General features: G+C 42.6%; 3 protein-coding genes across 4 annotated transcripts; 1 reads left to right on the top strand and 2 right to left on the bottom strand.

The window, feature by feature from the left end:
* Positions 1 to 17,827: 17,827 nt before the first annotated feature.
* On the bottom strand, positions 17,828 to 36,722 carry armc1 (armadillo repeat containing 1). 2 transcript variants are annotated; one of them, XM_080752068.1, is made up of 7 exons: positions 36,549 to 36,722; positions 35,825 to 36,037; positions 27,444 to 27,535; positions 23,755 to 23,947; positions 22,221 to 22,337; positions 21,878 to 21,952; positions 17,828 to 20,921 (listed from the first exon to the last, which is right to left on the bottom strand). In XM_080752068.1, exons 2-7 carry the CDS (start codon positions 35,984 to 35,986, stop codon positions 20,730 to 20,732), a joined length of 831 nt encoding a protein of 276 aa, XP_080608194.1. In that variant the 5' UTR covers positions 35,987 to 36,037; positions 36,549 to 36,722; the 3' UTR covers positions 17,828 to 20,729. The 2 variants fall into 2 exon arrangements, with proteins under 2 accessions (XP_080608194.1, XP_080608193.1); XM_080752067.1 differs by having other exon boundaries at positions 35,825 to 36,034.
* A 2,824-nt stretch (positions 36,723 to 39,546) lies between these two features.
* mtfr1 (mitochondrial fission regulator 1) lies at positions 39,547 to 48,317 on the top strand. The gene is made up of 8 exons (XM_080752066.1): positions 39,547 to 39,735; positions 40,185 to 40,283; positions 41,053 to 41,180; positions 43,939 to 44,174; positions 44,332 to 44,587; positions 45,087 to 45,276; positions 45,436 to 45,477; positions 46,354 to 48,317. The coding sequence occupies exons 1-8, from the start codon at positions 39,700 to 39,702 to the stop codon at positions 46,399 to 46,401; spliced, it is 1,035 nt and encodes a 344-aa protein (XP_080608192.1). The 5' UTR covers positions 39,547 to 39,699; the 3' UTR covers positions 46,402 to 48,317.
* Positions 48,318 to 49,569: 1,252 nt separating this feature from the next.
* Positions 49,570 to 70,613, bottom strand: pde7a (phosphodiesterase 7A). Its single transcript, XM_080751558.1, has 12 exons — positions 69,738 to 70,613; positions 58,757 to 58,817; positions 56,086 to 56,175; positions 55,004 to 55,167; positions 54,818 to 54,881; positions 53,099 to 53,295; positions 52,693 to 52,824; positions 52,427 to 52,518; positions 50,963 to 51,107; positions 50,465 to 50,561; positions 50,276 to 50,356; positions 49,570 to 50,169 (listed from the first exon to the last, which is right to left on the bottom strand). The coding sequence occupies exons 1-12, from the start codon at positions 69,873 to 69,875 to the stop codon at positions 49,952 to 49,954; spliced, it is 1,479 nt and encodes a 492-aa protein (XP_080607684.1). The 5' UTR covers positions 69,876 to 70,613; the 3' UTR covers positions 49,570 to 49,951.
* Positions 70,614 to 72,089: the final 1,476 nt, after the last annotated feature.

Genomic DNA, 72,089 nt, shown 5'->3' with positions numbered 1-72,089 from the left:
ATTGATGCTCCTACATATTAGCATGCAAGCACCAGTTAAAGTTACTTTCCATCCCTCATATACTGTGTGCACAGTGCACATCCCATAACCCACACACTGCACATCATTTCGGAGCTCATATCTTTGAACGGGTAAGGGCTAGTATATATATATATATATATAAATAAATAAATATATATATATATATATATATATATATATATATATATATATATATATATATATATATCATTTTTTCAATTATGTATTTACATCCAACTGTTTAAATAGAGATTTATAAATGTTCATATTTTTTTACAGTATTTCCCAGTAGTATATCTATGTATATGGGAGTTATCCTGATGTTACATCTCTAGCCACCCTGTTAGCAGACAATCAGCAGCTCCATTAAAGCATACAGAGAGAATAAACACACAGCACGCCTTTGGAGGAATATTTCCCTATTAAGCTGCTTAGATGTCTCCCATGTGGATATACCCTATTATATCCAATATTAATGTCAGGCTAGCAGTTCTGTGGAGCACACTACATTAAATACGCTGTTTAGCCACGAAGAAGTGAGAAATGAAACATCATTCGTGTTTTCATGGATGCATAAGCTTTGAGCACACCGTATTCGTGAAGCATGGCATGTTATTGCTTTTAATGGGGCGTTGTTTACTCACAATACAAGGAGATGTGTGTAATCGAGCTACCTGACTTAACACTGGCTAGACCAGGGGTCTTCAACAGGGGGTCCAGGACCCCTAGGCCTAGGGGTCCTCAGAGTTACTACAGGGGGTCCTTCAAATCTTTGTGTGATAGAAACTTGCTGGGAAACTTTATATGAACCACCCTAGCATCCATATTTTGAGAACCTTTGCCAAAAATAGCAGATCTACAAGCGCGGTGTGGCGTTGTGAGCTTGAAGTTCGGCTATTTTCGGCAAAGAGGTTTGGTGTAGAGGGGAGAAAAGAGCACATTAAGTACAGAGCGAAAGGTCAAGTTTATTAAGTATTGACAGTTCAAGTGGTTACATATCTGATAACACAAATTGACATTGTATCCAAAATACACTGATGATTGTGCTGTCAAACGATGAAACTATATGGAATCTGGGGGCCTCTGTTTCATCTCTCTCTCAGCTAAGGGGTCCTTGGTCTGAAAACGTTGTAGACCCCTGGCCTAGACTATAGCTGCCATAAGGAAATGCCATTATTTTCAAAGTGGTTCATAGGTGCTGTGGAAGACTAGGAGCAGTGATAACTTGAACATAATAAATTACCTCAGTAACCCTAATCAAGATATTTTACCATTTCAGCATGCCATCCTAACCTTCCCTCGGAAGGCTACTCCATGACCCAAAACTGACAATTGTGTTAATTAGATTTGATGAGGTTAGTTGACACACATTCACGTTTAACTGCATTAAAGAGAAAGGAAGAAGACTTCACCATGTGATTCATCAGCTCAATCAACACTAATGACTCTAATGCTTCCTGGGATTTAATGTTGTACAGAATCCACATACATACTGAGACCTGACTCAAATGACAGTAGGAAATTTGAAGGGCCCGACGGATGAACAAATTCTCTTCTGAGTTCTCTTTTCTTCACTCTCTTCCATCTTTCATCCTCTCAGTATTTAGTTTTTTCTATCTATGCTTATCTCTTGACCTGCACAACATAGACTCTGCTATTGTCTGTATTTGTTCATTCAAAACAGAAGCAACGATCAGATCCTTCATGCATAACAGCAAGACCATCTCTCCAATCACTCTATAACCCTCTGAGTATCACCCCTGATTTCACCACAAGGATCCTCGACAAAACAAAAGCCACATCTATCGGCGTAATTGGCCCCAGTGTTTAAGTGGATAATGCGGTTATTACTGCATTCTTTGCTTCATTTTTTTCCACGTAATGCTCCTTTCCCTCTCTCCTGTTTTTCTTTTTTCCCCCCCTGAAATTATTGAGCTGGTAAGTTCAATGCAGAGGCACGTATGCACTCTGGAAAGGTAATCTAGGAGCCAGTTGAGCCATGACAAATAGGGACAGCTGGCCTAATTGAATCATTTGAGCTAAGACAGCTCAACTTGGTTATCCCCTCTGCAGCCCACACTGATATTAGTGTGGGAATCATTAGCCATGAAATCATGTCTGCTCTCTCTGACTGCATCCCTTATGACATGACAGCCAGCCCAGTCTGTCTCTTTCACTCTCACACCAAAAAAGAGCCCTTTATCATAAACAGGCAGAGGTAGAGGCAATTTGGACAGATTGGCAGAACAAGATATTTTTTCTTTTTGGATGTACTGTACATACTTGTGAATTATGTGCAGTTTACTGGGTTTTATACGTGCATCATGGCATTATTGTACTGATAAATCACAATCAGGTTGTTTTAATCATATGTTACGAGGATAAAACAATCTGTTGCTAACTCAGTCTTCTCCACTTCTCCATTTTGTGAATACATTTTCCCCCCAAATCTATTTGTAATAGATTACATATAGCATAACACCTTCAGTGGTTTAGGGTGTATTTCTGTGGGTCCATCAATGTGCTGTTTTGACAAAAGCCAATCTCTGTTTTAGGGGCTGCTGGTCACACTTCAGGGGCCTTAATGAGACACAATTACACTCATTCCTGAAGAGCAATTGCCAGTAACGCAATCAGGTGAGCATGATCGGGTCCTCTGTAGCGTGGAGGCCTCTTGGTGGAGTGCAAGAAGGGTGCCACATGTCCTGAGACCCCTCCTGCCTCGCAGCCTGTTTCCTCTGTTCCCTCCCTGCAGGACGCCCCTCCGTGCCAGGCTTTGCCACAGGCAGCTACAGGGCTGAGGGGGATGGAACAGCGAGACAATCACTTCCACACAGAGAAACATTTGGTTGTAGAAGAACTGGATAAGGGACAGTGGCTGGCAACGGAGCATGACTGTGGTTTCATGAGGTATGGTGTGTTTTCCCTGCATAATTTCAGTGAATAGCAAAATATGGAGATTTAATTTAACTCTAAAAGAGTGAAAAGGGACCCTTGTGTCTAGCTTCACAATTTTTCTTTTAGATGAACACTACAGATTTTACTATGTGTGTTTTAACGATTCAATTCCTGTCACTGCACTGGTCAGTAATCCTCATCTTTCTTCCAGCCCAAATGCATTCTTCATTACATGACAGCCTTATTGGGCAGTGGAAAAGAGCTTGCGACAATTCGATAACTCTGTAACGTGGTCAACCATGGTCAATTGTGTCTTCTTCCTTGGCGTGGGATGTAGGACACGAAGCAAGGGTATTAAGAGTGAATGGATGGTGCACGCTTGTGCTGGGTGTAATAATCTACATCCATCCCAGACTGAGTGAGGAGGCCTGGTTTAATGGAGCCCAGGCTGGAGATACTGTGCAATGTTCAGGCCCATTTCCCTCTGACTCACATTCCACAGAGGTGGCATGACCCCAATGAGACGCCTGCTTTACCCAGGTGGCAGTGAGCGATGCTCTCCCGCAGTCCCAGGGCAAGGGAGCGAGGAGACCCTTCTTTACCCGCTACGGCCAGGCTGGAAAAACAGTCCCTGCACACAGACTTACAAGCACACATCCCTCGAACACATGCACTACAGTACATGCGTGCTGCACCCTTTGCAGCCTCGCGACAGACCAGATTTCAACAGGAGCGCGGAAGAATATCACACTGACAATCGTCTGGAAATATCTCTCTTGTAGTTGAGGCAGTCAGTGTCCTGGTCTAACTACACACTCTCTCTCTCTCTCTCTCTCTCTCTCTCTCTCTCTCTCTCTCTCTCTCTCTCTCTCTACCTCTCTCTCTCTCTCTCTCTCGCTCAGGGCTTTTTAAATGAGTGCCTCTGACTCTCCCTGGATGTTTACACATCATTAATGTTCCGCCTGTCTCTTCCCCATCTCTCCTCTGTCCTTTTGGAAAAAGATGATGTGGATCTGAGGTGGAAGCAGGGGAGTCACAAGGGGGGGACTGAGTTACTATAGGGCCCAAGGTGGAGGGGCCGTAATTATTTTATACATTAGCTATTGAAAAATAGCAGATATACAAGCTCACAGCGCGGCACGCTGCAAGCTTGTAGATATGGTATTTCTTAAAAGTGTTTCTTAAAATGTGTGCAAATCTTTGAATATATGAATTTTTTTAAGCAAACATTTGCAACTAAAATTTTGCTTCTGCGGGGTCCCTGGAACTAAATATTTTGAGATGGGGGTCCGTGGCCAAATACATATTTTGGGGGTCTTTCACATGAAAGATGTTTGAGCACCACTGACATAGAAACATAGGTTTTTCAAAAAACCTTCAAAGACTTCACGACTTCTCAAAAGGAGCAGATCTACAAGCTCGCAGCGCGGCACTCGGTGCCGCGCTGTGAGCTTGTATATCTGCTATTTTTCAATAGTTAAAACACAAAATAATGCAGTGAACCCTTGTACCTTGTACCTTCCCCCCCCCCCCCCCCTTTTCTTTTTTTCTGCCTTTGTATTTGATGTTATGCTTTTGAAACTGATATTATCCTAGATAAAGTACTGTGTTCTATCCGTCTGTCTTTCAATGTTATATGAGATACTTAAAGTGTGGTTCCTGTGAAAATAAGCCTCGGCTTTCTAGGATCTCCTTTTAGTTGACCTTGTACCAGTGATTTGTACTGTCATGAAACTGTACTTTTTTCTATTGCAAACTTCTAATAAATTCTTCAATCAATCAATCAATCAATCAATCAATCAAAGTACCCTGCAGGGCCCATAATTTGGTGCGACACCCCTGGGTGGAAGAATAGACAGTTCCTGGTCGTGTGTGAGAGGGGAACTATAGAATTGTTGAATTGCATTATGGGAACGAGCTGGGAGGTACAGAACATCTCAGAGAGTGAGACAACAGCTTAGTTTATGTCAGTAAGAACAGTGAGGTAAACCCATTAGGTTGTTGACTCTTTTCAGGCTCTACTTGATGTACACACTTTAAAGCCCTTCTAGAAGACAAAATTACAAAAGCATATTAACGTAGACTATACAACTAATTAGACAAACTGTAGACACCTATACATCTAAAAAAAAAAATTTAACCTAGAAATTAATCACAATTGTGACCAATGTGCACATTTGAAAAACTGTAGAATTGTCAAAAGTGAGGCAATCAGGAAAGTTTATATGAAGACATTGAAGGTTTGAAAATAACTTTCAAAAAAGTGGGTGAACAGGAAAATACTGTGTGTGTGTGTGTGTGTGTGTGTGTGTGTGTGTGTGTGTGTGTGTGTGTGTGTGTGTGTGTGTGTGTGTGTGTGTGTGTGTGTTCGTGTGCGCGCGTGTGTGCGTGCGGCAGACACGTTAGACAACACTGGTAATGAAGCATTGGCAGAAAGTGATAATTATTTTAATTAATGGTAATGGATTTAATGATTCAACATTTTGGCTAATTGATTATGATTGATTGCACATTACTAAACAAGGAAAGTGAATCAGGGAGGTAATCAGGGAGATGACAGCACAGGTCAACACTACAGCGTGACAGAACATACACTACACATGCTAATCAGGACCCAGGGAGACGCAGGGAGACGGAGAGACAGACAGACATGTGGAGGGAGGGCTGCATGCAGTGGTACAGTATAAGCAAGTAAGGAGTGAATGGCAGGTATGTAGAAAGAGAGGAAGCCAGAAAGGTGTAAAGAAATGGGCGTGTAAAAGCATTTTCATATTAAGGCAAATATCAAATTGATAAATGCATTATGGCCTCAAAACCCCATCTGAAAAGATGTTGTGACTGGGACACCCCAAATAAATTTGTGTTGCTAACCTTTCAGAATTATTCATTTTGAAAGATTCTTTAAGAAATAGTAGATCTACAAGCGCACATGTGGCATCGTGAGTCGTGACATATTGTGCGGTTGTAGATAGTTTTTTTTTCTAAATGGCAGAATTATAAAATACTAGTCCTGTGCCCGGGGGGTCTGCCCGCGTGCACAGTATCCAAGCCAAGGGATTGAATGTAGGAGTCTCAGAATTCATGTTGGAGTGCCCGTTGGGAAGATCTTTATGCCCATATATGGTGTTCCATGTTGGAGTGCCCGTTGGGAAGATCTTTATGCCCATATATGGTGTTCCATGTTGGAGTGCCCGTTGGGAAGATCTTTATGCCCATATATGGTGTTCCATGTTGGAGTGCCTGTTGGGAAGATCTTTATGCCCATATATGGTGTTCCATGTTGGAGTGCCCGTTGGGCAGATCTTTATGCCCATACATGGTGTTCCGTGTCCAGGCCAGTCTGTGATGTCAGTACTATGACATCAGAGTATGACGTCAGAGTAGCATGCAGACAGACGGTTACCATGGCGGTGAAACTGTGTAGTATCAGTGATGTCAGCATGCAAATGGTCAGACGGACGGACAGACATTCGCTAAATTAGTAGTTAGATGGTTAACGTGGTAAAACTGATTTTGATGCTATAATAACATTCTTTTCTAGGGACCCCCTTCAGACTGTTGCAATGATTTTTTCCGGCCAATGTCCCGCGTTGCCATGGTTACCATAGACTTCCATGTAATTGTGCAATTGTGTAAAAAGTGCACGCCCATGCCTAGATGATGCACCACGTGTGTGCACACTGTTCACAGCTTTCAAACCAAAAAATCCGCTTGGAAATCCGTTCAGGCATTCATGATTTATGGGCCATTATGTTTTCTTTCTTCAACAAACATGGCTGCCATGTTTGAAAGAATGGGTTGGTATGGGGGTTAAACATGCAATTTTGCGATCGCGATCATGCCTAATACATTTCTGGAGGTCCCAAAAAAAAATTTGAAAACATTTTTTTTTTTTTTTTTTTTTTTTTTTTCAAAAACGGCCCAAACTCGGGAAACTCGGGGTTGGCACAGCATTGGTATCAATACAAACTCGGGAAACTCGGGGTTGGCACCAGATGTGTTAAGTCTAAACTTGTTTTGATTTGTAATTTTTTGTCACACTGCTTGTTTTAGTTTTTTTTTTGGAGCCTAAAAGGGGGAGGGGGGAGAGGGTTGTATAATATGTGATCTTTCTGTATGCTATGTACATGTTTATAACATAAAAGCTGTTCAATACAGTTAACACATGAACATAACACGGTGCATAGAAAAATATACTTTTTCAGCCAACAACATTTCCATGCTACACTACAGTATGCTCTGCATCTGCATAGCTTATCTTAAACAGTGACTGTTGTTGTATTTTATACAATCAATGTGCCAATACAAAAGCCACAATAATGCCATGCAGAAAAGCAAAGCCGTTGCAAAGATTTCAAAATCTTCCACACAAGACTTTAAAAGCTATCCTTGACACCACTAAAGCTATTTCCATCTCAGATTTGTCACTTTTGTTACATCTGTGCAGGAAACTGAAGGGGATGCATTTGCCCGACTCTCATTATCTCTGCTCGTCTGTGTCTAATTATGTATCATAAATGGTTTTCATAGGTGTAATCTACAGCATAATTGCAGAGGGTTGACAAATGATAATGAAAAAAAGCCTTGAGGTAGGTCCATTCAATTCATGCTATTGCATCTAGTGCCTCACTGCAAAATCATGAGTGTTAATTTAACTCTGAGAGCATAATAACACTCATGATTTTATGGTGTTGTGTCTGTGACATGGGTGCATTTCTTCACAGTTAAGCACTTGAACCCTTGCATCCCTATTGTGGGGGTAACATTGGCCGAACATAGATCTTGTGAGCTTGGAGATTGGAGGGAAATAACGAACGGACCAAGAACAGAGCCAACCCCGGTCAAGTTAATCTGATGTTTGTTTCCGTTGGAGGATGCAGCATCATCTAAGTCAGTGGTTCTCAAAGTGGCGGTCCCCAGCAACAACAAAATAATATTGTACCACAATCAGTTTAACCACTTTAACCCTATTTTATACTTCGCTTATTCAAAAAAGTACAAGCCCACAACATGACCCACAGACTGTATTTTTGAAAACAATTTAAACTTCTTGAATCCAGAATTATATAAAATGTCTACATCAATCTTCTCTTCTGGAGGTCCCTGGCCCAAAATCTGTACACTACACATTACTACATACATCAATTTGGGGGTCCTCTTAACATGAAAATGTTTGAGAATCACTGATCTAAGCAGCATCATTCCGCATCATGGCCCCTCTGACCCAGTCTGTGATTATGTGTAGGTAAATCCTTCTCCTTCTCCTCGCATGCTTTCTTCCTCTCGTTTTTTCTCTTCTCAAAGAGGACACTTGTCACACACACACACTCTCCACACCACTCATCGGTTGCTATTGTCTAGCTGCCCCAACACACACACACACACACACACGCACGCACGCACACACTCCAGAAGCCCATGTCATGCAAATCTATCCCCTTGATTTCACTTTGGAGAGATGGCGAGTGGTGGAGTGTCTTGGCCTCTGCCACCTCCTCCCTCGTCCGCCCTCATCTCCTGCTCTTAGCGTCTAGATAGGGCACTCCTCAGAGTAGAGTGACTGGGTTAGACTTTAATTAATGAAATGTATGATAATGTGATTTCTTTAATAGAATGACATAGTCTAATGGTGTTGTGTGATTATGATTAATATAGTACTTTGGATGGAGAGAACCTCAGCCAAGGGCTAAATGAGTGTGCTGTGTGTGTGTGTGTGTGTGTGTGTGTGTGTGTGTGTGTGTGTGTGTGTGTGTGTGTGTGTGTGTGCGTGCGCAGGTGTGTGCGTGCGCGCGTGCGTGCGTGTGTGTCCTGAACTTGGACAGGTTTCTGGGTTGCTTTGGACATCTACACAATGGTTGGGATGGTAACGTCACACAGTAGAGACGTGTAATGTATTCCAGACCATGCATTTGCCATACACCAATATACTAGCGTGGGTACCAATTGACTCGCAAAAAGTACAAATCCCCATATGCTGCTCTGAGGAAATCTGCATTGTGTATATTATATGCTTTGATAGGTAAATTACTTACAACAGGGTTAAAGGGATAGTTCACCCCCCAAAAAAGTACATTATTTCTATTGGTTACTCACCCCATGGAGACTTGAATCCATGGATATGGTTTTGTTTTTGTCCCAGGCCATTCCTAAGCCAATAATGTGAGGAGACTGTCTCCATACTAGGGAACAAAGCAGGCTCTTTGTGTCTCCATAGGGAACCACTGCTGGTAATCAAATAATTGGCTTAGGAATGCGACAAAAACTAAAAAATATAAATATCCATTCAAGTCTCCAAGGAATTCAAGTCTCCACTAGTCTAGTGTCTATGCAGAATGGATCCCATAGGTCAAAGGTTGCCATTTTCTCTTTTTAGATGTACTCTGTGGAAGCAGCAGTCAAGCATGAATCATATTATCCTTTAAGAGATGAATGTGTCTGACTGAATGGAGCGGGTAATGATGTGCGCAAAAGGACACTTACTCTCCTTTCACAATGGCGGTGACAGCTTTGTGACGATTTCCCATGTAACATTTCCTTTCCAGTCAACACAGCAACCATCATTAAATGTAGTTATTAACACAATTTTGCTGTGTACAACGCTACCATATTGTACCAACTTTCTCTTCCAGATAAATAATAATTTTACTGGCCCCTTCTCCAGAGACTGGGTCTTTGTCAGTCTTCGGATAAATGAGAATAGATGTTTACCCTTCTAGACAACTTGATGAAGCGAAAGCTTCCATCATGTCCAACTGTTTGAAGGTTGTCTGAAGGACAGGAGAGAAGGTGTCGTCTGGAGAAACAGGAGGTTTGCAGGAAGTGCTTCTACGCAACCGTTTGTCACTCTGATATCTGGTAAATGTGATAATTAATACTGTAATTTAACTAAACCCACTCTGCGAGGTCTGTAATTAAAACTGATGTACCTACTTAGCACACCAAGCATCACAGGTGGGCCCAAATTAATCTGCAAATAGAGGTAAATTGCCTGCACTTAGCATTTTCGTCAACGTCACTCACTTTAGGGGGAAATGTCTGTAATTAATTCTGATATAACAAAGTCATAAATTTGAGGTTAAACGCAGTCTTGCCAACAGACGCAGTGACAGCAAGAGAAGAGACCTCATCTGATGGTCCCAGATGGGACCCAAGATTTTTACAAGAATGTGGCTCAGACTTCCTCTGACAACTGTAGTTTACGGTTTAGACAGTGAAAAAATAAACAACAAAAACAAAGATAGAATCATCTTTACTCTTTGATCTCTTTGTTCTCTCGCTCGGTCTTTTTCAATTTGGGGCAATGGAAATGAAGCAGAGTGAAAGTTAACTTCCAGACCACAGAAAGGAAAATGAAAAGATTAGTTCTGGATGAAAGCCAAAATGAGTGAACGCGTTCAGATTTTGAATCATTATATGAAACGAGGCTGCAAACAACATTAGGCTGCGTGTAGCCTGTTATTTAAGTAAAATGCCAGCATTCAAGTCTGTTTTCATTTCTCATCCCTTCCATTTCTGGGCTAATTCATATAATCTCCTGTTCAGTGCATTTCATATGTACAGCGTGGTGTGAATTAATTCATGATTGTGTTACTTTATGCCACCTCCATATGATCCACTTCCATTTAAACAGATCTTACAAGTAAACTCAATACTCTAAGTATACATCTATTATACTATACTTTATTCATATTTGTTTGAGGGCGCCTTTATTGTGACGTTATTCTGTGCCTATTATACTTCTTTGCCCTGTATCTGTAACCTTTACTGCTGTGCTGTCTCTGGCGCCAGGACAATGAAGGTACGGTATATATACATCTTTTGCATAATTGCAACCGTCAGGTCGCAGTTACTATTAAAACCTCCACCGGCTGTCAGTCTGTCTGTCTGTCAGTCAGTCAGTCACACGTCACACTTTTGCCCTTCTCATATCTCCGCCACGGTTGCCCCCATCCATGCCAAACTTTGCACACACACTCCTTGCCTGCCAAACCACAACCTCCAGGACCCCCGGAGCTCCAGGGACCCCCTGGCGCCGCCGCCAAAAAGTGCAAAAATGACCAAATGACGGTCACGGGGCTGCTCACAGGGAATTCCCGGGGACCACCGACTCCTGGTGCTCCAGAACGGATGCAAAAGTGGTCGCACATAAAATGCCGTAACTCGGGCTAGGAGCGACCGGGAGAGCCGGGGCCGGTACCCACGCGTCCGCCTCGGCGGCGCGGAGAGAGCGCTGTGAGCTTGTATATCTGCTATTTTTCAATAGCTAAAGTATAAAATAATTAAGGCCCCTCCACCTTCGGCCCTAGTAACTCAGTCCCACCTTTCCCCCCCTTGTGACGCACCTGACCATCATAACTATGAAGCAATATGTGGCGGCAGTTGTTCTCATCTGTAATGTCCCTTAGAAGAGATGTTCTGAAAGAAATTAACCCAATGTTAAAAAAAAAACAATATTCTATTTTGTTAGGGAGAATGTGATGTTTTTGTTTTGGTAAATGCACACTCAGTTCTTGTTGAACAAAAACAGTAGATTAAACTGAACCACAGTCAAATAAAAAAAGGAAATTACATATTTATGGATATTTAATATGGTCATGGCAAATAAGGCAAGTAATTAGGAGTTTCCATAAATTTACAAATTGTTATTTTATGTTAATGAGGGATCCTCAGTGTGCCTCATGAATAATTTATGAATCAACAAAAAGTTTAACAGCACTGAATGAAAAGTCTGAGTGCTGTGCTGATCAGACACTCACACACACACACCACACACACACCACACACACACACACACACACACACACACACACACACACACACACACACACACACACACACACACACACACACACACAACGTATGCACATACAGTACACAACTCCAATCTTTTCTTCAGTTACCATTGTTTTGTTAAATTCGACAATTGCTTTTCAATAAATATTGCACGTTTTGTTTACTATATCCAAAAGGGAAAATAGCCAATCTACAAGCTCACAACGCGCCGTGTCATGAGCTTGTAGATCGGCTATTTCCGCTACACTTTTGTCATAGGATTTGTCATAGGACATGGAGAGAGAGGTGAAGGTGAAAGTGAAGAACAGGAGACCGGGGGAGGGAGGGGGTCTCACTGCGGGGGTTGATGCGAGGGTGGAGGAGGGTGCGGGGGGGGGGGTCGCGGGTGGGCAGTGAGTCAGAAAACAAGAGCAAAACAAATCTGTGATCTGGAACTCTGGGAGCAGCCACTCGGGGGGGGATTAATGAGAAGTATGAGGCTGTGAAATGATGTGGCCTTTGAGTGGGGAGAATGGCCCTAGTAGAGCATGGCTCTGAAATGAGCTGAGACAAACTTCACCTGATCCACAATTAACGGTGCTGCGCGGCTGGGTGATGAAGGGTCACAGCAGGGGAGGGAGGGGGTGGAGGTGGGTGGGGAGGGGTCACAAATCTCTTTTGTGGCAAATTATCACCCCACCAAAAAGGGCAACCATTAGAAACTGGGACTCAATGAGGAGAGGAAAATGTGATTACACACACACACACACACACACACACACACACACACACACACACACACACACACACACACACACACACACACACACACACACACACACACACACACACACACACACAGGTGTTAGAGAGATTTATGTGTAATAAAAAAGACAGGGACAGTACATGGAATGGTACAAAAATATACAAGAAGAGAATAAGTTGAAACAAAAGAGAAAGAAGGGGAAAGAAATTGAAGTTTCAGTGCGGAGGCATGCAAGGCCGAAAAAGAAGAAGAAGAAGAAAAAAAGAATCGCACAGGAGCAAGAATGATTAAAGGGGTGTTAGAGACCAGGAGCACTTGTTTGCAAGGATGATCTTTGTGTGCTTTTGTTGTCTGCCGGGCCGCCTTTATCTTTGTGTAATTCTGCGTCTGATGAAATGTGTTTAAAGAGATGAATTGGGATCGGAGGAGCCGTCCTGACATGATTATGAGGGATTCATCTGCAGCCATCTGCCACCGTTATGAAGGGGGGGGGGGGGGGGGGGTGAGGGAGGGCTGGCATAGAGAGAGAGAATGAGAGCGAGAGAGAGAGTGTGGAAGAGATAGGGAGAAGGGGGGGGTAGGATTGTAGACCTTCTGTTCAGCAGCCCTGCCACAAACCCACCATTACACGGGCCCCTGGCCCACAGTTTACCATACTCACTTCCTTTGTTCTACGGTCTGGAGGTGAGCTCTGGGTCCAGTGTTAATGGAAAGGCGGTAGAAGTGGGTCATAAAACATGTATGCTTGTTATGGTACTTCACGTTGTTGTCGTCCATTAACATTTAGCTCTAACGGTTTGGGGCCAAAAAGATACCACAAAACAGTTTTGAGGAAAACAGCTTCGCATTTTTAGATGATGCAATCATTAACCTACTGATGAGCCCTGGCGTGCAACCAAAACACATGCACAGAGTAGAGGCACGTTTTGTGCACGCTCAAACCATGTCGTTCAGCTGCGGCTTGCAGGATTTACAGGTACCACTGGTGTTATGCTTAAAAAAAAACACCATTTGGAGTAGACGGCAAAACCAGATGGACGAATTGCTCATCACAACGTCTATGTGTTATCAGTATAAGAGTTATGCAACACCAGTGTTGCGTTGAGTGTCAATCTCACATAATATGCAAGATTATTACTCACCGTCTCTGTGGTAAAAATGGACATCAAGTGAAATGCATTCCAAATTATTAATTTGCCAAGAATGAATAGACGTCGAAGTTGAATTTTGTTTAAAATAAGTGTTGGTCGAATAAAGGTCTCGCAGTCTTCAGAGACGTGTCCCCTATATGTCAGGCGATGACTACACAGATTTTATTTTTAAAAATCTCCAGGTGTTATTGAACAATGTTCTCTGCTCAGCGTTCCTGTGTTTTAACAAAGTGCCCGTTTCATTCCTGCCCATTATGACTCTGCCATCACTTCATATTACAGGTCAACGTTATGGTGCTTAATTATGTGCCGGCTGCTTGGGGCTCCTAATAACCTGTCATTGAGGGGAATTTGAATGTCACACCATATTGTTGGGCCCTAATGCCAGCCGGCAGATCCACTGATGAGCCGTTTTGGGACAATTACAGCAGATATTCAAATCACAGGTGGGGTGTGGAGTGACCCAGCACACACAATCTGACAGGGGTTGCACGTAGGCTACATACACACTCAGCCAAAAGGCTGGTAAAGTGAGAACACACACACACACCAGCACATACTCACACCAATATTATATGCAGACACCGCACACACGCAAGCAAGCACGCACACACACACACACACACACACACACACACACACACACACACACACACACACACACACAACTTGACCTCACAATCCACCACTCCTGACACGAATAAAACGAATGCCTCCCCCTGCCGCCGCTGAAATAGTTTAACTGTGGCATGATCACTTTTATTATCCTCCTAATCCAGATATCAGCGATTTCATCAGGGCAGGAAGATATGCATATCATGAATTATTTTGACACCGGGACCTTTTAATTTTCGCCAGCAATATTTCATCTCACCAATCAGTGCCTGGAGTCGTCGTCGCCGGGGCTAACGTGCGCCGGTGTCAGGAGGACGAGCGAGGCTCCCCCGGTGGCGCCAAATCATCTGGGGGGCCATAATGAGCTATGGCCACAATTATGATCTGCACTCTGTGCAGGCACGCATCTCATCAGGGCTGTACGCTGCTGGAGAGGACTGCAAACACACACACACACACACACACACACACACACACACACACACACACACACACACACACACACACACACACACACACACACACACACACACACACACACACACACACACACACACACACACACACACACACACACACACACATCCACACAAACAAAACCCTGTCTTCCACCATAGAATGTGGTAAATAAATGTACAAAAAGTATACAAGGGATAGTTCAACCAAAAAAAATACCAAGACTTGAATTCATGGATATTATTTTGTCGCATTCCTAAGCCAATAGTTTGGTGACCAGTAGTGGTTCCCTATGGAGACACAAAGAGCCTGCTTTGTTCCCTATGGAGACACAAAGAGCCTGCTTTGTTCCCTATGGAGACACAAAGAGTCACCTCAAATTATTTGCTTAGGAATGTGACAAAACTAAAAATAAAATCGATGAATTCAAGTCTCCATGGGGTGAGTAACTGATAGAAAAAAGTCATTTTGGGGGTGAACTATCCCTTTAACACAGGTAGCCTAGTTCAACACAGCATAACGTCATTCAGATTCACACAGACATAAGCTATGTATTCTATACATGCAGCCTAACAGAAACACTCATGCGTGTCTGTAAAATGAACCGAGTCTAGCTAGCCTAATACAGCCCTGTCTCCACCTGCACCCTCTGCCACTGTGGAGTGCTGGGTAAATTGGATGCTCAAACAGTCAGCCCGTGACCTTGCCTCATCCTGGATGTTGACCCTCCGTATAAAGAGAGACATTACATCTCGTTACACAACAACACGGCTCTCGCTCTTCGCCCCCCAGATAAAGAAAAATGTCTCAATTAAATCTCCGCCGGGGCCCCCTGCCGAAGAGTTATCACGCCCCGGTAACGCTGATCGCTGCACTCACACATCCTCAAAAGTTATTTGACATAAATTGCCGGAGTCACATCATTTCCTGCCACACTCTGAGGGGGATTTACGGCTGATCCCATTGACTGGGAGCTGAACCTCCAATAAAACTCCTGGGCCTAGGGACCGTGAGATACACCTATCTACTTTCCATCAGGCCCAGGCGCCTGTACCCAGATTAACCATGCAAATATTCGCACAGGTAGGCCGACGACACCGGCGATGGCACATTTATGCACAACTATGCAACTGGCCTGTTATCACCACACAACTGTACACACTGCATTCACTGATTGTGTCTTATCTGATGTGCATGGCGAAATGAGAAAAGGGGAGATGGGGTGGCAGCTTATCTGAAGGCCCCAAGGAATGGGAATGAGATCATTTTATGGTTCAAATTTCAAAATGAGAGAAGAATGCTATTATGTATTTTATGGAATATATATCTTATCTGCAGAGACTTAAGTAATTCAGCATATGCATGAATAGAATACTATAAAGTACATGCACTTGACTAGAACAGTTTGAAGAGTCATACTGTATATTACATTAGCAAAGTTCAATAAAATCTTATGGCATCAGAATTGCCCTCATGCAATTTTGATTTATCCAGTGCTTCAGTGCATACCTAACCTGTTATTTGAATTTGTAATAAACATTAAATTAGATTTATTTTTAAATGTAATCAAAACAAAGAACAATGAAGAAAATAGGGCTCGGCTCTAAAGTAGCTTGGGTTCGAATCCCATTCACGACGATCTTTACTGCATGACTCCACTTTACACTATAGACAGAAAAGACCCTAATAATTATGTTCTTTTTTTTTAAACAGCGGAACAGAATTCCGCTTTCAATACACATAACATCATGTTGTACAATGTAACATCAGTGTTAATTTAAATGTGAGGCTATAAAAATGTACCCTTTGCCCATTTTCTACACTCAGATTAAGAATAGGGACTTTTCTTTTTCTCCTCAGTAGATTTTAATAATTTTTTACTGCTTTTGATTGCCAAGCTTACCATCTCTCATCTCCCTTGTGGTGAAGAATGAAACATGTGACCCTCCCAGAGTTCTGGCAGTTCCTATCTCCTGTAGCGTTTTTGAAGAGGATGCCACCACTGCAGCTGTCAAACACCGTTCCCTTGAGGGCCCATGGCTCAGAACACTCATCCATGACGGGTTACTTTGAAACGATGGCATTTATCTAACAAAACAAAGTTTGTGACATAGAGCACATCATCATAGAAAAATCACACACTCGGAAAAAACTATTTACGTTTGTGACGAAAACATGGTTCGCAGCAATGCTTTGAACAATGACTCTCATTGTGTGATCACCTTGAGACTAAGACGATGATGGAGCTGAAGAACGAAGGCCTGCTAACCTTGCATTACTGGCTTTGGCACAACATGCTTGCGGAGCCACAGCAGAGGAAGTGGCAGCCGTGTCTGCAGGGCTTGCAGCTGGGGCTGGCTCCTGCCCCTGTCTGCACCAGCACCAGGACTGGGGGAGGTGGTGGGGTGAGCCACATCATCGCCCAGGGGCGCCTCGCTTCTGCCCCAGTGAGGGAAAACAGGACGGTATCTCTCTTTGCTAAGAGTGGTTGCTGCCCTCAGCAATTTGGTACAGGACACACAGGGTTGGTGTGTCAAGAGCGGCCACCAAGGATGCTGCGTTGTAAAGGCTGTGAGGTTTTATGCCAGTGGTTCTCAAACGTCATGTCAAGGACCCCCACATTGATATGCATTTTACCATGGATGAACACAAATAGCAGTTCTACAAGCTCACAACACATTGATCTGGGTGTTTTAAGTGTTTTAAACTGGTAATGTTTCTTGGGGACCCCTGGGGGCTCTCCGAACCCAACTTTGAGAACCAGTCAGTCAGTGTCTTATGCCAGTAGTTCCCAATGTTTTCAGCTTGTGACCCAAAAAAAGAAATTACACGTTATCTAGTGAAAACAGCAGATCTACAAGCTCACAACGCTCGCCTTGTGCCGCGTTGTGAGCTTGTAGATCGGCTATTTTCACTGGTGTTTTTTTTTTTTTATATTTTGGATAATAATTTAAAAAATATATATGTAGGAAACAAAAAATAAAGGGATCCATAAAGATCTGTCTGAGGCCCACAAATGGATCCCGACCCACTGTTTGGGAAACAATAAGTAGGATTGATATGGCCACGGTAGTTTTTGGACACAGCATTTCTTTCACTGGCTTTAGTGACCAAAATGTAGAGTGGATAAAAAGGACAAGCAAAACACTTTGATCTCATGTTTGTTTTAACATAATTTGCCAAGACAGCGGGTGGGAATCATCTGTTCAAAGTCATACGCTAGATTACATTTGACAACAGACACGCTCTGTGCATGAGTTGTTACATTTCTGAGGACGTGCTACCTTTTATTTGTCAGCCATTTTGTTGTGGTGAATCAAATCAATTAACAAAAAATTAAGTTAATGGTTCTTGGTAACATGTTCACACACTTATTCTATGCAGTATCGGTGTAGTAGCAAACATGAAAACAAAATTAAGAATTTATTGCAACTTAAATAATTAGAAACTTGGACTCTGTACATTGGAAAAATAAGGAAGACTCAAATACAATTAAACGTTAATACTAATGCTCAGATTCTTTGTTCCAAAACAAAATGCCAAACCGTAAAACAGAGAGTTGAATGCGAATGTGTCTTGTCAATGTCTTATTGCTTTTCAAGTGGATTGTCATGATCACCTCAGGTCATTCCATGGTCTTCTTCATGACAGTTTGACTCCGAATGACTGTGACGTCTCCACCGTGAAAACAAAGTTGTCCAGTCAGCATTTTACGTGATCCATCCATGTCTTTTGACTCTCATGCAAAATCAAAGGAAATTATTAAAAATTGAGGTTTGTCATAGTACTTCAAGCAGAGGGGGGGGCTTAATGAAAAAAAAAAGACTGCTGCCACATTTCATCCTACCACACCACCCTAATAAGCAGTCGGGATGAATTGTTAGAATCTGCAAATCGAGCATTATAAACTAACAAAATGTCCCACACGTGTAAGGTCTGAGATTACAGGATATCAGGCACCATTAATACATCAGATCCACTTCAATGATATATTCAGTACACTTCCATTACATGACAACTGTGGCCTGTGCGAGGCTATGTGCATGTGTGTACAGGAAAGCAGTTTGCATGCACCAACACCACCTTTTCTATAAGGACACTGCTGGCTAAAGTGAAAATGTAATTCATACAGCTGGGATAACAATTATGGACAAAATGTCAGGGAACTAAAGAGTGACACATGGGCATTTGGCAAGCAGGTGTCCATCAGCATGTTCAACCGGGTTGTCTTTAACATGCTGACGTAGGCTATTGCTGTACCTCGACTCCGTGATGTGAAAACTTCATAGGCTAATATCAGAAGCAGCCTGAAGCCCAATTCATACTTTGACGTATGACCAAGTTGCTCGCCGAAAACGCTTGGTTTTCCACAGGAAAGTGCAAAGTTCCAGAGAAACAGTCATTCTCTGTGAAGTATAAATTATAATGGCAGTGTAATTAACACAAGGAGAGGTCAACAAATCACTACCTAAAAACGAATCTCTCAAGACAACAGCACTACTGCCTTAAATATGTTAGTATGATTTAACACAAGCACCCACGAGGAAGTGGACTAAGAAAGGGGAGGAGCCAAACTGAGTTCCTGTTTTACACAAAAGGAGGTGGTGCCCTCGGAGGCAAAGATAAAGGAGGAAAACAATATTTCCCCCCCCTTTTTTTCTTACCGAATGGGTTCCCATATTGCCTTAACACATAAACTAAAAACACACAATTGCATCTTTCTGCACTGTGTTAATCAAAGGTGTCCAAAGCTGTTCTGGAAACAGAAGTGAAGGGTAGCTTATTAACTAGTACACTAGCAACAACAGTCCTAGAGAATATGAGGCAGCTAATGGTTGAGTGAGCTAGTCTTCCGCTGGTGTCTAGATTACTAGTTCTACTAGAACATCATGCCCCTGTGAGATGTAAGCCATTAGCGGGAAAGCATGACATTTAAACCACACAAGCGCAGAGACAGGAAATCTTTTGAATCAAGTTAAAATGACAAAATAATCAAAAGGCACACACAAGAAAGGAAGGCGCATTAATGAGGGCAGCAAGCAAAATTGGCACACAAGAATTATTAGAGCATGCTTTTTTTTGTCCCTTAGAGGAGAGGCGGCTGAGGGGATTAGGCATAATCAAATTATTGGCAAAAGAAAAGGGTGAAAACAAAATCTATATATTAAAGAGAATGAATATGAAAACACACACCCAAAGTCATGCACAACATAAGAACTCCCAACCTTCTTCTACAGTACCATCAACCTCTGACCTACTGTACCACCAGTTAACAAGAAGAGTGGCACTGGGCACCTCCATCTAAAATTGTCTGTTTTTTTAACAAAATAAATAATGTAATGTATAAATAATTAGAACATGCTTGTATAATTAAGCCCTAATATTTCAACAATTTCTACAAAACCTGTATATGCAATCATTTTCGGCTTAAACAACTAGCTGAAGGTTACATTAAGTCTGATAATGATGTACCGTGCATGTTCACATCATGTATACCTTACATAACTTAAGACCAGCATTTTGGACAAAATAGCCAATTTTGCATTGAGGTTCCCACTCTTTCTGAGTGCCCACTCTTTTTGTATCCCTTCCACCATTGCCATGAGTCAGGCAGTAGATCAGCGCTGTGTATTTCCATAACATGATTTAGTATCGAGCCGAAGGACACGTTGGGTGGGGATTGGGGTGGGGGTCCAAAGTGTTAAAATAAAAAAAATGAAGAAAAACAGTTGACAGATTCTTAGTTCTCTGGCTATGGCTTGTGAGATACATATGCAGCAAGTGAATACAGTAGCTGGCTCATTAGCTCTGCATGGCATCATACACACAGTATATACAAGTTATTGCATGTTCCACTTGTCAGTCTAGCACTTGTTGAGCAAACTAAACCAGATTCTATGTGCAGTGCCTTGCACAGTGGACTCTATGGTAGTGTGTAGGGGTGAATACAGTCAGAGCTTGGGCTAGACCCAAGGTGGGTGGGGGTCTAAGGCGGTGGTTTAATTGTAGTTTTGTGTGGGTACAGGTGGAGGAGAGGGCACAGGAAGTGGTCACCAGTAAAAGGAGCGGGTCAGGAAGTTGGCGGCGGTGCTGAGCCAGCCCATGCCGTCGGTGATGGAGCCCACGCGTGTGACGGCCTTGTCGTGCTCCTCGGACGGACTCTCGTCTTCAGGCAGGTAGTCTGGGATGTCCGTGTTGTGCTCCACCACCACTTCGTCATCCTCCTGGAATGACAACATCAGCTACACACGCACACACACATTAAGAAAACAATATAGACTTGTTTTTCTCTCCTCTCCTTTACCCATGTCCTGGTATGAATGTGTTTCAGGCCAGGGTAAGGGGTCTTTGTTTGTCATTTGAAAATCACAGGCCTTTGTAATAGTTATTCATATACACATTCCTGTTTTATTTTTTGTGCAAATTCAATAGATTTGTAAAAAAATAAAAAAACATTTCTACCCAAAACATGTATAGTTATTCATATACATTCCGGTTTTCTTTCTTGTGCAAATTCAATAGATTTCATTTGTAAAAAAAAAAAAAAAAAAATACATTTCTACCAAAAACATGTATATGTTTCAGGATTAAGTTAACTAAGTGGTACAAAATATACAGATACACACCCTGGTAAGTTAGAGCCACTGTGTTCTATTCAGACAAATAAATACATGACTGAGCTAGGACTGACCTCTAGTGGTCACAATATGTATCACTTTAAAATATGATGTGATCTGGTATTTCCCATTATACTTGGATTAGACCTTGGCTTTAATTACTTGAGAACTATGCATGCAATTTCTTTATGATGTAACAGAGAAATTGATTCTGAAAAAAAATCTGGAAAAAAAAAATATTTTTTTGTTTATAAAATATGGTCAACATGGAATCTTGTTTAGTGCTGAAAATGTGTAATAATGCAATGCAAGTGGGAATGCAATCTTCAGCGTTAATGTAACCACTTTGGACCTGATGTCCCTATTTTGAGCTTGTCATCATAGGAGACAAAAGATAAACAATCTACAAGCTCACAACGTGATGTGATGCCTTGTGAGCTTGTAGATTGGCAATTTTTGCTACTTCGCTGAACACAGAGAAACATCACTGATAAGCTGTATTGTCATCTAAATGACAACACTTGAGGAAATGCTACATACAGTAGCCTTAAACAACACCTTTTCTCCTTAATGATCCTTACCTCGGCTCCATCATCTGCCTTCACCACCTGCTGAGCTGTCATCACTTTGGTGGAGCTGATCGCTGTACCCAGCGCCTGGCAGACACAAAGGGATAGGTCTTTTTCTCTCTTCTCTAACAGTAAATCCAATCCATCATAAAACAAAGCAGGCTGTTGCCCAATGATTTATTCCTCAACTTTAGCATTGGGTACCAGCAGCATGCTCAACGCATCACTTGACATAAAGTTGTTTCAACTGAAGAAAGGCATGCACACACACAACACTATGTTGCTGATGCATAACTGGGCTAAATTAGCCCAAGGTCATGCTACTGTGCTTAATGTGCTCCGGACACGTACTTACCTCGGCTTTGAGGTCAGAGCGGATCCTCACCACACACCTCTTGACGGCCATCTGGAAGGTGAAGCTGATGACCCCTCGGATCTTCAGCAAGGCCTCCTCGCACAGACTCCTCCGAGTCTGTCGACAAATGAACCACATCAACTCAAAGTTTTTACAGTATTTTGTCAAAGGCATAATAACAGGGTCACTATTGGAATGCTAGATCCTCGAGCTCGACTACATGGCAGTAGTGTTTGTGTGTGAAGTGGGGCAAACATTCTGGTCAGATTCTGTTATTCTCTTTGCTTCTTCTGTTATTGCTGTATTTCCTTGTATTTGAGGTGAGGATTTTTTTTAAGAACACCAACAGTTTTTTTTTATCACACCAGCAACTATCGCTTGTCATCTAGTCTGTTGTTTTGTGTCTGCTCTCAGCGTGTCTGTTGTAATTTGATCTGGCTATCTGCAGGAACCCCACAGTGTTGTATTCAGGTCCAATCTAAATGCCCCACTGTTCAATGGCTGGCATTTACAGCCTGACCTTGCACCCCACTCTCACCCACACACAAACACACGATAGGTTGTTGAAATGGAAAACAAGCCCTTTCACTGCTTTTATAGTTGGGGGATATCTTAAAAAGTCCTTACCAAAAATAAATCTTCACCAATGTGTTTTTAAAGGTCTCTACTCTCTAGTAACACATCCCACAAAGACTGAAATTCAGTTTCCCTAGGAGAATCTGTGACAGCTGATGAAAAAACACACCAAAACAAATATGCTTCTAGGGGTTTTTCATGATTCTGAATCCATTGCAAGCATTTGTTTTGCACGAAAAACATTCCTTGGGGTGAAGGACAAAACTGTGAAAAGTGATGACTCATCACTAAACCATAGTGTTGTGAGGCCTTTTTTTAGCCCAAGGAATGTTTTTTGTGAAAAATAAATGCTTGCAATGGATTCAGAATCATGAAAAAACCCTAGTTTGACCCCTCACATGTGTGTTTTCTTTGTGCGTTTTATCCTGTATAGTTAATTTAATGGGACCCCAACTTTCAGCATCTGTCAAGGATTCTCCTAGGGAAACAGAATGTCAGTCTTTGTGAGATAGAGTGTTACTAGACACCTTTACAAACACATTGGTGAAGACATTTTTTGGTAAGGAATTTATTCCAGGATAGGACACTATTTCTGAAGATATCCCCCGACTATTATAGCAGGCAAACCCTCAATACAATGCTTTGTTTGCGCGCAAATGTCAGTAGTAGTCTATTACAATTAAGTTATACAAATGTGCATGGCAAAAATAAACACACACAAAAACAAGTATTTTCACTTTTTTGGTGGGTAGATCTTGTTGTGCTGCCTGGTCATTTTAAAAGTAGTAGAAGTTCTCATGTCAAAAAAGTGTTGGCACCCATGTACTAGGCCTAGGGTATATGGAACACAGATGAAGCCCTATAGCTACCACTGGTGGGAATTAGCCGGAAGAAGAAGAGGTACTGTATAGGCTATCTACGTCTCCATGATAGATGACATGCGTTGATGCTAACTTACAGAGTCATCCAGCCCGTTGATTTGGAGCACCACGGTCTTGGCTCTCTTGTTGGTGGCGCCCAGGAAGAAGTGAGCCTTACGTCGGCAGGAGTTGGCCGCTGCCTCCGCCTGCTCAGCCTCCTCTTTCCCAGCTTTTTGTAAGATCTCATAGATCTCAGAGGCCAGCAGTTTAGTCTCTCCCGGGGATGTGCTCCTTTGGTGAGAGGGGTGTGAGGAAGGCCAGGAGGCGGTAGGAGGGAAGGTAAACAAGAAGAACCGTCAACAACAAGCGTTAAAGCCTATCAGTACAGTATATGGTACGTTGTGGCTTCTGACCTCTAAGGAGCAAGGTGTTTTGGAAATGCTTCATTGTGATGTCATGGGCTATATGTAAGTGTAGGTTGTGAGCCTGGGACACTGGAGTATCCTGGGAGTCTTATCCCAGTTTATTTAAAAAGGAACAACTTTGTGATAACAGAATTACAAACAAATAAGCCTAAGCATCTTGTTTACTTGCTTCAGTACAACATGCCTGTATACAAATCAGCCAAAACCCAATGAAGAAAACCAGGAAAGCACACGTCTTTTTTTATCTAATTTTAGATTTTAGCGTTGGCTATTCAAAAACATAAAAGCTCACAGCATGTAACTTTGTGCCGCATCTTTGAAAAATGTTTGAAAAAGTGGAAACATTTTACATCGGCCTCAGGTCTTAATGGGTAAAGGGTGTTTTAAAAGGTTGGATTTCACTGTGGGTGATGTTATCCAAGTGCATAATATGGACTGCATGTGTGGATAATAAATTGGAACTGTGCCGTTGTTGGTTCTGTCAAGACATTTTTCACATTGCTTTCCTAAAGATGTCAGTACTGAAAATAATGCTAATATACAAATTTGACACCCAAAGAGTATGTTGCGTTGATTAGACACTGGTGTTTGAACCACTGGAAACCAAACAAAAGATGTGTTTCATAGACATACAGTACAGCAGTAGTAACACCAATATCGACGAAAACCCTCCCCGTAAGGAGTTATGATGGAACTCAGTCTTGACCATCACCAGAGCCAAGAGGCTGATATTTGTAAAGGTCGCTGTCTTTTTGCCAGACATTGTAGACCAACCACCAGCTGCATCAAGGGGTGTTCCCCTGCCAAAGGGGGGCCACACACAACCACAGACTAGCCTTTCCAATAGGCACTCCCCCCCCACCGAGTCAGTCTACCCCACGTGGATTCTCCATAGCAAAGGGTTAAATATCATCAAGACCACTATGCCATCCTTCAGTAACGTTTACAGCTATGTTAGCAGAATTAGGATTAATACTATTAGGGGTTCTGTTCTGGCACAACTTTTGGTGAAAAGGTCGGCCTTTGCTTGAGAGCTTACGACTGATACGGCATAGGGGAAATAAAGGCTGCGTAGCTTACGACTGACACGGCATAGGGGGAAATAAAGGCTGCGTATGTAAAAATGTCAATGGTTATTCAGTTGGTGCCAAGGCTAACCCCAACTAAATTCGGACTAATGAGATGTAGGACTAATGAGATGTAGGACTTATGGGCAGTCCCCATTCAGTTAGCCAATTTTTAAAAAGTATCCGAATATGCTTTGGGCTTATTGGTAAATTTACATAATAATAAATATGCATTTCCATGCCGTTCAACTCGTTCAGAGAGAGCAATAGTGAAATAAAATGTTGGTCATCATAACTGTATTTCAGCTTTAGACTGTACTGTTAAAGCTGCTTTAACTTTCCTCTTCTACCATGGATTTGAACCCAGTTTCCTGTGTTGCATTTTCTCCATTGAGCTAATAAAGGCTGCCTGCTATAAATTTAATCGGGTCAAAATTCATGTCAGATCCTGTGTGAGACATGACCTTTGACACGATCTAAATGCCTTAATAGAAGAGCAGGGAGACCACACAGATTGGACAAAATTACATTTTAGTCAATAAAATAAATATCTTTTACTTTTTATCTTCGGGGGGCCGAGCTTCTAGTAATAATAATAATAAGAAGAATAACAACAACAACAACAATAGCTGCGAAAAACAATAATAATACCAACACTATACATTATGTGGCAGGATCATAATATAAAATGTGGGACTTCTCTGGCACAGCTGCCCTCTGGGAAGTGGGAAGCTCATGCTCCCTGGCAACAAAACACATTCCTTTATGCCATCAGCCATGCTGTAGTGCCAGCCATTCCCTTTCACTGTGACCCAACTACTCACGTTAACATTTAAAAAGAAGCAAAGCCTTGTGCCAATTTGGGTTTTGCATGGATTGATAGAATAGTGTTCACACCAGTTTGGTGTCCACTTTGCCAGACATGCCCCCTCAGCCATGTGTTTCCACTCTCTCCGGCAGCGATCGACCTCTACCCAAAGTCAGAGTGACTCGTCTCGAACATCAGCGAGGAGGGGGTGAGGGTTTCTGCTGTTACTTCAGGGCTCTTCTTGATGGACTAGCTGAAGTGACTGGTTTACACCTGGGTGGCCAAGTCTGTGTTACAGGGGAGGGGGTGCTCAAACAACCTGCTGCCACACACTTGAAAATAGGCCTATTGCTATCCGAGTGCTAATGATAACCAGCAAACACTTAGCGCTCCAATAACATTGGCTATCCTTGAACAAATGACCCTGCCTCAGACACATCCTGAGTGACCAGGATGTAATTAGCATGTTTTGTTTTATTTTCGTGAAAAATGTCTGCGGTGCACATTTTTGGCAGAAAAACAAAATGCATTCAGCTCAAAATAAGCTCAAGTTACAAATCCTCTTAAATGACAATATGAAATAAGCCACCCCTGCAAAAAAAGAAAAGCCAACTGCAGCACAATCCAACATCAGTGGAAGCACAGAGGAGATTCATTTTGAAATTCTAAAGAGATGGCAGGATGCATTCAAATCATTCATGTGCAGAAACAGCAAATGGATTGTTTCCTGTCCTATTCTAATTCAACATTTGTTACATTCATCCAGACATAACATGTCAACCCTGGACATCTTCCTGCACTGAAAAGACAGACGCACACAATGTGTTCAAAACAAAACCCAGTATGAGGTTGTGTAAAAAGTGCATAGTGAGCACAAGTGTCCGTGTGCGTGCATACACCGTGTTACAGCTCGACAATGCCAGATTTATGGGTCCGATGCCAATTCCGATTTTGGACAGCCCTGACCTAGACCACGGATTTCCCAATGTTTTTGTCAAAAAGTGCAAAATGTTTCTTATCAATTTGAAAAACTTTGATTAAAATGTATTAAAAAAAAAATCTAAAATAGCCGATCTGCAAAATCTGTTTTTGGAAAATCTCTGAAACCTTTTGAAATTTAAACACATAACGACAAGCTCAAAATAGGGATGCCAGGGAGTGGTTAAATTTGGGACACATTGGCCCGGGCCGCACGCGTGGTGGTCCGGGCACCCTAGGCCGCAATGCCTAGCCTGACCCGTTCCCGACGACCTTTGCTTCGTGTCACTCCCCATTTCCTGTCAGTCTACTGTCCTTTCAATAAAGTCAAAAATTAAATCTTTAAAAAATATATATAATACGGACACATTGACTGCATAATTGCCGATTCCAATGTCATCCAAAAACTCGAACGATATTGGTCAAAGCGACACAATTGTCACACTCTAGTCTAGTCAGTGCATGTGTGCGCATGCATGTCTGATGCAGCAGTGGGGACAGTGTCTTACTTCTGCATGACATTCTGCAGACTCAGCATCATGCCCAGCTCGCCCTTCATTTTCTCCCTGTTGGCTCGACATTCCGCCAGGTAGCGCACCGCCTGAAAAGACAAGGACAAGCATTATTAGTGCAAAAATACAGACAGTGTGTATGTGTGTGTGTGATGAGTGAATACATGATGTTACATAAGCAACATAAATACACAAGCACTCGGGCACTGTTTATACACTTCACAGGTTCCTGTCAAGCAGCAACGATTACATAAATCACTCAGATTTGTCCTCACAGTTTGAGTCATGAGGTTGCTACAGTAAAATGTCTAGCCATTATATTATTACAAGTGTTTGGTACATACAGTGTAGAATATAACCATCAGTCGGCATCTTTATAAAACCACAAAGCAGACAGCAGATGTCCCCAGTCTCCTGTTTCTGTAGGACATAGCTGGGTAAATACCACTGCATGGCTGTCTGTAACTGGGACGCAGTGGGAGGGAATGCCCTTTGCGCTGTCACTGTAACCTGTTCTGACAACAACGAACAGCAGGGGGGGCCAATAATGACATGAGCCGGAACCAGCTACAGATCCTAGACTAATGGGGCATTTATAAAGTGCCTTTATCCAAGGTGCTTTACAATGATTACATTCACCCAATTCAAATTTCAATTCAAAGGAGCTTAATTGGCATGAGAAAAGATACGTTTAAATTGCCAAAGCAAGTTTCAAAACATAATAAAAACAGTTGAAAATAGGGAACATAATATACAGTTGGAGGGGGTGCAGCATTGTGTAAACAGAGCTATGTCACATGTTGCAGCCAATTTGATTGTTTTTATTGCAATGAATTTATTGTATGTAAATATGCTTTTGTGAGGTTGCCATGACGACTGCTAGACCTGGGCACAGGTGGGGTGTCGGCCAATAGCAGGGCAGAGTCTAGATTAGGGAGTCACTGGGGTACAGCTGGCTAGGGATTGGCAATCACAGTGGGAAGCCACAAAGTTTTTCTACCGTGCTCTGCGTTTGTTTGTTTTCAGTTATTTTGAGTTATTGTCTGTTTATTTTCAGTATTAGTTAGTAGTTTACTTTGCAGTCACAACACCCGGCTTATGTTATGCTACTATCATCATCCTGCATCAAAATAAACCTTTTAAATGCACTCAAGACCTGTTTTTCCTGACAACTGCACCACGCGTTGGAAAAAGCTTCACGAATTACCATATCCCTCACTGGCAAGTTTTGGTAGACCGATTGCCTTTACATTAAGTAGAAAAACTATGCTTCCACGGATCGTTTTGGACACGGATGGACACAGGAGGACAGTGCATCATTCATTGTTTTAGTTCCAGACTGCTACGTTACGTCACGGCTCGGCCGCAAGTGGAACGCGGACCGCACTTCCACAACATCAAAGTCACGGTAGGACTGTTTGTGAATGAATAAACGTTGCGGAAGAGAGTGGCCTTCACGCAACGGGATACAGGCAAATCCCACGTTTCATTCTAAAATAAATCCTCCGCAGATCGCTAAATAAGCCACTATGAGTAAGGAGGAAAATCTGGAAATTGATTCAGTAATGAATGATGCTGTCACTGAACCTGAATTGGAAAACGAACTCGGTAAAAGATCCGTTAAACTCACGTATAAAGTGGCGGAAGCAAAAATATTATCAATACAAAAGGACAGGAATTCTGGAATAAAGCAATTGTGTAAAATGGCAAAGGAGTTGGATCAAATGATTGTTTCAAATGAAAGTTTTTCTGACATGAAAACTAAACATGACATTCTGTGGAAACTGTGTGGGGAAACTGCAAAGTTGCATGAGTCATTAAAACCTCTATTGCCTGTGGATGAAATGTATAAACAAAACGGATGGTTTCAAAATCAAATGCACAAGGTTTATGGAGTGATAAACAAAATGGAAAAATGGATGCTTGCAAACAGGGAGCAATGCATACAGGTGGTTGATGATGAAATCAATGTTGAGATGTCAAATAATGCAAATGAGGTTGTGGAAAATAATGGTTCAAATAGCCAATGCGTACATGGAGAAAGCCCTTGGATGGGCGCCATTGAAATCTGAAGACATCGAAGCCTTACAAGCGTTTTCATTATTCCTGCGCATCTGCTGCAATGCTATGGAGGACATTAGCTACATGTCAGAAATGAATATGCCATCAAACATGCGTGCAATAATCATGAAGTTACCATACAAACTGAGGGAAAAATGGAGAAACATTGCTTTTGAACATCAGGAGAAACGTCATCACCAACCTGTGTTTGGTGATATTGTCAATTTCATTGAGAGGGAAGTATGCATTGCTTCTGATCCTCTCTATGGAGACATTCAAGACAGAGCTGTCCCATCTTCAAGGTTCAACGTTGGAAAAGTGTCACAGGGACACACAAAGGAAAAAGGAAGCAGTTTTGCTACGTCGGTGGCAGCTGTTAACTCTGAAACACAAGTGGAGAAATTCTTACCTGATGAACCAACAAGAGGATCCTGTCTGCTGTGTGAGGAGGGCCACAGACTGGACGTGTGCCCCAAGATGGAGAGGAAGCAGCACCGAGATAAAATCGACTTTCTAAAGAAGAAAGGTGCTTGTTTTGGGTGTCTATCTATAGGACACATGAATAAAGAATGCCACAGTCGGCTGTCCTGCAAGGTGTGTGACCTGAAACATCCGAGCATTCTACACATTCATGAAGAGGAATGGAAAGTAAAAGACACAGAGCAAGAAACAACAGAGATGAGCGAAGCCACCACTCCCAAGACATGTGGTCATATAGGGGCCGGAGCACAGGATTGTGTCTTGTCAATTGTGCCAATAAAGATCAAGGCAAAGAAAGGCAGCACAATTTTAAAGACCTACGCATTTCTAGATCCCGGCAGTTCGTCCACTTTTTGCTCCGAGCAACTGATGAGGAAGCTGAAAGTGAGAGGAAGGAACACTAAATTCCTAATGAAAACGATGAATCAAGAAAGTTTTGTCAACAGTCAAGTCATCTCTGGACTGGAAGTAGCCGCACTCAATGGTAACATCTATATTGGGTTGCCTGATGTGTATACTCAGTTCAAGATGCCTGTGACCCGTGATAACATCCCACGACAAGAAGACCTGTATGCTTGGCCGTACTTGAACTCTGTGGAAATTCCTGCTATCAATGCAGATGTGGAGCTGTTAATTGGAACGAACACTCCAGAAGCAATGGAGCCATGGGAAGTGATAAACAGCAGGGGTAAAGGACCCTACGCTGTTAGAACCCGATTGGGATGGGTTGTCAACGGACCATTGAGAGGAAGCAACGAGAGTGGGAGTAGCTGCCCCACAATCACAGCCAACCGAATCTCCATTGCTCCCAAAGAGGAACTGCTTGTGCAGCAAAGCAACCACGACTTCAAAGAGAACTCAACGGAGGACAAGCCAGTACTGTCCAAAAAAGATCTGAAGTTCATTCAAGTTGTCAACACTTCAGCTGAACACAAACTTGGACATCACTGCTTGAAGTTGCCTTTTGAAGAGGACAATGTTGTCATGCCCAACAACTGCCATCTGGCTGAGCAAAGGGTCCTCTGCCTGAAAAAGAAATTGAAGAGAAATCCTACCTTCTTATCTGATGTGCTAGCAATGGGAGTTGACAGATGCTTGAAAGCAGAACTGCAACTAGAGCTGGACAACTCAAAATTCTGGAGAGTTGACAGACGCTTGAACGCAGAACTGCAACTAGAGCTGTACAACTCAACCTTCTGGACAGAGAGCACAAACGTGTTAAAATACACAAGGAACAAAACAAAGCGCTCTCACACCTTTGTTGCCAATAAGATCTCTGCTATAAGAGAAGCCACAGACACCTCACAATGGAGGAACGTTGACACAAAACGAGATGCAGCTGACAAGGCCTCTTGTGGGGTGCAAGTTGAACACCTTCTCACTTCCATCAGCAGTGGACTTGACAAACGACAAACAAAACAACAAAAGAACAAATTGGAAGCAATATTAAATGGCCGTCCCATTACAAAAACACCAGAGGATCCAAATCATCTTGAACCACTGACTCCAAATCACATTCACCTGTTGAAAGGCAAACCTTCTCTACCACCTGGGCTTTTCAACAAAAATGACTTATTCCAAACAACGATGGAGGCAAGTTCAACTCCCCGCCATTCTCTTCTGGCACGGATGGCTGAGTACGTACCACTGTTGCAAGAGAGACAGCGGTGGCTAAAGGACAAGAGGAACTTCTTTCGCTGGAGACGTCGTCATCGTAGCGGACTCTAATGCTCCTCGCGGATCCTGGCTGTTGGGCAAGGTAGTGCAGACCTTTCCCAACAGATAAGGACTTGTGCGGTCTGTTAAAGTCTGGACTAAGTACAACGTCCTGGAGCGACTGATTACAAAGACTTGGCTTCTACTGGAAGCTGAAAACTGAAAGACTGAAACCCAACTTCTATTATTGGGGTTAACCACCCTATTGGATTATCTGAACTATGAACATTTACGGTTTGAAAGAACGGACGTGGACTATGAATTATTTGGCTGCAATATTAAATGTTGTTGAATTGTTATGTTTTTATACAGTAACAATTAGGGGCCGGAGTGTTGCAGCCAATTTGATTGTTTTTATTGCAATGAATTTATTGTATGTAAATATGCTTTTGTGAGGTTGCCATGACGACTGCTAGACCTGGGCACAGGTGGGGTGTCGGCCAATAGCAGGGCAGAGTCTAGATTAGGGAGTCACTGGGGTACAGCTGGCTAGGGATTGGCAATCACAGTGGGAAGCCACAAAGTTTTTCTACCGTGCTCTGCGTTTGTTTGTTTTCAGTTATTTTGAGTTATTGTCTGTTTATTTTCAGTATTAGTTAGTAGTTTACTTTGCAGTCACAACACCCGGCTTATGTTATGCTACTATCATCATCCTGCATCAAAATAAACCTTTTAAATGCACTCAAGACCTGTTTTTCCTGACAACTGCACCACGCGTTGGAAAAAGCTTCACGAATTACCATATCCCTCACTGGCAAGTTTTGGTAGACCGATTGCCTTTACATCACATTTTGTCGTTATGTATATAGGCCCTATGTATACAGGGTATGAAGCTTTTTGGAACAAATATCAGCATTTATTTTTTCTAAATACAATTTCAATAGCATACAAATGAAGGGAAAGAAAAAGGCCTCAAATTTAAAACATGTTTAAAGTCAAGGTAGGAGCTCTGTTTATACTGTATGTGCAGTAGGTTTGGATGCCGTTCAAAGGTTTGTAGACCTTAGAGTGGTTGTATTCCATTCTCTAGCCTTCTTTTATCACAACAGTTCACAAATCTTGCAGCTGTGTTCGCACATTGTTGTATTTCTCCCAGTAGATATGGAAGTTGTTTGTCGTTGGTCATGTTTACAAACTCACTTTGGGTGTGCGTAATCTGTGGGAAGTATGTGTCACTGATGTCTTAGTATTGTGGACAGGTGGTTAGTGTAGCTCTGTTTCCACCACATTTTGTGTGCAGTGGGTGTATAGCCTGTCTTCCCTTGGAAGTGGTCCGTCTGTGGCGGCCTTTCTCTATTGCAAGGCTGTGTTCGCTGAGTCTGTACCTAGTCAAGGCTTTCCTAAGTTTTGTGTAGTTTACCGTTCTCAGATATTCTGCCAATGTATATTCTCTTTTTAGTGCTAGATAGCATTCTATTTTGCTTTGGTTTTGGGTTGTCTCTTTCCAGTATTCCACCCATTCACACACCGATGGTGGAGGAAACCATGCAAGGCACTAACCAGCTCATTGGCAGCATTTAGGGGCTCAGCGTCTTACTCAAGGACACTTCGTCACAAACTCTGGGGAGCCTGGGATCGAACTGAGAACCTTCCGGTTGCCAAGCGGACGCTCTACATCCTGAACCACTACTGCCTAGTCTAGGGCAGTGATTGTCAACCTTAATTTCAAGGACCCCCAAATTGTACGTTTTTTTTTTTTTATCTCTAGGACGGTCTAAAACAAATTTCTATTGTTAAGACATGATTTGGTCCAATGGTCCATGGTCTGTAATTTCCTCCTTTATAAGTTGTTTATTATCCATCAATTTAGCAATAGGGACCCCCTGGAACCAGTTCTCAAGGACCCATGGGGGGTCCCTGGACGGTTGGACCCCACGTTGAGATCTATTAAGGGAGTGTACGTTTATTAGCCACTAGGGGGGGCTGGTTGACAGATTGTAACTTTTAAAAAAAATTCCTTGCCCCCCCCCCAACCTTCAGATTTTTTTTGGTGATCCCCCCTGCGTGACTTGAAGAAAATGCATGCCCCCCCCCTCCCCAATAAACTATATATATATATATATATATATACATACGCACGCACGCACACACACACACACACACACACACACACACACACACACACACACACACACACACACACACACACACACACACACACACACACACACACACACACACACACACACACACACACACACACACACACACACACACACACACACACACACACACACACACACAAAATATAGCACCCTATTTGACAATTGATTGATTGATTGAGGGTACAGAACAGTACAGTTCATTGATACAAGATTAGCCTCGGAAACCCAGGCATTTTATTTTGGCAATAGGATAGGTCAACTAAAAGGACCACAAGAAAGCTTTTGGGATTAAATGTGGGTCTCTTTGTACTCAACTAATACAGAAAGGGTCCATTTGGTTCCACAACACTCAAAACAAAAGAAAGATTGAGCAACTGTGAACAGATATAAAATCTAAAATCATAGTTTAAAACCAAGCTGTTTCTCCTATACCTCCTTCCCTGCCGAAAGCTTTGTTATTGCCTTGAACTAACAATATTTGACAGATATGACTGCTTATACATTTCAGTCTCAGGCCACATTCTCATACATAATTCGGTAGTCAGTGCGAATTATGGGAGGGAAGAAGTTGCAACATTCTTGCATATAGGATACGTTTGCTCCACTTTGTCAACCGCAACAAGCCTTGCTTAGTCCACGTCTGTCCACGGGACATGTATGTATCCAAGCTGACTAATAATGCATCCTCCATCTCCCTGTGAATATTAATTCTTCAAGTTCAACCACAATGTAACCAGGCGGTGACCAAGCAGGGTAGCCTAGGCCTATTTACCTGCGGTCGGAAACGGGCGATCAAAAATAAAACGAGCGGCGGCCAGCAGACTCGCAAAATCTTGCAATAAACCAAACAGCAACTACTTTAGCAAGATAACGTCTCTCTCTCTCTCTCTCTCTATCTCTCTCTCTATCTCTCTCTCTCTCTCTCTCTCTCTCTCTCTCTCTCTCTGTGTGTGTGTCTCTGCGCTCCGCGCATGAAGCGTCTCCATTTGGACATGATTTGGAACAGAGCGAGAGAGAGATGGAGAGAGAAAGCGAGAGAGCAAAAAAATCCTGCCTACAGGATTACGTTTTGTTCTTCTGGTTTAAGTTCATCATGGCTCGGTCAATTATGAAGCGATTAAAACAAATAAAACGTCACCTCTTCCTTGGAAAGCCCCACTTCCATGGACTGTATTGTGTCCCTATTACATCTAAAGATGTATAACGTTGGCTGATCTACCAGTGCGCCATGCAGTGCGCTCCCAAAATGGACATTTCCCGACATTGATTTGCTATATAAAACCATATTTGATAGATATAACTATCATCTACAATTACTTATTGTAGAGAACGTTATAGGCTATATAGGGTATTTTAGCCTAGTGCGCAATGCCACCCTGGCAATGCCGATACGAAATTAAATATGGCATTCATATTATTCAAGTTATTATAGTCTACAGCCTACCAAAAGCTGTATGGTTTAAAGTAGGCCTAATTAATATACGTATAGGATATACTGCAGCACTCGTGTGTAAAGCCCTGTGTTGGTTCTTCTGTTTGCTTCACAATCACTTTTGTAGAATGCAACACAAACTCGAAGCACTGCACTGTCAGCGCCGACTGCCGCCGAGTCGCCGACTGCGCCCAATGAATGCGTTACAGAAGCGGAATATACCAAGTTAATCAGGGGGAACTTGATAAATATAGGGGAGTAAACACGTATGAAAAATAACAAAAGAAAACATTTTTTTAATACAAAATTCAACAAATTAAAGTTGCATGGACCCCCCTCCAGCCAAAATAAAAAAGTCATGGTCCCCCCTGACAATCAAATTATTATTTGAGAACCCCCCCTCGCTATGGACTATACCCACCTTAAGTATTAGACGAACACTCCCTAATAAGGACGAACAACATTGTGGTAGCTCTAGATAACTTGCATCTATTCATTCCCCTGAACAGAACTTATGTTTAGGCAAAACTGTAACTCATACTATTATGGTCTCTAATGACACTATATGGAGGGTCAAATCTTACCAATAATGCAGAGTAGACAATCGTTGGGTTCGGATGGTCAAGAAACAGTATGAGACCTGGGAGACAGCCTTGGTCCTCTACTATGGCTCTTCTGTTGAGTGGATCAGCTGCAAGATCTCGCAGCTGGTTCACTACAGCCAGTGCATCCAGCTCCCCACTCATGGTGCCCCCACTCCTGATGCCATGCACCTCCAATAGACCCCTTGACCCCTGCTAGGGGAAAACAGGAGTAAGTGAGACACCTGGCAACCTTCTCATTGTAATATACATAACCCATGAATTAATACAACAGTCTTTGAACCTATGGGCAAAGAGATTATATTACTGTTTGCTATAAATACACAGGGAAAACAGCAATTAGCCCGGGGCTTGTAGGACTTTCTTTTTGTTATCAGAGGTGAATGTTGATTATGCTATCTCACAGATTATTATGACCCTCACCCTTGTAACATTGTCTAGCACGACATGGGTGCATTGGGTGGCCAGCCAAGCATTAAATGGCCTGCGTGTAAATGTGCACTTTGCAAGTAAAACACTGAAATTAATATTCTCGTTTGACAGCCCGTTTCATTTTTGTGCAATATCTGCCAACAAAACACCCTCCACGACCCCAAGCTAACCTCAAAATCACGCCCCGGTGACCAGCGGTGGCGACTGAGCGGCTAAGCTATCCCAAGTCCCCAATAATGACTGTGAATGCTGGTGAATATTACACCCACCCTACCTTTTCTTCAAAGAGTTTGGTCCAAATACAAGAACAAGACGACAAGCTGAATAGGACCAGGTAAACACGACTTGGAAAAAGACGTGACAAATGGCCGGTGATAGCTTTTAAAATAGCCCCTTTTTGAAGAGAATGTCACTAGGCCTGTGGGTGGCTTTATCTTTCCTAGGCTAGCCTAGCTAGCAGCGGTGCTAAGCATGTACACTGTTTTCGGTGTTTTGGTGTGTGGACAAGTAGGGTATGCGTGTTTTGACACCCAGCGCAGTCCAGTTCACCGGTCGGTTCCCAGACAGTGCACCTGATGTTGTAGTGTTTTTGGCTGAAGTGATAGTCTTCTGTCTTCCCTCACAGAACAAATCTCATCAAAACAACTACCTAAATAATGTCTAATGAACTTATCATTTGTGGGTCGCGGACACATTTTTATGGGTCTCTTAATTTTTTGTTTCCTACATTTTGTTTTTTATATTAAATTCAAAACATAAAAAAAAAATACGAAACATTTTCATGAATTAAAAGACAAATTCAATAGTTTTTTCAAAGACAAATCTAAGAATAGAAAACACATGTTTGATAAGTAGTGAAAATAGCCGATCTACAAGCTCACAACGCAGCTCGAAGCGACCCGTTGTTGTGAGCTTGTAGATCTGCGAGATGAAAATGTTTGGGAACCACTGGTCTAGTTAAGGATTGGTTCATAAAAACGAGTACACAACCCGCCCGGCGAGTCTAGAGAGTATAAATCAATCGTACACTTAGTTCGTGACACACGATTGGATGCCAAGGGGGGGGGGGTTGTCGTAGGGTATGATACCCAATCAGAATGAGTTTTGTATCCTTGTTGTCCTGCCACTCAATCCCAGTAGCCAATGGGTGGCGTTCGAAATACTTGTCCGCAGCTAACATCGCCAACCAGTCTTTAGTCCGCAGCAGCTCTGGTTTTACTATCCGATCTAAAGCCCGCCTCCTGCTCTAAAATGCAAATTAAACCCTTGTCTAAAAACTTGAGTAGATTTAAAACACATACCATTTTGATTGCTCAAGGAAGGGCAAGAGCGCTGTGTATCATTCTTCCATGGACGTTTCCAAACTTTATTGAGATCAGTGGCAATTCAATATTCAAATGAGCTTTATTGGCATGAGAAAGCATACGTTTACATTGCCAATTTGCCAAAGCAAGTGTCAAAAAATATAATAAAAACCGTTGAAAGGGGTAGAGCCTTGAGGTCGGGAGGCTCTCTCCATTCCGACATGTCGCCACTCCGAAATGGACTTCTTATTGTCGGAGTGGCGACACTCCCCAAGGTTTAGGTAGACTTTTATCACAACAGTTCACAAATCTTGCTGCTGTGTTCATTTCGCAGATTGCTGTTCCGGTCTGCTGGGTCTAGAGCGGATACGGAAACGGTGCCTACATGTATGTGTGCGTGAAATTACCGCATACAGTAGGCGGGCTCTAGACCGGATCATGCTCTATTCGGGCTCATGGGTGACGCCAGGTTAAGAAGTTTTCCAGACATTCCCTTCCCACCACATTGCCCCAGCAGGCAGCAGCGGTAGAAAGCCTGGTAGGCGAGTTTACAGCAGCGGTAGATGACACGGAGCGGTTTGACAAGGTGGAAAAACAACAACTTAAACGTTTGAATCTTTAAACCAGGCAAGTGTATATTCGTTTTAGAGCAATCGGTGCTTAACAATGAGTGAGATGACGTTTGTTTACGTGACGGATCCCAAGTGCTTACTGCTTAGTTAGCCACGATAACTTTTTGTGGCTATGCTAAAGTTGCTAGCGGTGTCTGCTAGCAGTGCGCTAATGTCAGTTAACTGACATTTGTTCTATAGTTGTTAGCAGCTGTAAAGCATCAGTTCACTGCTAACTCGAACAAAGCTTGCTTTTACCATCAGTGAATATATATGAGACAGGGCTAAATTTGTGGCCATGTATAATGTGATATTTGTATGACTTGTATCTGTTTCTCGGCTTGCTTTTGGTTTTGGTTTGAGTTTTGTAAATAACAGCCACACACTTACTTTTTTTATTATCATTTCATCATCATTTTATGACAATTATTTATTGAGAATCAAATGCAAATAGCCTACACACATTTAAAGGCAACTGACATAACATGTCTTACTTACTTTGGCCTAAGTAATTAAGACAACAGACATTATGCTGTCGTTATAGATAAATATTGTTATATAATATTCAATTATGAAACATAAACATTATTCAAACGAGGCTTAGACAAAAGATCTATAACAATAAGCGTTCATTGTTTAAGTACAATAGCTGTTATCATAATGTTTCAACATGCTTATCCAGATTCCGTTCTCCACTGTTTTCCTAATCCAAGATAGGGACATTTGAATTGATAGACAATACACTAGCTGCTAAAAATAAAATGTTTAGATGTTACACACACACACACACACACACACACACACACACACACACACACACACACACACACACAACACAGTGCTTCATTTGTGGAACAAGGGAGAACATGTTCCTTCACCTCTTTGCATGGATCTGGCACCTATTTGATTGGATCCGGGACCTTCCCTGTCAATCAAAATAGTGCTGTTTGGTCATTTATGTTTTCGTCCTTCCAAATAGAGACGTTTTTTGGCTGCAGCATTTTTCTTTACTTTATATTTTATGTTTTTTGTTCAATTTCTTGTAATTCTTCTGATGTGGTGCTTCATAGATGACAGTGACACACGCAATAGACACGCTATATACACACATACATGGTGTCATAGAAGTTTGTTAACAATAAAAACATCTTTTTTGAATATGCCAGTTATTCAGATTGCCAGTTATTCGTGCGCACGCACGCGCACGCACACACACACACACACACACAATAGGAGCTAGCATAAAAATATATCAACTCTTCTGTGTGTGTTTTATTTTTTAGTTGACCACAGAAGTTTTGTTTATTGTTTGCGTACTGACACTAGTAGCAGCCATACAGTTTATGGTAGCAGGCTAGCAGCACATTGGTACTCACTGCTTAAAGAGTCAGAGGTCAATGATTTAACTTTTAAATCTGTGATAACTGATTCATGTTTCCCCACACTAGCCTTATGTGAAGATGCTCTTAGTAGCGGGATTTCAGTGCATCTGTAAAGAACACAGATAGAGATGAGTAAAGAACATGCACGGATCGAAATGGACCTGGTATGTGACACACTTTATCTCTCTCTGTTTGGCCTGATTATTCTAACTAATTACGGTATTATTATACTGTTATGTTTCAAGAACTTGATTTGTAATTTTTAACATATTGTACATGTATCATTGAATTTGTCTCGCATGAATGGAAATATGGCAGTAACGTTTCACAGATAACTATCCCCTTTCTCCATGTCATATCTATTCATTCATAGTCTATTTCTTGCACATTATAATGTGATAACTGTTAATTTGTCTGAACTTGCTTATGACTTATCTATTTCTCAGTGGTTATATACTAACTATACAGTAGTTACAGTAAATGTCTCTCCTTGGTACATTTGCTAAATGTCATGGCCTGACTGATCACTGAACATAACCTTCCTCAAGTTCCTCATATTGTCTCGGTCTCAGTGACTGATGTAGATTTACTAAACATGATTTTTGTTTTGTAGGCTTTTGGATCAGCCAAGCCGTATGGGTCTTCAAGGAGTATTGTGAGGAGAATAGCGACTAATCTTCCTTTAAAACCATGCCCTCGGGTCCATTTTCAGGTGAGGCAATATTCCCACTACTATTAAAACCAGGTTTAAAGTGTATTTACTGTGCAATTATATCACCTGACAGCTTAGCATGTCATGTGTAGGACGTCAGTGTTTTAACCTACTTATGGTTTTAGTTTCTTTTAAATCATTTTCTTTCTCACCATTATCGTTCTGTGTGAATCCATTGTAGTGTTCATGAGCTACTCTGCTCAGTCCATTATTTTCTTTCTTTCTCTCTACTGTTAATACAAAGAGTGACTCACTCACCCACACCACTTCTATCCCCATGGCGGTCTATTTTGACTCTGAAAACATAAATGGAGTTCAGAGTGTCATCCTTTTCCCATCATTAACACCTTTGTTGTGTTTTTCACTTGTCAGAACAAATTGGCTTTATGGTATTTTTTTAATTCTCTTTCCTGTCTCTTATCAACACTGTATTTTCTCTTTTCTTCTCCTTTCTCTTTTCCTCTCTCTCTCCAGCTACCCTCCCTAGCTGAGAGGAATGCAGTATGGCTGCTTTAGGTCAGTTCACTTGGCAATGGCAACCTACAAAAACAACCTTGTGCTGACTAAAGGCCTGCTGAGTTATGTACTCGCAGAGCCTTTTATCAACACCACTGAGTGTGTCCCTTTAAAATCCTTTATTACTCTGTTTCCTCGTCTCTTCCTTATTTCCTCTTTATTAGCTCCTTTGAACTTTTTAAAAAGAGTGGCGATGTAGTTGTAAGCAAGATGACATTATTTTGGAACACGGTTGGTCTCTTCTCTCTGGCAGCTGCATCCTTACAACGAGGAAGCCACGGTCCTGAATAGGAGACAGAATGGCCTGGTGGCAACCCTGGCTGATGTCGGCTGGATCGACAGGGATGAGGACCAGGATGAAGACTACTTTTGGGGACCAAGGTGAGATGGCCACATTTTGGAAGGAAATTATAGGCTGGACAGTATAATACTTTAACTCATTTAGGCCTAGAATTATTGAATGCTTTAACCAGTGAAAAATAGCAGATATACAAGCTCACAGCGCGGCACCGAGTGCCGCGCTGCGAGCTTGTAGATCTGCTATTTTTGAAAAGTTGTGAAAATGTGTGCAAATCTTTGAATATGTATTTTTTAAGCGAGCATTTGTAACTCAAATTTTGCTTCTGGGGGGTCCCTGGAACTAGATATTTTGAGATGGGGGTCCGTGGCCAAATACATATCATTTTGGGCATCCTTCACATGAAAAGGTTTGAGAACTACTGACATAGTGGTCTCTCAAGAACAGACAAACTGAGCTCCAGTTAAGTGAAAAGGACCTTTTCTTTGACGATGGCTGGCCAGATTGCTGACATAGAAACATAGGGTTTTTCAAAAAAGCTTAGAAGGATTCAAAAGACACTTATAGAATCGGGTCAAAATTCGAATTTTCACGATTTTTCAAAAATAGCAGATCTACAAGCTGTGAGCTTGTATATCTGCTATTTTTCACTAGTTAAAGCATAAAATAATGATACACAAAATGTGTACCCGTTCTAAATGGGTTAAAGGGGGGGGGGGGGGGGGGGGGGGAATCTATCCACGAGGCAGGGATCCCCAACCTGGGGTCTGCAGACTATTCACTTGTAATCTGCAATGCCAGTTCACAGGCAAATTTGTGTTATCCTACTAATAAACAACCAAATGTCTGTCGGTCTCATATGACACACATGCTGACACCACTGATGTGAAACAGTGCCCAAATTTGGAGATGACTGACTCACTCACTGATATGTCTGGGTTCTCCAACATTACTTCTGAGACTCCTACAGGACATACAATCCCTCATATACTGTGCACACCCCATTACCCAACCTGCACATACAGTAATTCTGAGCACATATGTTCGACCGGACAAGGACTAGTTTGTTAACAGCCACCAGTCTGATCTCACGCTGCTTTCTCTCACTGTTTTGGGTATCCTACTTAAAAGAAGATGAAACACATTATGTTAATGTTAACACAACACATTATGTTTTGTTTCCGGGTTAAGGGCCATTTAAAGTTACGTATGGTTGCTTTTGTGTACGTTTTGGGTGAGATTACGTACAGTAATTCCGTCGACATACATAGTTCCTCCTCTACGTTATGTCCGTGCCGACCGCTCTCCGTTGGGCCGCGCGCCACATTGTGCCTCGCAGCACAGAACAGAATAGCTAACAAAAGCGAAGCAGCCAAAATATGTAGAACCACAGAATTTCTTGACCCAACGACGTGATGTTATAAGTGGTAACAGTCTGGACTGCAGGTTCTGCTGTCTGTCGGCAAAGTTGATTCGCGGTAAATGTAAAACTCTGCGAGGGTACAGATTTAACCACATATGGATCCGGACCCGGAGTGATTATAACAAAACACACCCGCATATAATTCCCAAGTATATGATGAGCCGCTGAGCTAATTAATCAGCTCTTCTTGTTGGCAGCTGTCGGAGGATTGTGTGTGTGTGTGTGTGTGTGTGTGTGTGTGTGTGTGTGTGTGTGTGTGTGTGTGTGTGTGTGTGTGTGTGTGTGTGTGTGTGTGTGTGTGTGTGTGTGTGTGTGTGTGTGTGTGTGTGTGTGTGTGTGTGTGTGTGTGTGTGTGTGTGTGTGTGTGTGTGTGTGTGTGTGTCAAGCTGTACTGTTGCGACGTTCCTTTTTTACCGTTTCTTGATACAATATATTTCTCATTGGGACACACAGTTTGAGAACCGCTGTCAAAGAGCAGAGGAAAAGTAATTTTCCTCACTTCTGCGCCTACGATTGACAACGGTGGCCGTGGTACTGGGTACGTCTTGCTACGGATACATCTTCAGTCCGTCCAGTTGGGTGCTGTCCGTAAGGGTCCGTATACGGAGATAAATCATCCGGAGTGTTACGTACTGGGAGTCAAACCGGACCAAACGGATTAAAGTTCTCTCACCCTCCGTTGCTTGTGTATTCCTGCGGTCCTTATGTACTACTATGCATGGTAGTGATATGCATAATTTGTGCTGCACAATTTGCATTGCACTGTTTTATTGTCAATCTTGATACAATCATCCCACCACACTCCATGTGAAGCTGCTATTTCCAAGCGGGCTTTGCATGCACAAGCAGAACGTAAACAAAACAAACTAGTCAGCAGGCACATGAATAGACCGGGCAGGCACACACACCGTTCCTCTACCATTTGGAAAACTATTGTATAATTCTTTTACATTTTGAAGTGGCTACCCCAGAGCCCAGACCCCCCAGTCTGCCCAGTGTCTCAGTGAGTTATTATGTTAATATTAACAGCCACAACAAACTGGTTAAAGAATACTACAAAAACATTTGTGCCATTCTCTCAGCCTGGCACATTCCCGTCTCCTAGAATTACATTATACAATATGTACAATGACCAACTATAATGGCTGGAAAGTGAGATTAAAATTAAAAGACGTCGGCCTGACAGCGTGTTGCAGGTTCGAATCCCGTTCTCTTTGCTGCATGTCACTCCCCATCTCTCTCCCCATTTCCTGTCAGTCTACTGTCCTGTCAATAAAGGCATAAAAGCCCCAAAATAAAAATGTAAAGACGTCGTACAGCTTCTAGCCATGATGCAGACAAATTATTTTAATACGTAAACCCACGTCTGACTGCAATTATCACTGTGATGGATAATAACGTTTTTCTTTTGTAAACAGATCAGGGCCATCACCAGGACTTGTGTTCCGAGCCCAGCAGGCTCAACCTCAAAGACAAACCTTGACTCGACGGCGGTCATTACCAAGCTTATACGATACACAGCCAAACCCTCAGGGGCCGACAGTGGCCAACGATGAGGCCTTTCAGAAGATCAGCGCACTGGAAACGGAACTGGCCAAGCTCCGATCCCAAATAGCACAGATTGTACTGGCCCAGGAAAAGAGCGCACAACCAGGTTAGAGTCAAATAATAGCTATGAAAACAAGTGCAGTGATTTGGTGCAACCTTTATTTTGAACTGTAATGTCATGTACATACCTCTAGATGGCAATAGAGGTTCATGTAGATTTCACAGGACCATAAATCCCTCATGCTCTGTGTTGTCCACCTCAGATCCTGCCCAAAGCACCCAACCTCCTCCACCCTGTTCGGTCCCACCACCCCCTCCTCCTCCGCCGCCGCCCCCTCCTCCGCCACCCCCACCGCCTCCTGGCCTCCAGAGGACCTTCTCAGCCATTGACCTGATCAAAGAACGCAGAGGGAAGAAAATGGACGGACAGACCATTATGGATCCAGAGCCCAAAACAGCACCCAGCATGCTTGATGTGCTGAAAGACATGAATAAAGTGAAGCTGCGATCAGTCAAAAGGTGATTCATTTACTCATATCTCCGCCACCGTTGCCCCTATCCATGCCAAACTTTGCACACACACTCCTTGGCTGCCAAACCACCTCTCATTTCTCACATGGCCCTCTTCTAGTGCCACCGTGATGCCGATTCTTGCAAAACACATTTTTGGACACTGCTCCTATAGATTTTGCCCTAAAAGTGGTACACAGTATCTCTAAAGTCATGTAATCAGCATGGATCTGTCCCATTTCCCATATTCCCTCCTGATTGGCTACCATTGCCTTCTAAAGTTTGTGTATGCCACCTGACGGTCGCTTATCTCCCGATTTAGGGAGTCCTACTGGTATATACACTACCCGTAAGGTTTGGACACAGTTTCTCACACACATTAAATGAGAGCTGTGTCCAAACCTTTGACTGGTAGTGTACACCATTCTGTCTTGAAACTGCTGTTCTGATTGACACGCCATGTTACAACATATCCACCCTTTTTATTTATGTCTTGTTGTTGTTGTAGTCGTCCAGAGGAGGTTAACTCCAAAGTCAAACACAGTGAGCCTGCCGATCCTGCAGCTCTCATTGCAGAGGCCCTAAAACGCAAGTTTGCGCATCGGTATCGTCACAACAGTGAAGAGGACGACAATAACGACTTCAACGACTTCAAGCTCCCTGTTCCAGAGTTGAAACCTCGACCAGAGACCCCTCTGGTAAGTGTTGGCATGCTCTATAGTCTGTAGTATATCATTATCCATAAGGCTCCCCCTTAATATCTGTTAATTTGTGCTTTGGTGTTACAAAGCTTTTAGTGATACAAAAAAGAGGTCTACAAATGCCTACCTCATTCACGCTCTTGTCTTTTTTTACAGTTTGGGCAGCACATGTTGAAACCTCGAACTGAGACCCCTCTGGTAAGAGTTGTTAGTCTGTACTCTGTAGAATACCATTATCCATAAGGGGGAGAGCCCTATTATCTTGTTCTTTGGTACTAATTTAGTGTTACAAATAAGATGTGTAAGAATGCTTACAGCAGTGATACTCAAACTCCGGCACCGCAGGCCACTTCCAACAAGCTTTAAACTAAGCAGATTGGACCTTCCGTTCCCCAGAGATAATCGCCAAAAGAGCTTGAAAGCGGCCATTGAAATCGCCGATTTTGTTTTTACCAGTGGCTCTGCCCGACTAATTAGCATACCCCATTAAAAAGCGCCATTGTAGGCATAATGCAAATCAAATGAAAGAGACTTACTGTAGCTCTACTTAACAACTGCATCATTAGCCATTTGGTAGCTAAACAGTCTGGGTAATCTATTTTAAGTAGATTGTTTGATTTTATTTTATTTTCCTGAGCCATAACTATCTATTTTCACAAGTTTATTTTCTGTGTTGAATGTGGGCCAAGTCATAAATAACATTGTGAAGCAATTGAAAGAGAGATGTGCTCAGCTATCTTTAATGTCATCCCAATTGATAGCAGGCAGACAGATAGACAACCCAGACAAATTGTGAGGAATATGCTAATTGCACAGAATTATTAAAAAGACAATTTTTTATTACAAATTGTGTCATTGACAGAATGTAAATGGAACTCCAAGCCATAAAATAATGCACATTGCACTTGTCTTACGTTATGTGGAAATAAAGCAAATATAAGAGAGAATTTATTATGTCATTTTATCAACTGGCCCGTGGCCCCTTAACATTTTTGTAATGTGGCCCACAATTTCAGAGGTTTGAGTATCCCTGGCCTACAGTACCTCATTCACGCTGTCTTTTTACTTTTACAGTTTGGGCAGCACATGTTGAAATCCACTGGAAAAAAGAAGTTCTTATGATCAACTGTTCATCGATGAGCAGGTTCTGGATGGGAGGTCTAGATTCACCATGTACACAAGTTGGAACTTCAGTCTTAATCAGGCTTTGTCTGATTCTGCCTAAAACCAGATGTCAGGCTGCTCTGGACCCTAGTCACTGCTGAGTGTTGCCTTTGGCGGTCATCTTGAACATCTGCATTTTTTGCACTTTCTTAAGTTATAATATCCATGTTTCAAGTTTTGTTTGTTTTTAATGAAATGTCTTTTTTTCCCAGGAGTTTGAAATCTTAAAATGCAATATAGAATTAATTTGAGGTGCAAGTATTTTAATTGTAGCTGTTTTATGCAACACTACAGATCATTGTTCAGTGACTAGTTGCAGTATATGTGTGTTGTTGGAATTGATCACACATTCAGGAGGGTTCAAACTTTTTTGCGGTTGCCAGTCAAGCTTTTGCCTCATTGATTGCAGGAGAAAGGGAACATTTTCTGGTGTTCTTTTTTGTGTTAAAACTGTGGCAAATGATGTCATTGCCTTAGTCATTCTAATTTATGATTATTGGTGTTAAGTAAATAATTTAGTTTTTATTTAATGTTGTTTATGTCTTTAGATTTAACCAATTATTGGTCCCATCAAAGTATTTGTGGCTATGTTGCTATATGTTAAGGATGTCTCTTTTTAGCTTTAAGATTTAAGTACCTCTGCTCTGGAAAACCAAGTAAATTGACAGGACTTAGATCTGTGGTGCGACAGAACCTGTACACTGTATTTGTTGCCTCTTAATGGACAATTTTTATTATTTTATGATTTTGTCCAAATCCAAATTTTAGTTGGCACCATTCATGCCATTAAGTTTGTCCTGTGCTTTAAAGCCAAATACATTCCATTGATACTTTGTGAAGTCTGCCTCTCACTGCTAAATGCCAACCTAATTCTCATTCCTATGAGACTGTGTGTAGAGGAGAACCTCTCAAACAACTGTTACATCACAGCTATGCAAAGTTGTTGTTGATGGTGGTTTTCTGTTTTTAGGGGCCAATATCAGTGTTCATGTAGATACATTTTTAACACTAAAGTGTATACGTTTATAACACGCTGCACTCCATTGATCTAAAGCACCGATAATTGTTTTCCGTTACTTCAGTGAACATGGCTACTGTAACTGACTTTATGCCAGCAATCATTTTGTTAATGTCATTATATTATGTCCTAAGGAGAATAACTTGTTTAGGAACAGCTCTTCAACTGTGTTCCTATCTTCATTCATACTGTGTATCGACTCTTCTGGGTCATATGCGGATAACTGAGGCAGTGTTTTATTCAAAGTGACACAAGCTGTATAGCGATTAGTGCGAGTCAGTCATTTTGCTCTTATTTCTATTCATATTTTATAATCAGTGGAATTGCCATTTTCATGTTCACTTTGTGGTTTGTTGGGAAAGGACTGAATGTCAGTAACCTCTTACACTAATATCCCAGCTGTTCTAGATCTTTGAGATGCATCCTCTGCCATGTATGCAATAAAGGTGCTGTAAGTGATATTCTTTGGTTAAAACAAAAGGTTGGTATATTCTTCTGTTGTATCGGGTCTCTCCAGCTCTTTACAGAAAATACAATTTCAGATCAGCATACCAATTTAACCCAATCAGGAAGTGAGCTGACAAAACAGATAAATGGGTGAGCTTCCTTGATTACCTGAAATTGCCATCCCACCTAAAATGCAGTTTTTTAAAGAGCTGGAGAGATGTGCCCTTTTACCAAAACTATTAGAATATAGAGCTGTAGAAATCACTTACTGCACCATTCATGTATGGGTCAAAGTAAAATGTAATCAAGTGTACGATACAGTGTGTGTAGTATACGTCTGGCATTTCCTTATCGCAAAAGGTACCTAACTGGAAGTCTCAGTAGCAACCACAGTAATGCTCCATTGCAATAAAGCTCTTGAGATAACATGATCTTGTTTTTGGACTTGCAATGTCAAAAGTACCGTAGTTATCAGTTGAAGTCTAAGAAATGCATTCGTCAACAACTGGTTTTATTAATCAAATCGTAACTGCAACAGGCATGTATCAAAAAGGTCAATACGGCAAAGCCTTTACAAAATCTGGCTCGACACTTAAGTCTTCCCAAAAATGGCTGTCACGACAAATTGTAAACAGTTTTATCAACAGTCTTACAGCACTTACAGCAAAATACAAATGAGCTAAAGTAAGAAAAGCACCTGTTAACGTTCAAAATGTTTTAACACAATTTGTGCCACTATACAAAGTCAAAGTAGGCAAACCAAACAAGGAAATGGAATGTTCAAAGTCACTCGACCATTTTGTTTCCATACAAAAAAAAAGTTTGAGTGGTGGCTCCTCACAACCAAAAAGGCAAAGGGATTGGACAGTGCATTCAAAAGGATAAGCTCACCATGCACTTTATGGGAATACGAGTTGGTTTGGTCACTTAGCATAGTTTGTGCATAGTTATAAGGCATCATCAGAGCAGTCCTACAGGTTGCATGTGGCTATGGTAAGAGACATTCTGGGGAGAGGGAGGGTCTCCTTCAGTAGAAGTGCAGAGCCAGGAAAAGCAACCCTGCATCCCCACATTCCACCCTCTCCCTCTTGTTAGGAGACTGGCAAAACCCTGAGCGAGGAGTTCCGGAATGAGCTGCACACACACGGTGCAACAGAACATCAGTGTGAGAGGCACATGTGCCTCCATATTGTGGTCAGTACTGACAGATTCTCAAATGTCCCCCTCAGAAAGGATAAAAGTTCATCAATACTTAAAGATGTTGTGTTGTGTCCAACACATGGTTCAGGAGTGCAAGGAGCTGAATACTAGTAGCAAAGGCGATGTTTCTATGGCATATCTGGTGTGGTTGACAAAAGTTCCGCTCATGGCTTAAACAGTGGGTTTGACAGTTCATACAAGTAATTCTTCACATCTGTGCTTAAGAAGGCAGACTGTGGAGCCAACCAATTCAGTTCAGGGATAGAAATGACAAACGAACAAGGAGAGGCGTTAACAGTCTGCATAGAGGCAGCAAAAGGACTGGGCTTGTCACATTTCTTTTTACACAAGGAAAAATCTTCATTACAAATGCAACACAGCATCAATTGAGTCTTGCGTCAGAATACTCAAGTCTTCTCATTCAAATCATTCTTCAAATCTTTGCAATTGGCACTAAAAAAAACCGTGTATTCTTCAGTTCCGATACAGTTATTCCCTTACATCAGCTAACCAAAGAAAAGGGGAAAAATAGTGGTGTTTAATCATTAATGCCAAAACTACAGTGGACAAATAAATAAAATAAAGCAACAAAAAGACAATTACAGCAGTAGCCAAATGAGGTATCTATGTATTGCTCTATGCAACATAAAAATAGGAATTTAAAATTAAATAAATTAAATAAATCAGTGGTTTGTCAAGATGGGAGGCAAAAGCAACAACAACAAAATTATTCAGGTCTTAGGATGAGGCGGGGCAGCAACTTGGGGGGGATAGGGGTCATACCCCGTATCCCTAGATGCCCCACCCAGCCCCCAGTGTGTACTGAGGCTCTATCAGGCCCTGTCAGGACCGTTTGCTTCCCTGAGGTATTTCTTTGGAGTTGGTTCCCGCCTCGGCTGCGCTGGGTCCCGCCTCCTCTGAGCCGGGGCTTTGTTCCCGCTGCAGGCTGTCCCAGCTGGCCTTGTTCAGGCCCAGGTGGCCCAGCATGGTCTGGGACAAGCGGGTGTCGGAGAAACGGGCCCACTCCGCAAACAGTGGCTCCACCACGTACGTCATGAAACCTACAGACGAAGAGATTGGCACAGGTTTTGGAGACGCACATTAGGGTCAACAAACACTTGAAAGGGTTAAGGTTATTGCTGTTAGAGGAATATGAAAGCTACTTGCCTATTTGAATTTTGCCAACCGTGTTGGTCTCTCTGTCACAAAGTGGGCTGACTTCAAGTCTGTGCTTCTTCTCAATGTCTCCTATAGAGTAAGTATTCAAAAACGTATCCATATTACATCGGTTATAATAAATAAATAAAACAAGGAAGTTAACGAGCAGACAACAGAAAAGAGAAGACGGCATGAAACCTTGTTGGAAGAACTCCTCTGTCACTTTCTCACTCCACCGCTTGCTAAGTTCCCAGGGTCTGCACGGATTACAGATGTCTGCACACTTCAGCGCCATCTATATGGTGTTGGAGCCCAAATGGTGAATTAAAAACCCATCACAGTTTCATGAGATGCAGCGATGTAATAATGCTGGTATTACGCAGTGTTGGAAAAAGTACTACAATTCCTTTACTCAAGTAAAAGTATCAATACGGCAAAGTAGATATACTGTTACAAGTAAAAGACCTGTGTTCAAATTATGTTACTTGAGTAAAAGTACAAAAGTGTTGGCATCAAAATGTACTTAAAGTACCAAAAGTACAAAATGGCAGATCTATAAGCTCACAACGTGTCACGTTATTTGTACTTTACTCAAGTAAAGTACAAACAACTCAAAAGTGTACTTAAGTCTTAAGTACAGTACTTCAGTAAATGTAATTAGTTACTTAACACCACTGGTATTGCGAGGTAACTGACCTGAAGGACAAAGTGGCGGTGGTTGGCATTGCTCAAGCACAAGTCTTCCTGGTCCAGGTGAGTGCGGAACTTGGACAGGTACTCGTTCTGTCTGCTGATGTCTGTGGCCAAGATTAAGGAGCCCAGCTGCCTCTCCATGTTCAGGCTGACAAGTCAAGACAACACAACAGATCGATCAGATTAGAATGATCATGTTGTGCTAAGCCAGAGATGTCAAGGGAATGCTGACAGAACCCTCTCTAAAAACCCCAGGACAAAAATCCACTCGTCCTAGACAATTTGCCATCCTGGCCCCCAAACTGTGGAATAAACTCCCTGTAGCAATTAGAACTACAGACTCACTCCCTAGCTTCCGCCGTGGACTGAAGACTCACCTCTTCAGACTCCACCTAAATCCCATAGCACTACTGTAACACTCCCCTTCCCTCGATGAAGCTAGATATCATTTTTAGGTTTTAGAAAAGTATTAACAATTTCTCTGCCATTTTAAACATAGCTGTAGTAAGCAGCTGCCAAATTGTCCTTACCTTTTAGCGTGGGCACGCGCACGCATCGTGCACAATCTGTGCGCGACTCATCTAGTAGACGTGTAGACTCGGTGACAAGCTTTCGAATACAAAAAACCCCATTGAAAAAGACATATCCGTTGCCACGCTGTATTCCTGCTTATCCGCCAGTGTTTACATGAAAAAACATTGAAAAAAAGCCAGGCATGCGCTATGGTAACACGTGGACACGTTCGCGCACAAAACGCACGATATGTGCGGGGATCATAATCCAGGCGTGTAGAGACTGGATCAAAGTTTCCAAACGCAAAAATCCGATTGAAAAACGAGCGTTCCATCGCCGAGTAGCTTCCACTTCTGTTACACAGTAAACCAATGGAGGCGGGACTATGGCCCAGGCTCAGACTGGATACGGAAAGCTGGATCCGGTCCAGACCGGAAATGACCGGATACAGTTAGGGGGGCGGGCCTAAAGAGCCAGAATCAGCGAAAATCTGCGCTAATACTTTTAATCCTTTCATAATGATTAAAGCTAATTAAACTTTACGGGCTCTACGGGCATGGCAGCGCGGTACAGCGGGAAATCTACGGTTTCTACGGGGATCGCGAGGTATGAGTTAAGCTAGATATCATTTTTAGGTTTTAGAAAAGTATTTTAGAAAAGTGGTCTACCCATGTTATCTTTTTCTAGATTGATATTCCTATGCATTTGTTGTATTGCTGTTGATGTACTGACATATTATCTTGATTATATTATATTTATGTATTACCTGCTTATTAGTTATTTTAAGTCGCATTGGATTAAAAGCGTCTGATAAATGCCTAAATTGTAAATTGGAATCTGCGACCATTTACTGGGAGTAATGTCTGAGGCAGCATACACACCACTCTGAGGTGGATTAGCAGCTGGTGCAGCTGAGAGCCAAGTCACATAATACAACTCCAATGTCAGACTGACCTGTCCTCAGCAGGTAAGTGCGCAAATAGCCCCGTCTCTCTGATCAGGCCCACAGCAGACTTCCAGTGATGGTTCTCCAGAACTGAGGTATTCTTGCATACAAAAGAATAAAAAATAAAAGTATTTACATGCATTATGGACAAATGTGCACATCCCGACTCATGCAAAATGGAATGCAATGGATCACCATGTACTTTCACAAAGAGAGGTTTTTCACAGCTTGTGTACAGGTAATGGATAAAGTGCATGCTACGACGGGTTCTCACCCTGTACAGTGTGGCTAGGTAGTGGTCAGTCTTGATGAGGAAAGGCTGGTTAACCCCGGGATGGTCCAGGTCGTGTGTGGCGGCCGCTAACAGGCCCAGTAGAATGTCACAGGAGGTCAGGGATTTGGCGAGCTACAAGTGAGACAAGACAAGATTACAAGAATGTCAAGCACATACTCACAACTACTTTTTTTTTGGCATACAGTATATTTTATTTTATTTAGACTTAATCTTAAATCAGATCAAACATGATTCATGAATTTAAAAAGTTAGTTTTTCCCGCTATGGAACTTTATTAGATCTCCAGCACTTTGCAAAGATTAGTCAGCTGACCGTCTGATTCTCGAGTCCACAACATGACCAATAACACCGTTGGATGCAATGATGAGCCCTCCTATGCACTCACCATGGGCTCCTGCATGTAGCAGTACATGGCCTGTGTGACGTCTGCGGCATGCACAGCATTGTGGTAGGGGTTGTCACCGTGGTAGTCCTCCTGGACCATGACCAGGAACCTCCAGAGCTTCACCATGTCTAGCTGGAAGAGCTCCACCAAGCCATACTGGTTCAGCAGGTGAAAGGTCAGGGTGATCAGGCTGTTTCCTGCACAAGGCAGAAGGGGCCAACAGTCAGTATCAGTCAGTGTCATCTGTTCCGTCATTTCCGCTTACAAAAATATATTTATAATCAGTGGTATGATATGGATTTTTAGAAGTGTGGGTCCTCTAAATTCATGACGTCATGCGCGCACGCTGTTTTTATTGTTAATTAGTGTTTTTATTGTGAATTAGTGTGTACTTATGAGGCGCGCGTGCAGCAAAATAAGTGTGGGCTCGCTGAGCCCACGCGAGCCCATGGCATCTCACCCCTGTTTATAATATATAGATGCGTTGACTGATTAGATTTACAGTGGAAACAGAAGTGGGGTGAGGCATTTGAAAATGTGTGACCCAACAGCATGTCTTAAGAGACTAGTAGACCACAGAGATACCCATACTACATTATTATTATTATTTTATACATTTGTATCTCCGCCAGGCCAGAGATGAGGTTTTTGTCCCGGTGTGTGTGTCCACCCCAAATCTTTCATCGGCCTCATGGTGAAACTATTAAGCTTCACATTTTGCAACATAACTGTAGGTCATATAGTTTGAGGGAGGGGGTAGTTTTGCAACAAATGCCATACTTCAGGAATGCAGCATCGGATCCATACCAAATATGAATCACACATTGAGGGGCTTCTAAACAAAGCAGGGACAAGAACGATTGTGCCACAAATGTCACCAATTATAACATCCAGCACAAGCTACAGCAATGTGTCATAAGAATGCGTAGGGTTTTATGTTTTTTTTTTTTTTTTTTTTTTTTTTACATTTGTGAGATTAGCACAAATGTCAGAATCTCAAGTCAGATAACAGGACAATATAAAATATCTTAAGTTTAAGACTTCAAAAGATGTGTGCCGTCCAACTAACCTCGCATCACCAGACTTTCCACCTCGGGGGAAAGCCTGGTATACGTTTTATACGGAAATAAGATCTGAAAAAGGAAGCGGCATCGCTTTGATTTGGTCTCCCCTGTTTGTTTCCCCAATCCCCATTTAAATGCTGAGTAGTGTAGGTCTTATCAGTTGCCACAAGTTGAAACGAACCATTAAAAATAGTTAATAGTTACTATTACAAAATAGTTCATAGTTACTATTACAAAATAACTACTATTACAAAATAGTTACTAGTTACTATTACAAAATAGTTACTATTACAAAAGCTACCAAACAAACCATTACACACAAGAGCAAAACTAGGCCGCATAAAGGGTTTTATTGGGTAGGCCCTAAAATTATGCCCTTGAGCGCAGGGAATTATTTTGGGTTAAAACTGGTTCCGGTTTGAGCTTTACGGCCAGAGTGTAGTCCATCTATGACTACAACATGACGTAAGCTGTTTCCGCTCCCGACCAGATCAGAAACCCGAAAATGGTAGTGATCAGGATAACGTCCAACAGGTTGTGCGAATGTACGGCCACCGAGGAGTCTTATTATGGAATCTTAAACGTCTTATTCGGGAATCTGAAGTAGACGGTACGTACAACACATGATGGAATTTTGACTAGGGTTGCAGCCTACCGTTTGTCAACCTGTCGAAGAGGAAGATGTCAAAAGTCCAGCACCTGACCCTCTCCAGCATGCACTGCAAAGAGTAGGAAATCACATGAACAAACACATAGGTAAAGGTATGCCCTTTGTGACGGTTTAACAAAACCATGAATCTTGCGTTCATTGGTATTATGAGTGACATACTGTATGTCATACTTTGGCCTGTCCAGCATAGTCTTCATCAAGGAGGTGAAGGGGAATGTGCTGGGGTGTTCCCCGCAGTAGACGGGATGAGTGCAGGTACCGCTGGAAGCTGAGCAGCCTGTGAATCCTTCCTCCCGAGATACACGTGGTCGAGCTTGACTCCGAGCCTAACCGTGCTGTGAAGTGTGAACACACACAGACACACACACATACAGAAATAAACAATGAGTAAAATGTGACTGGAATGAACTAATGACATATCGCTCATGGAATTCTATTTCATGAACTCATGGAGCTGAGAACTGATGTGGCCACACAGACTTTGCACTAATGACATATCGCTCATGGAATTCTATTTCATGAACTCATGGAGCTGAGAACTGATGTGGCCACACAGACTTTGCAGGGGCTCAGACACAATCACAGCGATATACAAACACACTCGCTGCTGACACAGCCGCCCCACTCTTAAGCCTCCCGTCTGGGAACACACACCAGTCATTGCTTTGTCAGTGGACAGTACACACACACACACACACACACACACACACACACACACACACACACACACACACACACACACACACACACACACACACACACACACACACACACACACACACACACACACACACACACACACACACACACACACACACACACACACACACACACACACACACACACACACACACACACACACACACGCGTGTTTCTGCCAGTATAAACCATGGCTGCTGCCCGGAAACACGTCAGCATGAGGAAGGATTACATTTGGCTTCAGGATGTGAACGAACACTCACACACACACCTTACAAGTCAATGTTTGAGGAAGTAGTTTGCCTAGCCTAAGTGCTGTGAACACCATTAGAACAGCTCTAATAAAATGAAATAAAATCCCTGCACAAGGTTTACACTCTAAGACACACCTTGACCTTATCAGTGTAGGAAACAACCGAGTTATGCACAAACATCTGGCAGTGTCATTGGAGAGGAGCGGAGCCCTGAGTAGAACCACATTCTATCGGCGCTATCTCCCTTGTCATCGGCGGAGCGCAGGTTAGCCCGGCTAATTGCCTGTGATTCATACTCACTGTGAATAGTTCGGAAGTCGATACGCAGGTACGGGTGGGAGCTCCTTCGTTCTGGTTCAAATCCAACTTGGCTTCTCACTCTCACATCTCCTAGAGGAAACCAACACACACTTCCTCAAAAGTCATGCTGCACTGAGTGTAAGCACTGCATCTGTACCAGACCTGGGCCAGCTTAGTATCTGTAAATACTTTGTGTAGTAATTAGGTGCCACAGGGGCGGGCGGGGTTACCCTACACACACACAACAACAATAACCCATAGACATTTTTTGACTACCACAAATAAGTATTTTTAAGTACATTGAGTACACCTTTCTGCAACCGACTTCAAGCGATTCGTCCTGATGCGGTAATCCCCCGTTAGTAGAAAAAAAAGCAAATGGATTTACTTATAAATACTATTCGACCTTGGTCTGGTATGTATTGTATACACACGCATACACGGACACAAAGACACTTTCCCAGAAACAAACGCCGGTGGACAGAGATACAGTCAATTGAGCATGCAGTGCCACGTGAGGACTTTCTGCTCCAGTATTAGTGAATCAGAGCCACCAGTGGCTCTGTTAGTAGTCAGGCAGAGGAGCAGACTTTGTGACCAGCCGCACGGGACCAGCATCTTTACTTACTTGCAAACAGTTGTTGGAATACTACACAAGCCCCTAAGATATAAAAAAAAAACTGGGAATTACAATTAAGCGCACACTGATGCTAATTATTATCTTGAGAGGGTGTGATTTAAAGCTCTTAATACTATATGAATATAAAAGGTCAAACATGTCAGGTACATTTCAACACAATAAAAGTCATCAACAGTACATTTTTAAAAACCATGCACTCTTAAGCAGTGTGTGTGTGTGTGTGTGTGTGTGTGTGTGTGTGTGTGTGTGTGTGTGTGTGTGTGTGTGTGTGTGCGCGTGCGTGTCTAAAACTGTGTGCATATGCACACATGTTGACATCTGTCATGTCTGCATATGCATGTGCCCTGCTGTGGGCACGTGCATCATTGTGATTAGTGCACATTTTTCAGAGTCAGAGGGCTTGTGTTTTCCCAGTGATGTGTGAGTGCTGCTACTCTGCGGTGGATATAGGTCAGGTCGTTGTTACCAATGTGACAAACTCCATGAACCCTGCACAGCATTAAAATCACAGGCCGACCTCTGACCTTCTGCAAACACCAAATTGCATTGGAATGCTTCCGTCCTCACAGTGCGTGTGCGAGTGTGTATTCATTCAATAAAAAAAAGGGTCCAGGGACAGATGCTTGTCTCTAGTGACGTACAAGACTGCCATCAGTCCATAAAATGATTAAAAAGCCAAAGCTCCTTCCATAGGCTTTGCCGTTGCTGATGCGCCCGGGGGTTGCACGTGGCAGCAGTCACTAATGGATATTATCAAGCTGGCGAGCATCAAACTGGCATGCGCCGAGCTAAATCAATCATGGGCTCCCTGCAAATGTGAAAGTGCAGCAATGCTGGGTGAAAGCTCCAGTGTGCAGTTGTTTAAGCTCCTAAATGCCGCAGGCCATAAAAAGGGTTACACGAGGGGTCAGATTCAGCTCTGTGTCCATGTGGGTGTCTATGCAGGGAATATATCCTGCCTCTTATCGCCCGTTATCTACAGTAACCTTATTGATGGTGAAGCTTTGTTTCCCAATAGATCAAAGCCTAATCTGGATGTAAAGCTTGATGCATTCGACTAATCGCTCAGCAGAGCCATCAGCCAGCAGAGACACAGGAAAACACACAAACAAACCATACACGTGCATAAACACACACACGCACGCACGCACGCACGCACGCACACACGAGAATGCGCACAGACATTCCACAAGCCTCCAGTCTGCTCCTCTGAACCTCATCGAGCTCCAAATCAAATCTAGCCCCTTATTAAATCTGATCAAAATTCAAAGAAATGCTTAACACTGGAGACGCAGACACAACTTAAGCCTTTTGTTATTGAGAGATTATCAAAAGGCCAGGGATGAACAAAACCCCAGACATGCCCCACCTTCATGTTCTCTACATATTTCCATATCCAGCTAGCACTCATCCTATTTCGCTGACGTTTAAGACATTGTGTAATTGAACAAGGACAATAACTAGCCCCGTTTCTGACCTCCCCCTCCGCTGTGGCTCTGGGATGAGGTCCAGCTGTGTTACGTTCCCGCTGAGGGCGGAACCGGCGAAAATGTCAAATTCTTACCGTTTTATGATTTACATTTATGAACACGTATCAAAAATGTAAAGGTAGTCCTGGTATCCTACAGAGGTCTAATTTCAAAAGAATGGAAATGGAAAAATGTATTGATGGGTCGAAACAACCTTTGGAACCGTTTTGCCAGCATGAACCAAATGTTATCATGGTGGTGTGCGCGTGCACATGACACGCATACGCACAAATTCATGTTAAATTCTGCATGCTTGCAATAAAAATACGGTTTAATTCTTTTTTTTTCATAGCTTTTCCCATTCTGTTGAAACTACTAATTACTTTCGCAGGTCCCACCCTCAGCCGGGACATAACACAGCAAGACGTCATCTCGGAGCCAACAATGACACTATGGCAACAATAGTGAGAGTGACAGCAAGTGTGTGTGTGTGTGTGTGTGTGTGTGTGTGTGTGTGTGTGTGTGTGTGTGTGTGTGTGTGTTGACAGGGGGAAGTACTTACCTAGCATGCGAATGTACAGGGCTGTCTGGTCTGAGCTGTCATAGGAGATGGCCCCTCGTCTCTGTGCAGACACAAAAACAAAAATCACACATACATTACACACACATTAATGTACATTCTTCTACATTCTTTTAGCAATGAAAGCTAGGACATTGCTAAAAACTAGAGACTGAGGACAATGAAAGCTGGGACAGTCCTCAGTCTAAAGTTGAACAAAGCATTTAGATCAGGGGTCTTCAACGTACCCCTTAATTGAGAGAGAGATGAAGCAGGGACCCCCACAACCTTATCATAGGTTCCATATACCGGTAGTTTCATTGTTTGACAGCACAATCATCAGTGTATTTTGGATTCATGTCAATTTGTGTTTTCAGATATTTAACCACTTGAACCGTCAATACTTAACTTGACCTTTCACTCTGTATTTTCTCCATCTACACCAAAGCTCTTAACCGAAAATAGCCGATCTACAAGCTGCGAGGCGTTGTGAGCTTGTAGATCTGCTATTTTTGGCCAAAGTTCTCACAATATGGACGCTAGGGTTCAAGTGGTTATTATAAAAAAGGAGAAAAAAAAGGTTTCCATCACTCAAAGAGTTGGAGGACCCCCTGTAGTAACCCTGAGGACCCCCTAGGGGTCACGGACCCTCTGATGAAGACCCATGATTTAGAGACCAACTTATCTCTACACAACATCATTTCCCAAGCGGGATCAATAAACGTCTCATCTTATGTCAAAGATCCATTGGACGGATTTGATATACAGCACAATATGATCCACCTGATATGCAAGTGTTGTGCCCAAAATAAACAAGGACAAACCCCTGCCCTCCAGCTCCAGGGAACCAGCAAACTCTGTCAAAGTGATACGATAAGGGCTATTTTAAATACTGGTCTAAAAGACAAAAGACTCAATGTTCAGTCAGGGAATATGCAGTGCCTGATAAGGAGAGGGTGTGTAAAAAACTGTTGGGGTGTGTGTGTGTGTGTGTGTGTGTGTGTGTGTGTGTGTGTGTGTGTGTGTGTGTGTGTGTGTGTGTGTGTGTGTGTGTTCTGTAGAACCGTTACTGATAAACATGTTTCAACACCATATCTGGCAGATAGACACACACACAACACACACAGACAGACACACACACACAACTGCTATCAGTCATGTGAGAAACACATGTTTACACACACAGTTAGTAGAGATTACCGACACACACGGAAAAACATTTAATTGCACCAAGGACTACAGGTCTTTCTTGAAATGTGTAAATCCAGCATGATGGCATATTTATTTAGCACGTTCAAGAGTTACAGCAAGGTTTGTGTTAGTGCCCAGGTCCCACGAGGAGAAGATGGGGTTTAAGAAACAGAAAGAGACTTTAGTGAAAAGCAGAGAGAAGGCTCATCACACCTCATTTTCACAGTGTGATAGCAAGCCCCCAACCCAACACAGCCCAACCCGTTAACTTTAAAGCTGAGAGAGCAAAGTTGCTGAGTGATTACCAGAATACATCACTGGCACACTGACACGCACCAGGTATGCTGAGTGAGCAAGTGAGAGTGTGAATATAAGTGCATGTGTGAGAGAGCGAGAGATAGAGATGATTTTCATACTTTAACCGTGAGGTAAATGTGGACACAGCATCAATCCCTATACTCACAGAGCTTAAGGTCACATAACTGGAAAAACCTCCCTCAGCTTAAGAGGGACAGCTTTAACTCAGGCCAGAATTGCCCTCATAATGCCGCTTTTACATTACACGGATTCAGCTCAGCTCTACTCCACTGTACTGGGTTTACTTGGTTTTCCTCTGCAGATACAGTAGTACCCCCAAATGTGTCTTCAACACTGACGTCAACCCTTTGTGTAGGAGTGGTAAACATTGCTCAAGTTCAGTATGTCTAGGAGAACAATCTATTTTACCTTGCTGAAAGTGCAGTGTAATGCAAGCCGATACATTATTTATTTAACAGCTAGTTTTAAAAGTGTAAAAGTGGACCCTTTTCCTTTTTTTTCCCACCCCTTTTGTCTTGCGTGACAAACAATACCTTCATGATTCTTGACTCAATGACTCTTGCCAGGTCTGAGTGAGAGCATGACAGCATAATTAACACTTATGTTGCTATGATTTCTTCTCTTCAATGTCCCACGTTGCCATGGTTACCATAGACTTCCATGTAATTGCGCAATTGTGTAAAAAGTGCACGCCCATGCCTAGATGATGCACCACGTGTGTGCACACTGTTCACAGCTTTCAAACAAAAAAATCCGCTTGGAAATCCGTTCAGGCATTCATGATTTATCAGCCATTATGTTTTCTTCAGATGTAAACAAACATGGCTGCCATGTTTGAAAGAATGGGTTGGTATGGGGGTTAAACATGCAATTTCGCGATCGCGATCATGCCTAATACATTTCTGGAGGTCCAAAAAACACTTTTGGAAAAAAAAAAAAAAAAAAAAAAAAAAATCGAAAACGGCCCAAACTCGGGAAACTCGGGGTTGGCACAGCGGTAGTACCTTTTCAAACTCGGGAAACTCGGGGTTGGCACCAGATGTGTTAATTAACATGTCACCTTCTGGTGGCACCTCAGCATGCGTGTTCCTTACATGATGCATGGCACATAGATACTTTTATTTATACATGTCTTAAGTCAAATAAGGACCCAGCTACATGCCGTCAGCAGGATGTACAGTAAGTGCAGCAGTCAGTCACCATTCAATGGGCTTTATTGGCCTGAGAAAACATACGTTTACATTGCCAAAGCAATACAATACAATGGTATACATTGGTATATTCAGTCAGCTAGAGTAACTGGTTGGTTGGCTCATCTGTGATTGGCTGGCTGTTTAGTATGCTTGCTGAGTGACTGTCTTGCTTACCAAGTAATCTATGGATATTGTTAGGCTCACTGAAGACCAGGTGGCAGGCCCGCTATCTGGCTGGATAAATGACTGGCTACTGGCTACTCTAGCCACCTGAATAACTGATCAAATGACCGACTGACTAGCCAGCTAGCTACTTGGCTGGCAGGTTCAGCAGCCTGGCTGCTTCACCGTCTTCGGCTGTGAGCTGCTGCAGCTCTGTTAGCTGGCCAGGTGTCCCCAGATGGCACACAGCACAAGTCATGACGTCAATGGGTTGAGCATATTTGCATGCACAATTTTTATTCATTAGTATTCCCTTGCGCTCTTCTTCTCTTCCATAATTGTTTCCTCCATTTCTTGTCCATCCCCTCGGGCTCTCTTCGCATCTCACTGAAGAAAAACAATAGACTCCTAAGCCTTCTTCCTCCCACAAACCCCCTACGTGGGATGAATATCTGCTCTTACCCGATTTGTGCAAATTTGACTGAAATTGAGTCAGGGTAATGTTATGGTCTGATGCTATGGAGGGTAAACAGAGCTGATATGAGTCTTGATTCGGTTACCATTTAATGACCTCTGTCAGCAGTACATGCAGAGACATGTGTTAAACACAAACACAAAGGCGCTGGCACACCTCACCACCTTATTAAACTGTAGTATAAGGATTAGTGTACAGCATGCCCCCCTCGACGCGCACGCACATACTGTATACTATGCATACTTATTGACCCCGACTCTCCTCAAAAGCCCACATGACAGCTCCCAATCCAAAGCTAATATTTTACTGGCTTGCAAACAGCTTGACTCATGGTGGGTAATCTGCAAAGCTGTATTTTAGTGTCAACAGACCTCTGTGTTTACACACAGCACTGGTGGTTAGTGTGAGTAATATACATATATAGTGTGTGTGTGTGTGTGTGTGTGTGTGTGTGTGTGTGTGTGTGTGTGTGTGTGTGTGTGTGTGTGTGTGTGTGTGTGTGTGTGTGTGTGTGTGTGTGTGTGTGTGTGTGTGGGGCTACTGGGTGCAACATATGTGGGCACTGTACAATGCTGGCACTATGGGAGTCACCAGCCTTGTCCAATGCATGCCCCAACACTCCTTCTGGCCACAACTTGCTGCAAACAAAAATATGCTGGAGAGGGGCCAGTACCCAATTGGCACCGGAGTAGACACACTGGCATGTGCTCCCTCGAGAGCTGGTGTGAAGGAGGGGGTGCTGCAAGCACTTTGTCAAAGTCACATCAGCAGTGCAAAAGGAGGGGAAAGTCACATTTTACCCTTGAGAAATGGCCCGGACCACACCACGACCACGCCATATCACACAATTATGCAAAGATTTTGCATAATTGTCAGAATTGTCTCCATTCATCATTCTGCATCAATTCAGCTGTTGAAAAATGTTCACACATTTTCAATATTTGTGGAAATAGCAGATGTACAAGTTCACGTGTGACAAGATGCTATTTCCACCCGTTTTGAAAGCATAACCATATAAAGTATGGGTTATTTTGGCCATAGTACATTATTTTGATTATACATTTCTTTGTATATTTGCTCTTTTTCATATCTGCCATCGGCAAGTGCAATTTCTGTTTACAAAACCTAAAAGCGCAAACATGAATGTACATTTATATTATTCCAATGTTCAATGCCAAAAACAGATAAAATAATGAACAGTTTTTCTTTTTTTTTTGCATGACAATATTAATCGTCAAGTACAATTTCATGACAACCCTGCCATGCCTCGCAGTGCCGACGGATACGCACGAGAACACATGCCTCCCACAGTCCAACTTCCATTAACATGAGCACCATCTGTAAGATTACCGTTTGGGGTGTCGATGTTTCACAGGACATTATACACAGTGCAGACATGCACTGTGTATAACTTGTGGGCAGGACTTATACCTTAACTTGTCTTAACTTGTGGGCAGGACTTATACCTATAATGTAACCTGCACACAGATCACTGTCCAGGTTACTCATTTTAGTCAATGAGCACTCAATTCCTCGAAAGTTCTTATTTGGGATGTTCCTTTTAGGCAGGGTGTTTAACTGTTTCAATTGTATTGACTGTACTTGTACTATTCTCCATTTTTGTCTAATGAAATAATCAATAAATAATTGCTAGATTCTTTTTTTTTTGGCTTGTTTAATTACGTGCACAAACACACAAAGGATATGGGAAATTTGTCCATGTGTTTTTTAAAGGTCATACTCTTCCCAATACTTCATAAAACATCATTTGTATCAGTAAGGACAACATTAATTCATCAGCAACTATTTTGGTCACAGCACACACACACACACACACACACACACACACACACACACACACACACACACACACACACACACACACACACACACACACACACACACACACACACACACACACACACACACACACACACACACACACACACACACACACACACACACACTTAAGAATGTTTGTGAGTGCCTCTAGTTGCTGAAAGCATCTCTCAGCAGCAGTTACCAGTCAGATTAACCTCTGTTCTATGAAGGACACAACCCTGGTTGACCCACACAACCCCCAACACAGACACCATGAGAACGAAGACCTGTTAGCAGCTAGCATGATATAGCATTATATTGCCTGTGACTCTGTGAGTGAATATGTAAATGTGTGCGCGCACATTTACATAGACATCAGCCCATTTCACATAACTGGAATGGAGTATCCCCAGGCAGCTACAGCTGAAAGGGTAAATAAAGCCACTCTGTATGTTAGTTCCTGCGTAACTGCGGTCTCAGCTAATGATCTCTATGTAGAATCTGAGGGCTCATGTTTCTCAGGTCAGGGGGTCACGTCATGTCAGAACCTGTCACTCCAGGGCCTGAATATTTTGCATTTTCTAGCTAATCCTTCAAAATAGCCAGAAGTGGCATTGCAGTAGTTCAGTATCATGTACTGAGGTAATCTGTTTGGAATAAGCAAATAGCCCATGAACAAATAAAAGGTGTGTCCAGATATTATTGTGATCTGTGCATAATGCAAGCACAAGCAGGTTGAAGCAGCACAACGCTGTGTGTCCATGGCTAAATCACAAATATGTCATTTGAAATTTAGCAGAAAAGTAGCTTAGTGACTGACTACTGCAAACATGTTCTCATGTCATCGCCTGAGCTGGTAATGTGTGCCTTAAGACCTTTCCAGTGGTGGTTAAACGTCTGATGCACAGTGTAGTGCTAACACACTTCCCTGTTTTAGCCACAGCGATAAACCCTCACTTCCTCATGTCGTATGTCATAAAAACAGGGTTGTATTTGAGGATGTATCACATAGACAAAGAAGGAAACCACCAAGCCAGCAGTAGTATTCCCATAAACTCTTGACATGTCAGAACCAGGAGAGCATACAAACAGAATGTGCATGTACAAGCACTCCAAATTTTAAGAATCGTGAGATAAAAGCAACTGGACTCAGCACAGCTACACAAACCGAAAGCTTCCTTCTGAATTATGACCACATGCAGAGGTATGCCGTGTGTGACGGCTCATTCCAGTGAATGAGTGCCAAGCTATAAACAGACTTTACAGCACAGGTTTTGAGAGAGTATGTGTGTGTGTGTCAGCCGCCACTGCTTACTCAAAGCCACACATTGAGTCTACATGCTGCCAACAGTGTTTTATAAGAACACTCTCCTCTACAACACACTCCATCTCCAGTGAGCATCCAAGGAGGCATGGGGGCTGGGAGAGAATAGCCCTGCTGAGCAGAGAGTGTGAGGGAGCTAGAGAGGGGGGTGGCCGTGTTTGTGAAGCTACAAAAGGTGGCTGGCTGGCTAACCACAGAAAAGTGTAGTCCACTTGTACATGGAGTAACCTCTGCAACCAGTGCTTTCTTTACTAGCAGCTGTGAGGAGTCATAAACTAATTTAAAGCTTTTTTTACACAGTGCACTTTAAAAAGGGTAGCCTTGTATAAAATGAGATTTTTAGCAGCGCTCTAAAAGAGACTAGCAGAGCCAAGGGGTGGGGGATGGGGAGGGATATGCTTCATGTTCTCGCAGGGTCGTCTTCCCCTGCAATCAATGGCATTTCATCATTTCAGACGTCATTGCTGGATTATAATTACTTCTCTGGGTCAGCTTAACCTTTCTATATCCAAACCTTAATAACTTCTGAGGGATTTCATCAGTATTGATTTGAAAATGTAATAAAAGCGAAAAACAAAAACACTGCTAGTGTGCCTTGGGGCAACAATATTTTTTTATAGTTATTTAAAAAGAACTCCACTTAATTAACATGATAAATAAATATGCACAAATATGTGCACTGCATAAATAGTTATGTTGACCAATTAATTCACCAGGGACAATATTGGGTTAATAGGACAGGCAGTCTAATGCATTCTCATTCCTTGTCCGGTTTCAGCCCTTCTGCCTATAGCCAACAACAGTGAATATGAATAAAATTCAGATACAGTAGAGCAGTTGGCCCTGACATGGTGTCAGGGCCACCATGTCAGGAGTGATGATGTGTCGAGCCACATTCTCACGCCCGATTTGTCTCAACACTGCAGCACAGAAACAAAATAGTCATGTGATAAGGGGGCCCCTTGAGAAACAGAGAGAAAAATATATAGGGAGAGAATACTTTTTAACTAAAGAGAGCCTAGTAGGGTTAAATCATGTTTATTAACTGAAGAACACACTATTCAAATCACACTATTCAAAATAAACACAGCAATTTGCTGCCATTCGTTGATGGTCATTGGAGGCAATCTCACATGGAACTTAGAAGTGGCGCTGTGAGGGTTAAAAGTTTTTAGTGAAAGGTTGTGAAACACTCGTCTCGGAGTCTGAACAGCTCCTTCAGCATTCTTACCACATCCTGAAACCACGTCAATCCGATGGCACCGCATGAAGAAAAACAAAAATCTTATCAGTTCTGTCAAGATCAACAGACTGACTCCCTCAAAAAGAAGTGCTGTAATGTACAGTATTCCCTTATCGTACCCTTCCCAGAAACGCCCATCCAGTGCAGATGACACAAGCATTACTATCGGGTGCTTTGCGTATTTTAGGCCTGTATGTGACCACTCGAGTGGGCTGAGCAAGAACAGTGGCCAGGCGGGTTCTCTGGGCCGTCTTATGGACAATGATCTAAAAGATTAGTTGATCCCAGACCCAGAGCAGCATGTTTGTCCCACATGAAGATACATGATGTTCAGATCTCACTTGTTGTTGCAACCTGCCATGTGACTGACTGGCCTCAATATCTCGCATCTGTTTATTGATTTTTGTAGCTCAATAATTTGGACAAATAAAAAAAGACAATGGTCAATTACTAACTAGGCCTTATCAGGTCATAAAATGCAGTGCATGTTGGATGTGTTTTATTCAAATCAAGGGTAAAACCCAGGCATAAGTTTGGGGCACCGAGACCTATATCATCTCTCAGACCAACCCCGTCATGAGCTATAACCAGTGAGATAAATGTGGAATGCATAATGCCAAGTTAAGCTACAGTACCTATGTGACGTCTGAGCTGTGCATTTGCACATGTTTGTGATGTGATGTATGTGATGTGAAACACATGATTCATTTTTTTGCCCTACAGCGGCATACCGTATCTTTTCATGGGGATCTAATCTGTCTCACTACTCAGGCATAAGAGAAAGGAATGTTTACATTCACTCCAGTGGGACTGGGAACCTGAACATAGTTGGGGCAAAAAAATAATCTTCAAGTCCCCTTAAAGGAACTAATCAACAGGCGGCAAACATGCATGGAAATAACAACAGTAGAGTAGAGGCACAGTCTGTGCCTAAAAGAAGCCATTTAGGCCCATTTCATGCTATTGCTGTTTGCGACGCCTCTTCAGCAGCATATTTACACCCAATCACATGCATTCCAGGAGTACAGAATGACACATTCTTCTTCTGAGAGTTCGTCTCCTCAGCTCTGCTTGCTCGTCCTGTGTTTACAAGAGGAAATGTCTTTATCTGAGAGGGGAAGAGAGGGAGTTAGCACAGAGAGAGAGAGACAGACAGACAGAGGGGAAGAGAGGGAGTTAGCACAGAGAGAGAGAGAGAGAGAGAGACACAGACAGACAGACAGACAGACAGACAGAGAAAACAAGATAGGCAGAGAAAGAAACTGACAGAAACTCTGGCCATCTGTGAGTGTGGCAGCGGGCCAAACCACTGCCCCAAGAGACCAAGCACATGCCTAACTGCCTCTTTCTGCAATGCTAGTCCGGCTCTGCTTCCACAAACAACAGGCCTCTGGAACCACACACACACAACAACACGGCAGCCAAGGAGGACAAATGCACCCTTATGGTCATACATAGGGACCGAAGACACAATATTTAGAAGTACAGCTGCTCTATGACAAAGGCTGAGTGACTGTGCCAAGCTAAGTGTGTTTTCATAGGCTGTATTAACACTGATAAAGAATAAAATGTCAAATAGTTATGTGAATAATTTGATTTCATCCCTGACTGTCTCTTTGTGCAATTTCTAAAAAAGGTGTTTTGATTTGTTGCCCTGAATTGTGCAAGCCTCAAATTCATTATTCCTCCAAAAAATGGTATTCAATGCATTCACCACTCAACAATACAAAGCTTTGCTTGTTGCATATGAGCCATTTTTCCACAACAATGGATCACGATGACTGCACACACACACACACACACACACACACACACACACACCATTAAAGGAAGCAACTGTGACACCTGACCAAGAAACACAATAGTAAGTGGTTGCTTGTGTTTCTACAACCTAGAAGAATGATCTTGCATAGAAGAAGTTTTTGGGTCACAAGGGAGTTGGTCCTTTTGAGAGTGGTCTGGAGATAATGGTCAGCCATGCTGAACTACTCCAGTACAGACCACTTCTCGTCCTCGATCCATCAATCAGTGACATACATTACATTATTTCCATAAGACTTCTTAATACAGCCTGGAGTGACGATGGAAAGATATAGGATGGAGGTTGGAGGCTGGTGTTGTGGACAAAGAGCTGGGTGGATGGTTGGGTCAAGGCTTGTCCAACCAGTTCAGATATCCCAACAACAGAAGAAATGCTAATTATACGCAGGGCAAAAGGCTAGGCAAGAACAATCACACTGAGGGTCTTTGACGGAGTAGGCAATATATCTGTCTTTTGATTGTTCAGGGAGCTGCCTGTGATGTTGTGGTGTTTTCAAAGGAGACACACATGGGTGGTTATGTGGAGCACAGTACTGGACAAAGGGCTAATGGACACAGCCTTATCAAAGGGGACACTTTCACACACACTTTCACTTTCACTCTCACACACACACACACACACACACACACACACACACACACACACACACACACACTGGATTATAATGTCACTCTGGTTATGAACTTTCTCCGTATTAAGGGACAGATGGGTGGCATATATAAATTATGTTGGACAATACAATGTCCACCAGGAGCTGGCAAACAATCAACAGCCTTAACTTAGTGCTTGCCTTGTTTACAGTTGAGTCACTTTGTGAGATTGTAGATCAGCCATTGTTGCTCTTTTCTTGAATCCAAAACAGGAATGCCAGGTTGAAAAGTTGTTAACAAGTTGGCAGATGTGTTGCATGGCTTGTGTGAACCAAGCAGAACATCACCCACATTACATTAGGCCACATTATTCTGTAGCCTGTTGTAACCTCACGTCACATTAGGAATTCTAAGAATTAAGCCCACACTCTCTCAGACTCTGACTGTGGATCAAGGATGTTAACATAAGTGACAGTGGCACGTTCCTTTGTGGCAAAATGCAGCTGGTCTCTTGGGACAACTGTTGTAAAAGGAAAATGTGATACTTTAGGATTGGTGCGGTCAGTGTACTGGCTGCAATGTAGACCAAGAAGGAACAAGCACAAAATGTTAAAGCGTTTGAGGAGGGTGTGTGTGTGTGTGTGTGTGTGTGTGTGTGTGTGTGTGTGTGTGTGTGTGTGTGTGTGTGTGTGTTCAGCTCAGAAAGAACAACCACCTGCAAGATTCCAGCGAGTCATTCACGTCTGAAGGTAGCAGGCCGGTGTGATTCCAGTGCCACTATGACCACTACATAAATACAACAAAACAAAAACCACAAAAAAACTAAAGTGCTTTGGGGGTTTTACCTGTGACAGCTGTCTCGGGTCTGGGGCTCCAAACAGAGAAGAGCTGGAGCTGAAACTAATGGCTCCCCTCCGGCTGAGGACATGCTTGGGAACCGGCCTGTCCAGAGGCAAAACCGGCAGCTGATAACATACTTCCATTGAACAGTCAGGGTCCCAGGACTGTGTCCGGATCACAAAAATCAAATGCAGTCAAAGAAATAGTGGAATCACAAAAAAGACAAACGATGGCGATAAAGGCGAGAAAATGTGTAAATCTTGCAAAAGTCGTCGGCGAGGGTTTCAACAATGTGGAAATAAGACGTTTTTGTGATGCAAAGTGTTTCTGTTCATTGTGAGCAACTCAAAACGTGCCCAGGTCGCCTTCATTGATGAGGATGATGATGATTTTCGGTTCGCTAATCTCGTTTGATGTCATTCTAGTCCAATGATTCGCATGCTGCTTTTTCTTTCCTCCTCATTTCAAACATATCCTGGCCCACAAACGACGAGGCCTTAACATTTTCTTTGTCTTTATAAAAACGCTTCCTCATTTTGTGTGTAAAAAAAAAAGTCCGTTCATATGCGCTTCATTGTGTTACAGATCCGCCTAGCATGTACCCCCAAATCAAAACAAAGGGCAGGACCACCACTACCAAAAATGTCACCAACCATCCGATGTTGCAACGCCGGTAGATGAAGTGAGAGAGCTCCGGGACGAGAGACCGTTTCTAACGTGGCTGTGAGGTTTTTCATTCGGACTCAAGCTGTGCTCAAGAAACTACCGTCTTTTCCCCCCAAAGCTGCATAAAGAACCAGTTGTCTAATTCACCACATAGCCTATCGGACCCGCACACACCGTGAAACATGAAGGGTCTGGCTCAGAGGCAGGGAATCCCGACGCACATTCATCTCCCCTGATTGCGATTATCCAGCTGTGTAAAAATGGCACAAAAACGCAAAACGATCAACCAAAAACAACAGAATATTTACCAAATGCGTGTTGATTTGCCTGCAAACAGCCTATATATCTATCGTCCTCCTAACCATTAGCCTACAGCTTGATTTTAAAGCACACACCACCTGCCAGAGATGGTGCTGTTGGGGCGAACCTGAACGCCCTTGAGCGAATTCGTCCAATGGCAACAAGGCACCCGATGTAAGCTCTGAAGCCATTGGGTGACGCCATGTGCCGCGTTTGAAACGGAACACGCAATTGGCTTCGAAGGCGATCCCAAGCTGATAGCAGTCGATAGCAGACCTTGGGGAGATTTCGCATGGGTATTCCTCCAATCCATCATGTTCCTCCACAAAGGGGCTTGCCCTGCAGCGGTCCACACAATCCTCATCATTGCCAATAGTGGTTCTCAAACTTTTTGCACCACCATAATAACTGATGTTAAACTACGACACGTACACTATCCCAGCGATGCTACACCTACCCTAACCCCAACACAGGAGGCATTTATATTAATTATATTAATTCCAATTAACCCTTCCAGTGCCAGCCCCTAGAGGGCGCCAAAGAATGCCAGGGTATCTCTCATAGGCGAGCGCATTAGCATCCGGGGACTCACGTTGCAGTGACGCGCATGCTCACGTTCGTGCACGTCATGAAAAGGTCCCGGATGAAAATGGCTACAAAATAGCTATTAGCTTGTTCTCATTTAAAAGATCATTTTCGGCGATTTCGCCGTAAATAAACCTCGCGCCGCCTCCCTAAAAACACAATCCAGAGAAAATGACTTTCAAAGATGTGTGTTTGCATTGGATTCGGCGGTGATTCGCGGCGGCGTTACTCGTTTACGGCCGGCTGGGGGGGGGCGGCCGGATCTCGGTCACTGGATGGAAAATTTAGGCCGGGGCTTCAGTAAGCCTCGGATCATTTTATTCATTTCATTAAAAAAGCCGCATTAATTCGGGATCGGCACACTGGACGTCGTGCCGCCGGCGGCGCCGAACATTCGGTGAACATTGGGGGGCTCAAAAATGTATTTCAAACCATTTTTAATGGAATATATCGTCGGACCATGTAAAATGGCTCGCTGGAAAGCGTAGGACGAGCCAGGACCACCCACGGCTCTACAAGCAGCTCGGGGTAAGTAAAATAATTAAAAAAAAATTGTATTGGATTGAAATAAAGCCGAACTTGTTCGGGATCGGCACAATAAGAGTTAATATATAATAATATAATAATAATAATTCTTCACAGTTGTCAAGTCATGCTGTACAACATGGTAACAATAACTGTCATTTCTTACAGTTCTCACATGACAGACATACAGACATTTAGTTCTTTATTTGAATCCACAAATTACAATTAATTTTACAGGGAGACAAATGTAACGGGTTGATAGTTCATGGACATCTAAGGAT

This window comes from Nannobrachium achirus (genome assembly GCF_963921795.1).
Source record: "Nannobrachium achirus genome assembly, chromosome: 21".
Classification (NCBI taxonomy): Eukaryota; Metazoa; Chordata; class Actinopteri; order Myctophiformes; family Myctophidae; genus Nannobrachium; species Nannobrachium achirus.
The sequence above is the reverse complement of the archived record's forward strand: the minus strand, read 5'-3'. Positions and strand labels throughout refer to the sequence as shown.

Coding starts and splice junctions, on each gene's coding strand:
- armc1 (XM_080752068.1), bottom strand. CDS start 35,986: ATGAGTGGGGAGCTGGATGCACTGGCTGTAGTGAACCAGCTGCGAGAT. Junction 22,338..23,754: donor TCAACGGGCTGGATGACTCT/GTAAGTTAGCAT, acceptor ATTTGTCGACAG/ACTCGGAGGAGTCTGTGCGA. Junction 21,953..22,220: donor GCTCTGACCTCAAAGCCGAG/GTAAGTACGTGT, acceptor TGTGTCTGCCAG/GCGCTGGGTACAGCGATCAG.
- mtfr1 (XM_080752066.1), top strand. CDS start 39,700: ATGAGTAAAGAACATGCACGGATCGAAATGGACCTG. Junction 41,181..43,938: donor GACTACTTTTGGGGACCAAG/GTGAGATGGCCA, acceptor TTTTGTAAACAG/ATCAGGGCCATCACCAGGAC. Junction 44,588..45,086: donor AAGCTGCGATCAGTCAAAAG/GTGATTCATTTA, acceptor TTGTTGTTGTAG/TCGTCCAGAGGAGGTTAACT.
- pde7a (XM_080751558.1), bottom strand. CDS start 69,875: ATGGAAGTATGTTATCAGCTGCCGGTTTTGCCTCTGGACAGGCCGGTT. Junction 56,176..58,756: donor CCTGTACATTCGCATGCTAG/GTAAGTACTTCC, acceptor GGTTTCCTCTAG/GAGATGTGAGAGTGAGAAGC. Junction 55,168..56,085: donor CGACTTCCGAACTATTCACA/GTGAGTATGAAT, acceptor CACACTTCACAG/CACGGTTAGGCTCGGAGTCA.